At 36.1% G+C, this 72,089-nt stretch overlaps 2 protein-coding genes across 4 annotated transcripts in view; both read right to left on the bottom strand.

Moving 5' to 3' along the window:
- Positions 1-27,420: 27,420 nt before the first annotated feature.
- Positions 27,421-49,528, bottom strand: LOC752017. Of its 3 annotated transcripts, none has more exons than XR_004064575.1 (10): positions 49,272-49,528; positions 45,599-47,378; positions 43,707-43,928; positions 41,751-42,129; positions 40,138-40,319; positions 36,525-36,634; positions 32,586-32,835; positions 31,969-32,054; positions 30,513-30,613; positions 27,421-28,552 (listed from the first exon to the last, which is right to left on the bottom strand). XR_004064575.1 is itself a non-coding variant. In XM_001175489.4 (5 exons), exons 2-5 carry the CDS (start codon positions 46,373-46,375, stop codon positions 40,237-40,239), a joined length of 1,461 nt encoding a protein of 486 aa, XP_001175489.2. In that variant the 5' UTR covers positions 46,376-47,378; positions 49,272-49,528; the 3' UTR covers positions 39,286-40,236. The 3 variants fall into 3 exon arrangements, 1 of the variants encoding a protein (XP_001175489.2); XR_004064574.1 differs by having other exon boundaries at positions 32,586-32,816; XM_001175489.4 differs by lacking the exons at positions 27,421-28,552; positions 30,513-30,613; positions 31,969-32,054; positions 32,586-32,835; positions 36,525-36,634 and having other exon boundaries at positions 39,286-40,319.
- Positions 49,529-68,321: 18,793 nt separating this feature from the next.
- Positions 68,322-72,089, bottom strand: part of LOC105440380 — a 14,698-nt gene continuing 10,930 nt past the window's right edge. The window contains exons 10-12 of the mRNA XM_030988135.1: positions 71,017-71,114; positions 70,659-70,796; positions 68,322-68,551 (exon numbers count right to left, since the gene is read on the bottom strand). Of these exons, the coding sequence (XP_030843995.1) occupies positions 68,322-68,551; positions 70,659-70,796; positions 71,017-71,114 (466 nt within the window). The remainder of the gene's footprint in view (positions 68,552-70,658; positions 70,797-71,016; positions 71,115-72,089) is intronic.

Raw genomic sequence — 72,089 nt, 5'->3', positions numbered from 1 at the left:
AATAACATATAAAATATTGAATAACTATAATGCCTGTCTAATTAGAAAAACAAATTTGAGCCTGTAACTCACCCCTACCCTTCCCGCTTCGGAAATAAATATACGATTACCAAAGCCACCAACAAAATTTTTGAAAAGTTCATTCAAATATAAATTTTATGCAAAGGCGTTTAATGCTCTTCCTATTGATGTTAAATCTTCTACCAGTATAAATATATTTAAATCGAAAATGTCTGCCCTATAGAGTCGGAGATTAACAAGCACTATCCTTATTAATATCATATGGTCATTTCGTAAAACGACATCCACCCCCTCCCCGATTATTTGTATTGCCTGTCTCATCTTGTTTTTCTTGATATTGTTTAAACTTTGTTAAATTATATTTTACTGTTCATATATTATACAAATATACACTGTCTTGAGAGGTTCTGGTCAAAACTATGCGCAAGAGGTGACTCCAATAGTACTATTTGCTGAAGGGCGCAGCCCCGAAGCAAATGGTACTTTTGGAGTCACCGAAGCCCATAGTTTTAACCAGTACCTCGAATAGAAAGCATGGTATATTTGTTTTATATCCTGAAAAGCTTTGAAAAGCTTAGATCCTCCTCTTCCATTTGATTGAACTCATATGATGCATATTTCACGCATGAGTGACTGAAATGAAAAATAAAAAGTCATTTGGCTGACGGTATCTGAATTTCAAAGAGAAAATCACATTTCTAACAAGTTGAGTTTCTGCCATTTCATATGACACCTCAGTCAGGAAAGAGCTAGGAATAACAAAGTTCTGTCCGTTTAAAGTAGCGCTTGCATTTCCATAATTTTATCAAACGAATTCGTTTTCACTGGCTGCCTGCCGTAGCAACAAACGGAATTAACAAAAGACTTAACTCCGTTTCGTTGACAATCGGCCGTAGACGAGAGAATTCATGCAAAGATGATTGTCAACGAAACGGAGTTAAGTCTTTTGTCACTGCTACCTGTTGCTACGGCAGGCAGCTAGGGAAAACGAATTCGTTTGATAAAACACCCGACGGATCCGTCATCATCGCCATCATCATTGCCCGACATCGCCCACGACCTCCACCAGGTATCCAACCACACGGAGCTCCACGACTGAAATGATCTCCTCCACAACTTTAAACAAACACTACTTTAAACAAACAGAACTTTGTTATTCCTAGCTCATTTTTCCTGATTAAGGTGATTAAATGTGATTAAATGTGATTTTCTCTTTGAAATCATATGAGTTGCATCAAATGAAAGAGGAAGATCTAAGCTTTCCAAATATGTGTCATTTATTAATTATAAATATGACTAAGTTATGATAAAACATCGACAATTCTCGGGAATCTATAGGGAATAACAGCATTCTTGCTGATAAGGCCTCTCTGTATGATAATATTAACAATGATAATACATGTAATAATGATTACATCAATAAAAATGATAATAATAGTACATGTACTTATTATCATTATCATTATTATCAATTTTAACAAATTTGTTTGTGCCTCTCTCCGCAAATCTTGAAAATGGTTAGGGTTAGGTATAAGGCCAAGTAAGGAAAATAATGGGTTTCTCGTCCGGACATTTAAACATAATGAGGGGGCAGGGCATCACTATTTACTATTTTGCAATTTGTTCCAAGACGGCTGCCATGCTAATTATAGCTGGCCAAGCCTTTTTATTCACAATTATTGTGCTATGTGAGTATGCTGATGCAATGTATGACAAAACAAATGATGTGTATCCAGTGTGTATGACTTTAGAAGCTATTTAAACGAGATATATATCACAGGCTGTTTAAAAACATATTTTTTATGGCTTTTTGGTGGTGGGTTTTTTGTGTGTGGCTTTAAATAGTAAATAGTGAAAGAAAAAAAGACAAAAAGACGCAGCGGCCGACAAGGAGGCGGGCAGAGACGAGAAACACCTCGTTTTGGTTATTTGGTATAATGTTGGTCTAGTGTTACGAATTCGGTCAGTGTAGGAAATTGACATGGAGCCAGTTTCGAAAGAGCAAGTGCAGGTGTCGCAAGATCAGCAAGTATCGTATATATAAAAACTTACCAGAGGTAACATGTTTGCAGCAGTTGGTTGTACATCACTACGGTACTGATTAAGTTGAGCCAGGATTTCTTTTTTCTCATCGTCGGTGAGTCCATTACCACCCTGTAAGACTGCCAAAACAAGCACGAGACTCAATTCACAGATCATGATGATGTAGTGTGTAGGTATAGGTAGACACTGCTCAAATAATATGAAACAGCTCTTGGGATGCTAACGTTTATTATAGGGCTGGTTACCTACTCTCGGTCCCGGAGAAAGGCAATTTCAAAGTCGGAAGATTAATTGATAAAATGCGTGATAGTGCTTGATAATGACTTTCATATGTCCTTCGGAATCCAATCTGAATATTAATTTTGTGACATTGAATACCATATGGTCCCTCAAATTTTCCATAACCTTTTTTTTTCTCAATTTCATTTCAAAATGATTGATTCACCGAGTCAGAATAGACTTTCATATGTCCTTCGGAATCCAATCTGAAAATTCATTTTGTGACATTGAATACCATATGGTCCCTTAAATTTTCCATAACCCTTTTTTTCAATTTCATTTGAAAATGATGGATTCACTGAGTCAGTTTAGACTTTCATAATTTGTTTAAATGTATGCATACAGTTGTAACAACACAATCACAGGTTGAAATATAGCTTGAACTCTAGTTGTCTACAGAATTTGAAAAATTTGAAATTATGCAAGCCAAATATTGGTACGTAATGGTGACCAGCAATTATGGCGTAATGAGCAAAAATATTTGTTGGGGGAGGGGGGACAGAAAAAAAATCCGTATCACCCCACTCTTAAATGCAGGTCCCGCTGAACGTTTTTTCCTCCAAAGTGGGTGGGGGAGGTTTAAGTATTAACGATCAGGTAGATCGTAGCATAAATTGGTGAGGGATCAAGGGGCACAGCCACCGGAAGCTCAGGGGGTGTTTAATTACAGTCAGATGAGCTTATTTTGATACCTTATTGATGACACTGGTAGGTCACTAATTTGCGTGGGGTCCAGAGGCGGAGCCCCGCAAGCTCAGTGTTTTAAGGCATCAATTACCGTTAAATGAGCATCTAGAGGCCCGCCTTAGAACCCTAGGTGAGATCCAGGGAGCAGAGCCCCCGGAAACCCAGGGGTTTTAGGCATATTAATTACGGTTAGATGAGCATATTTTTATACCTCATTTGTGACACTGGCATGACACGAATTGGCGTTGGGTCCAGCCCCTAGAAGATCACGGGTTTTACGACATTTATATCGGTCAGATAAGCATTAAGGGGCCCGCCTTAAAACCCGTGGTGGGGTTGAGGGGACGGAAACCCCGGAAACTCGGGGGTTTTAGGCATTTAATTACGATCAGATGAACATATTTTGATACCTTATTTGTGACACTGGCAGGACACTAATTGGCGTGAGGTCCAGGGGGCTGAACCCACAGAAGCTCTGGGGTTTTAGGCAATAAATTACCATCAGATGAGCATTCAGTGGCCCACTTTAGGGCCCTAAGTGGGGTCCAGGGGGCAGAGCCACCGGAAACTCGGGGGTTTTAGGCATTTATTTAAGATAAGATGAGCATATTTTGATACCTTAACGTTTTGTGACACTGGCTGGTCACTAATTGACGTGGAGTCCAGGGGGCGGAGCCCCCGGAAGCTAAAGGGTTCTTGGCATTACATTACGGTCAGAAGAGTATCCAGGGGCCTGTCTTAGGACCCTTGGTTGAGTCCAGGGCAGAATCCCCGGAAGCTCAGGGGTATTAGGCGTTTAATTACGGTCAAATGAGCATTTTTCTAATACCTTACTATTTTGTGACACTGGCAGGACAGTAATTGGCGTGGAGGTACAGGGGCTGAGCCCCCAGAAGCTCAGGGGTTCTAGGCATTAAATTACCGTCAAATGAGCACGCAGGGGCCCGCCTTAGGGCCCTAGGTAGAATCCGGGAGGCAGCGCCCCCGGAAACTCAGGGGTTGTAGGCATTTACTCACGGTCAGATGAGCATTTGTGACGCTGACAGGTCTTTTTCTCTTTCTTTCTATTTCTTCTTAATATTCTTTTTTTTTAAAGTGGGGATAACTCGAGGCTCCCGGGCCCCGCCGTTTGGCGGGCCCTGAAATGTAGGCCTCTAAATAAGCATATTTCTTGCCGGACAGTAAATTTAGGAATTTGTCATTTTCCAACAAACGCATACAAAAGTTTAATTTACTAAAAAATGAGGAAAAATCTCTGAAACTTTGGTCATTTCAGCGACATTTGTAAATCACCGGCATCGAATTTTATTGGGGGGGGGGGGGGTGGAAATGCCTCACAAAGCGCCCCGCCCCCCCCCCCCCTCAGATCGTAGGCGGGAAAATTGCAACTGATCTCCCATACCTTTCTTCTCTCTCTTTTTTCTTTCCCTTTCTCTCCTCCTTCCCTTCCTTTTCTCTCCTTCTCTCTCTTTTAGGTTTGCTGGGGGGGGGGGGGAGGGGAGGCACGATACACACTTTGTTTGCTGGAAAATCGCACATAATATTCCATTTTCCTTTTTTCTATCCCTTTCATTCCTTCTCTCTTATTTTGTTTCTTTATTTTCCCCTTCTTTTCGTCTAACTCTTCTTTCTTTTCCTTTTCATTTCCCTTCTTTTTCTATTTCTCTCTCTCTCTCTCTCTCTCTCTCTCTTTTGCGGGGGGGGGGGGGGGCAAGGCCAGCTTGGCCCCCTGGATTCGCGCCTGAGGTTAGTAGTCACTTGTAGTAGTTGTATAGTACTACTTGTAGTAGTAGAAATAGTAGTAGTAGTAGTAGTAGTAGTAAAAAAATAATATTTTTGAAATAATCATAATAGTAGTATCATTATTATTATCATAACCATCATTATTATTATCATAACCATCATTATTATTATCATAATCGTCATTATTTTTATCATAATCATCATTATTATTATCATAATTATCACTATTGGCATAATTATTCGTGTTTTTTTAATAATTATTATTACAATAGTTATATTATTATTACCATTATTATCAGGCCTACTATCGGTATCATCATCATCATTATCATCATCATCATCATCATCATCATCATCATCATCACGGTTATCAAAATAAGAAAAAAATAACCTATACATGACTAAAATAATATTTTTGAAATAATGATATTATTAGTATCATTATTTTTGTCATAATCATCATTATTATTGTCAAAATCATCATTATTATTGTCATAATCATCATTATTATTGTCATAATCATCATTATTATTATCATAATCATCATTATTATCATTATTAAGACTATTGTCATCATTATTAGTGTTGTTTGTTTTTTATTATTATTATTACATTAGTTATATTATTATTACCATTATTGTCAGGCCTACTATCGGTATCATCATCATCATCACGGTTATCAAAATAAGAAAAAATAACCTATATACGACTTGTTGCCCCTTTCCCCCCCCCCCCTCCCCCTCCCTACCAGTAAAAAGTCAATTATCTACCCCTGAAGAGACCTTTACAATGTCATAATGCTGAACGATTATCAATACTTAGCTATGAGATTTTTTAAAAATTAGAATCATCTTATAACATGGGGTCATTCATATGATTATTCTCTCTGGAACCTGGCACACTACATGAGTTGAATACAATCCGATTTTCGAAAAAATTGTGATAGCATTTCATATGGACATCCAAACATAATTAGGTAAAATCTTAATTACCGACAAATTAAAAGTCATATGATTATTAAAATCTAAATTTCAAGGAATGTCATGCTTCTTTGGAGGGGGAAGCTCAATCGGCTCAGAAACGTAATGACGTCAGACCAATAATGCGACTGTCTTCATTTGGGAGCCTATGCGCCTTTTTCTTTTGACTAGAAAAAAACTTCCACTTATTTCGGCTATTAATATTATTATCCTTATTTAGAACCTAAATCAGGAGGATAATGTTTTTTTGGATTTCTATATCAAATTCCATTTACGAAATCCAAAAACCGCATCAAATCCATTAGACACACCGGCCCAGACATCTGCAACTCTCTGCCCATTGTAATTAATAATCAATATTATTAATTAGATTAGATTATGACTTCGAGCTGAACGGACGGTTTGAGCGGAGCTCCTGCCACCCATTAAGACTACACGTTACACAACGCAAATTATGGCATCCCATGGCCCGAGGCCCACTACCCGACAAACTGCAAGTAAGCAGCCGGCCCCATCGGCTCCCCCGACTGACAAAGTTCGTTCGCCTACCTCGACTGACAAAGTTTGTTCGCCTACCACCCCGGATCCCTCTAATGCGGTTTTACAACGAGACATTGCAGACTTTTCAGATAAATTAATATCTAAACTTGATAATATCAACACCGAGCTACAATCATTTCATCGTCGCCTAACAGATGTGGAATCTTCAGTGGAGTTTAACTCTGCCAAAATATCTGAAGTAGAAAATTCCATACCAGCTATAGCATCGCGCCCCTTCAAGAGGAGATATCTAATCTAAAAAAAAAACTGCTTCTGATGGAAATCTACAACAGAAAGCCAAATGTACTATTCTACGGGGTTGAAAGCGAACCAAACGAGGATATCTACCGCACGCTTTGTAAAGTTTTCATCCATCTTGGAATAGATGAGGAAACCGCCAAACAGATCCAAATGATCAACGCCCACAGATTACCCTATCGCAACCAACCTAGGACTCCAGACGCCGGTGCCCCAGCCAGTTCCCCACCCGTTCCGATAATCGCTAAATTCGTCAAGATGCCAGCCAGAGATCTCATTCTTTCTTCTTTTGAGAACCAAAGACGCCCGAAGGAAACATCGCAGCAACTAGGAAACGCAGCGGAAATGCGACATGCACCACCGCCTCCCCCTCGCATAACGGTCAGGACGGACCTCCCTCCCACCCTGAAGGCTCATCGCGGCCATCTTGCTGAAATTGGTTACAAGCTGCGAAAGGAGAAAAACCAATCTACGAGAATAAAGTTGCAAGGTGCCAAAATCGTCCTCCAATGGAAGGAGAAAGGTACTACCACATGGAATCCCTACAGAGAATGAGCAAAATCAACGTTATACCAGGTGATCGATATAACCTAAACTTTCTCTCTTTCTCCTTCCCCATCTTCCTAATGCAACGAGATCTTACGATTCGACAGTTTTTCCCAACTGAATGAAACTTTATCGCCTTTCCCTTATCAGAATTCGTTATTTGTTAATTACTGAATGCCGTCTGAATTTCTTTGCCGTGTTTAAAATATCAAATATGATTACCATATTTTGAACGTGCTTTAGTGAACGTCACCCTGATCTCTATGATTATGATGGTAAAAATCTTCATAAACGTATCTGCTTAAGTTTCAAATTACTCTCAAATTGCTCTTTCAATTTGATTACTTTTATTCCAACCAAAGCCAGAGGCATTAACTAAATTTTGCTTGCATTTGAAGTCTTCAGATACCAAGTATCAATATTTTCTATAAGAAACACATTTTGGGGCAAAATAATGGCAAAAGATAAAAGGAAAAAAAAGAGGAAAAAAAGAATGAATAGATAAAATAATTAATAAAAATGAATCAGTATTAATGTAATGTCTACAGTGAATTATTTCTGTTATGCAACACCTAATACTAATTTATCAATATTTTGGATATATCAAATCTTAATAATATCACGTGTTTAATGCCATGACTACATACAAGGAGAAGCAAGTTGCTCCCTGTTTAGTACATGTATCTTTTTTGAAAAATCATTTGCATAATGCTGAATGTATCCACTGAATTGGTAACCACTTTATCTACAATTTTGTCATGTTTATCGTTCAATTACCTCTAGTCTCTTTTCAAACCTTAAAAACTGAAGATTGGTAGTATTCTTATGGTAATCAGTGCACCTTCATTGTTCACAATCTCAACTATTTTAATCGATTCGTTTGAAATGTAATCCAATTTGTCTGACTGAGCAATGAATGAGGGTGTGATTAGCATTTTTTTGGTTTTTTTTTGTTCACCATCTCAACTATTTTAAACGATTCGCTTGAAATGTAATCCAATTTGTTCGTCCAAAACAAAAAGTCCAAACAATGAATAGTTGTGGTTAATTCGGTTGTTCATGCATGGCCTCACATTAACACCACAATTCACCCCTCGCGTGCGCGTGCCTGAACGCCTCATGTACATATGAACTGTATGATTAGAGGGGGCGTGGCTATTCCATTATTGAACAATACACCTATCTGTGCTTCAGTACTATTTGGTACGAGCATGGAGCTAAAAACGAGCCCCATGATTGAAAACACGCATGCGCCCTAGTGTCTTGTTTGAGGGGGTGTGGCTATACATGCATGATCAATCTCCATCCATGGACCCCTACTAGACAGGTATGGGTTGATCTCAATGCGCATCCCCAATTACATTAGCCTGTTAAATATGTTAATTACAACTCTTGTGTGCATTCATACACCAGGTACATGCGCTGTCTGATCAGACAAGGCGTGGCTATTTCATGCATGACTCGCACTTTACCTGAAATGTTCACCAATCCAGGCATGAAGTGATTCACGATACCCTGGGCATGAGCCTACCATTTGAAACTGATTTATACAATGTGAAATGTATTTAACCATCTGCTAGTGTTGTACTTAATTTTCTATATTAAATAAATCACAAACCTTTTAAGGAATACGAAATGATGATTACTCTGCACAAATTAAGAAAGCTACAGAAGGAAACAATTAGTATTCTCGCTTCTTTATGTTAATTTTTAGAGACCGTTACACCCATACAAATCCCCGATTGTTTACACCCGTGAAATGTCGGGTTGAACATAACTTTAACTTCTAATTTTATGAAAAGCATCCTACACAGTATTCTTTATCTTTGGGAAAAAATAAAAATACAATCCACATTCTTGACTGCTTGATGGTTTTCAATGTGTGTAGATATTCAACTTGAAGACTAATTTGCCGCATTTCTTGACCAAAGAACTGTAAGCATATTGTTGTGATTGTAAATTTTAACAGCTGTATACATAATAGCGCAGGTGAAATTGTATTCCCAAGATCGCCCTTTCGTGCGCCTAAACAATCTTCCTGAATTTCAAGGATATTTTCTATAACAGACAATGGCTCAGTAACAAAGTCCTCTATTTGACAAACCGGCCCTGATATTAAAAACACACATGCACCCAAGTGCCTGCTCAAAAAAGTGTGTGGCTATACATGCATGATTAATCTCCATCTATCATGACACTCAACTAAAATGCTCGTTAGGGCAGGTATGGGTTAATTTCACAATACGCATGACCAATTACATCGGCTTGTTAAATATACTAATTACAATTTGTGTGCCTGCATACACCATGTACAGCATGCGCTGTCTGATCAGGGGGCGTGGCTATTCCATGTGAGATTAACGTAAACTTATACTGATACATTACTAAATACTCGACATGCAGGGTATTTCAAAGCTGATTGATCTGAGCTTTGTAAAAACTCTATTATTTGGCCAATCAGTCCCTACAAGGAAAACAAGCATGCATCCAAGTGCCTGATCAGAGAGGGTGTGGCTGTACACGCATGATCAATCCCTTTTTGTTATGATACTCAGTTGATATACTCGAGAGGGCAAACAAGTGTTGATTCAGACAGGGAGGTGAAAGAAAAGGAGGCGAAACTCTTGTAATTTATTCAAACGCATTCATGAGTTCTAAAGCGTAACAATGGGATGTGTAACATTCCACTTGGCTTTGAAGTTCCATGCTCCGAACCGCGCTTCCACTGCGGGGACTTTCGGAAGCCAGGCACCAGTTTTACATTTATTACAAAAAATTAAATTACCGGCAAAATTTCAGTGTAAATCAAAAACTTTATATGGGGATTTTATTGGGAATAGTGCATCAAACAAATTTTCAAATTTAAAACTCCGTCCTTCCTTTAATTTGTGTGCCAGAGTTGGTAAAAGAAAAATTACATCCTGTCAAAAACTCAATATTTTAGGATGATGCGCTAATTTATGCATGCTTTAATGTCCCGTTATTTGATCCATGGTTTACAATCTTCAATAACATTAAGTTTGCTAATGCGTGTTTTCGCGTGTTTTTTGTATTTTTCAAGTTTAACAAAGGATGAAAGTACACAAGTTTGTGTTCGCTTGTTCTATTCTTTACACATTCAACAATTGATGAGAAATCATTGGAAGGGACAGCGAACAGTTGCAGTGATACCATTTTCTGATGTAGGAATTCTAATTCCTGAAATTTCATGCGCTCTTTTATCTCACCACCTGGTCAACTGTTGCAGATTAGTGCATAACTTTTCGGCGGCTTGGAGCATGGGGTCAAAGGAGAGCGGCTTGATTCCAGTCCTTCTCTATCACGTCCCTGATTCAGAGTAGTAAATCCATGATACCACAACGTACAGAAAAAATTACACTGATTTATTGAATGTGCATACTACAATGCGGATCGCATTCTATATTCTGCGTTTTTCCCCCCTTTTAATTATCTCTGCAACTCATGCACTATAGGCCTTTAATGCAGAAGACTGACCCAATCTACCCTTTTGTATTGTTCACAATCTCAACTATTTTATACGATTTACTTGAATTGTAATTCCTAATGCCCGACTTGGCACGTACAGGAATCTTAATAATGTTTGTTGTGGCCTCACAGTTACCTCACCATTCACCCCTTGTCAAACTTTCGTCACTGCATATATCATGTACTCTCTAATCAGAGGGGTGTGTCTACTCCACTCTTGTTTATCGTAATTTTATCCTGATACTCTGCTGAAGCGCCCGACTGGGCGTGTATTTCGATGCTGATTGATAGAGTTTTGTAACAGACTTCTGTATTTTTCATATCAGTCTTGTTTATACGCATGTACATACTAACACATATGCATCCACGTTTCTGATCATAGAGGGTGTGGCTACGCAAGATTAATTGTTATTGTACCTCTACTTTTCTGAAATGTTAGGCAACACGAACGTGGAATTACTTTACTGCACCTGGTGTATAAGGCGATCATTTGAATCTGATCAATACAATGTGAAATGTATGTAACCACTCAGTAGCTATGTACTTACTTTAATCTCAAATTTTTAATATCTTGCACTCCTTGCTAACCTTTAAGTTTACAAGAGGAATACTATTTTTGGTTATGACAGTAACTATTATACAGAAGATAGGAGAATAAAAAATAAAAAACAAACAAAAAACAAACATACATATTTTTCATTTTATTTTATCTAAATTTTGAAGGCCGATACACTCAGTGGATACACTGAGTGGATCCTGATCCACTCATGCTTCTTTATCACATTTATATGAACAATATTCCTACATTGTTCACACCCCTGAGCTTATTTAACGTATGGCTTCGTTGCACTTTATGATTAAAAAAAGTATATTCCTGGGTTTGCTCCTTATGTGACCGCTTATTTAATATTCTTTTATGTGTAAATGATTTCAACTATTATATACATGTTCTTAGTTGGTTGAGCTCTGCTCTACTGCTTCCAGTGATTTTCTTATGCTGACCAAGATGGGTCTTATTATTTTTATAGATGAACTTTATATTGATATTGACTGCACATCAGCACCACTGACACACACGAACACACGTTCAATCACTTGCAAACGCACCTACACCACAAGCACGCTTGCAGTTGATCCCTTACATAATATCTGGTACTTTACATTTTATCGTTTCTGATGGAATCACTCTCTTTTATTCCTGATAATTACATAGAAAATTCATACAATAGCAAATACTACACACCTCAAGAATTCAATAACATGTTTGATAGTAATCCAAATGATATTTCCCTTTTACATGCAAATCTAAGAAGTCTGAATAGAAACTTCGAATATTTTGAAAATCTCTTACACACGTTAAACAATTTCAAATTCTCTGTTATTGGTAGTAGCGAGACATGGCTACATGAAAATTCTCCAGATTTGTTTAATTTACCAAATTATAAGTTGATAAGGGCAGATCGCAAAGGAAAAAGAGGCGGAGGCGTGGCCTTCTACATTGCTGAAAAACTGAAATTTAAGATCCGTTCCGATGTGAAACTGTTACATGCAGAGACTTTATTCATTGAAATAGAAAACACAGGATTTAAGAATATCATCATAGGTTTAATTTATAGACCGCCAGGCTCTAATCTTGATTTATTTTATAAGGAACTTGAGCAATATCTCTATATAATAGGTAATGAAAATAAGCATACTTTTATTCTTGGAGATTTTAATATCAATTTCTTACCCTCAGTCGTCAATAATAACTCAAACAATTTTATGAAACTTATGTACTCATTCGGCTTCCATTCATTCATCAATAAATCCACCAGAATTAACCCATATTCATCAACTCAAATTCTCGCTACCCCAAATAGCGATTCTGCCGAGATCCGGGGAAAATCCTGAAAACGCGCATTGCATTATGGGATAGCTTTTCGACATTACAGCTTCCTGTGCAGGCGTTCGTGATCACAACCCTCTCTTTCACGGTAGAGTTTAATAATAATAATAATACATAACATTTATTAGGCGCTTAATACTGATGTTTCTAAGCGCACAGTGTTCTGATTAAGAGAAGACTATAACCCGTAGAATTAAATTAGAAGAAAAAGCAAAAATACAAAAGTAACATAGATAAGGTAAGAAAAACAGTGGCAATCAACTAAATAAAGACAAATATGGTGCGCACCTCCATTGACCGACGCACAACTGCAATTTACAATTTGAAAAGATAGGTTTTGAGTAGAGGTTTTGAGTAGAGGTTTTGAGTAGAGATTTGAATTGAGATACAGAGGGGGCGCAGTGAATAAAGGCGGGCAGTTTGTTCCAGAGAGCGGGGGCAATAACTGAAAAGGCGCGGTCACCATACCGGGTGTTAGTGCGGGGTCCAGGTGTTAACAGTAATGTGGAAGATGAACGAAGTGTTCGTGACGACGTACGGGAACGTAAGGATATGAGATCGGAAAGGTAAGAGGGGGCTAAGCCATTGATAGCTTTGTAGCACAGGAGAAGAATTTTGAAGGATATGCGGTGGTGAATTTTAAGCCAATGTAGTGAGTTCAATATTGGAGTTATGTGCTCTGATTTACGCGAGAGAGTCACAAGCCGAGCAGCGCTATTCTGTACCCTTTGAAGTGGGACTAGATGTGACTGAGGGAGGCCAGAAAGAGAAGAATTACAGTAATCGATATGGGTCGAGACAAAAGCATGGACTAATTTTGAAGTTGTGGGTCGGTCAAGTAGCCTCCTGATTCTACTGATCTTATATATACCAAAGGAAGCAGACTTACAAATATTACTAATGTGTTGTTTGAAAGTAAGATTGCTGTCAATATTTAAACCAAGGTCACGCACAGAAGCACAACAACTGAGAGAGCCATCACTCATAACAAGATCAGGAAAGGGGTCTGAGTTCCGAAATTTAGAAGTAATATGAATCATTTCAGATTTTGAATCATTAAGGCAGATACAGTTTTGAAAAGACCAGGTTTTGATTTCATTGAGGCAACTGGTGAGTTTGTTCGCGGCTACTGTCCTGCTGTTTGGGTGAAGAGTTACATAAATCTGGGTGTCGTCTGCATACATAGTGTGTTTAACGGCCTTTTGTGCTAAAGTCACTAATTCTGCCCGAAGCTTTCCATTGCATATTATAATCTGTACAAATTACACTGATTGGCATCGATTTTAGCGTGCGTGAAAACTCTGCACAGCGAACACAGGCGCTAGCGCCAGCGGGATGGGACTCTATACCGGAAGTTGTAGTGACGACCCGAGAGAGTGAAAATTACCTCGTCTCGCGAATTTCGAGATTTTCGTACCTATTTAGGGTAGCGAGAATTGACAACATTTTTTCCAACGTACATAACAACATGAATAACAAAATGATAGGAGGAATTCTATGCTCTGAAGTTTCAGACCACTTACCAATATTTTTAACTTGTGAATTAAAACTACCATGCCCCAAATCATTTAACCAACGTACATATCGAAAAGAATCTAAACGTAATATTAAATTAATGAAGCAAGACTTATTAATTGAGGGGTGGGAGGATGTATACAATGAAGCTGACGCGAACATATCTCTTGAATAATAAATTACAACATTATTATGAAAAAAATATTCCCATAGGTAAAGTAAAAAATAATAGAAAAACCCCCAAACATCCTTGGATAACAAAGGGTTTTTTGAAATCAATACAGACACGTAATCGCCTTTACAAATCACATTTACACAATCCTACTGAAGCCAATTAAAAAACATACAAGTTATATCGCAACAAGTTGACAAAATTAATTCGTATATCACGTAAAATGTATTATGCTAATAGAATAAAGGACGTCAGTTCAAATACTAATGCAACATGGAAAGTCACCAAAGAGGTAATGGGAACTAAGGTAAATCCCCCACCTACTGATGATATGACTTTAAATGGTTCTAAAGTTGACTCTTCCCTTCATGCAAACTCATTTAATTCATTTTTTTACAAACATCGGACCCGAACTTGCATGCAAGATTAATAGCCGAAATGCGCATTTCACGGAATATCTCCCCCAACCTAATCCACATTCTCTGTTCTTGAGCCCCACGAACCCCACCGAAATTATCAATATTACACGTTCTCTTAACAACTCCAAATCTCACGGGCATGATAGAATTAGTGTGTCTCTTTAAAAAGAAATAATCCACCCACTTGCTAACCCTCTTAGTCACATTTTCAATAAATCATTATCACGAGGTGTTTTTCCGGACTTATTCAAAATCGCCAAAATCAATCCAATTTTCAAAAAAGACAATCCTCATGAAATTACGAATTATCGCCCCATATCTCTACTCCCAAGTATATCCAAAATTTTTGAAAAAATAGTATATAATAGACTCTATGAATTTATCAACAAACACAATTTGCTAACTTCTAATCAATATGGCTTCAGAAAAAATTACTCAACAAACCTGGCTTTAATCCAAATTTATGATAAAATTACAAACGCCATAGCTAACAAAGAACATGTCATTGGTATATTTTATGACCTCAGTAAGGCATTCGATACACTTAATCACGATATTTTACTTTCAAAACTTAATTATTATGGTATACGAGGTCAATCACTCCTTTGGTTTAAAGATTATTTAAGAAATCGAAGACAATATGTCACATTTAATGGTTATGACTCTGATTCACTTTTAGTTCAATGTGGTGTCCCTCAAGGCTCCATTCTAGGCCCACTGTTATTTCTGCTATATGTCAATGACATTATTAATACATCCTCCATTTTATCTTTTGTATTATTCGCCGACGACACAAATATCTTTTTTTCTCATAAAAATCTCACTTCCTTAAACAACATATTAAGTCATGAAATAAACAAAGTATCACAATGGTTTAAAGCTAACAAACTATCTTTGAACACAAAAAAGACCCACTTCATCTATTTTAAACACCATTCTCATATTACTGATACTCCAATTCACTTACAGATTGACGGCATGCCATTAGAGCAGAAAACTCACTCTAGATTTTTAGGTGTTATCATAGATCAAACTTTTTCTTGGAATGAACATCTGCACCATATCATAATAAGTATCTCAAAAAGTATTGGAATAATTTCCAAGTTAAGATTTATTTTACCTCATAAAACTTTATTTTTATTGTATAATTCGTTAGTACTCCCATATATAACCTACTGTAACGTTGTTTGGGCTAGTTGTGGTTCTACAAAGCTGTCTCCTATTTTTAAACTACAAAAGAGAGCAATTCGCATTTGTACAGGATCGCATTACTTGGCCCACACCGATCCTTTATTTTTTAAACAAAAAGCACTAAAAATTGCCGACTTATATACTATTCAAATAGCTATCATTATGTTTAAGTATATTAATAATCTGCTCCCTTCGTCTTTTGATGACATGTTTAAGTTCAATAGCTCTGTCCATACCTACCCAACTCGCATATCCGGAAACTTTCATCTCACAAACCCAAGACTGTTAATTGCCTCTAAATCAATTCGTCATCATGGTCCAGACATCTGGAATAATCTTTCAGACAATATTAAATCTTGTTCGACCATATACTCCTTGAAAGCCAATCTAAAAAAAACTATCATTCAGTCGTATGAATCCCATACACCAAATTAATATATTCACATAAATATTCACATTCGTCATTCAATATCCTCATTTTACTCAACTGCTACATACAGCACCAGCACCTGCACCTGCAATGCACCCACTTGACCAGTTAATATCAATTTCAGTCACGAATCTTTTTATGAGGCCGCCATCAATTTCAAGCCTTACCGCTCACGATGGCGGTCTCCTGCGTTCATTGATTGGATTATATATTATATTATATGTGTTATAGTATATTATATTATATGTGAGAGTATGTATAGGTGTATATGTGTATGTGTATGTATGTATGCATGTGCTGTGTATATGTATATATATATGTATATGTAGGTATATGTGCGTATATATGGATATATATCTATATTAAAAAAAAATTAAGCTCGCTTCCTTATTTTGTATTCATTATGTATCATGACTATATTGTTTATCTTATGAATTGTTTTGTATATTATCTTTGTAAACACATTTTATATTATGTATTGTATTATTTTGAACGCAGAAATAAAAGCAAACAAACAAACAAACACTATAACTAAGACCAATTATCAATGGAGTAGATCTTTGATATTTTAATGAGGTCTAAACCTTTTTATTTTTGTTTCAGGATGATGTTCTTCTTCAGTAAAATAAATGAAGGCAAATTCCCTGATAATTGAGACAAATTCAGGGAGAGGAAGGAGAACTACTGAGCTGCTGAATTTCTGACAGGTAGGCTGTACGAATAAGTTGTTGTTTGTATGCCCAGGTACTTCAAGGATGGCATTTGTTCATTCACATTTTCCCATCAATACTTTCATGTAATTGATTATGCACTCCACTTTTACAACAATGTGCATGCAAGTCCACTTTGGTCACAATGTTCTTCCTTTCATTTTTTTCTCTTTTCATTCAACAGACATACTTGCAAGGACTGTGAAATTCTACGTAGCCTCTTCAATGAACCAGACTCCATCTGCTGTAACTGTGACTGCATGGGGATCAAAACCTTTGTATTATAATCCTCATAACATGAAGCTATGGTAACAAACAAGCAACCATTGATAAAAAGCTTGATATGTCCTTGTTGTGTGTTTGAACCACAAAGCAACCATCACTAATAATGATGTTTTTTATGTGCATCAGATGTTCATTGTTTCACTGGAAAAATTATCATTTTGAGTCATTTAAGAAATCATGTTTTATAACGTGTTTTATAATATAGTGCAAGTCATGATATAACAGATTCCCTGCAAAAGAAAAAAAGGGCATTGAATTCTTGTCATTTCAAGTAGCGCATTATGTGGCTATTTGAGCTTAATATTTGACCTTCAATTTTATAATCATATTCATCGTGAATTACAATCTTTTCTGTTTTAAGAAAAATAAATGAATTGAACATAATTCTTAATATGTTATATACAATATTTCTTTCATATCTTTTGATTTTAAGTGTGCATACTGTTGGGTTCAATGAATTATACATGGAAAAAGTCTGGAAATAAACAGTGAGAGAACAGAGAGCGAGCGAGAGAGAGAGAGAGAGAGAGATAGAGTAAAAGAGAAAGGGAACCAAATGAGAAAGAACAATTTAATGGTGAGAGATGTCATGAAAATGAGAAATAAACAATGATGTGAGATTGTGTGTGTGTGTGTGTCAGAGAGAGAGAGAGAGAGATGGAGATAGGGAGAAAGAGTTTCGGGGGGGGGGGTACAGTGTCCCCTTTTTCAAATGCCCCTTTTATATAGGAAAGTGTCCTTTTAACTTTGTAAGAAGTGCCCCTTTTTCCATAGGAAAAGTGCCCCTTTCCCTTTGCACCTCTGATAAGTGCACCTTTGATTTTGACACGCGCCCCTTTTCCTTTGACAAGTTTCCATTTCCTTTGCAAGAAGTGTCAATTTTCCATTATCATAAGTGCCCTTTTAAATCTCTGGTAAGTGCTCCTTTTCAGGTACGAGAAGTGCCACTTTTCACTTTTGATAAGTGCCCCTTCACCTTCGATAATTGCTCTATTTAAATATGAGAGGTGCCTCTATTAACACAATTATCGGTGCCCCTTTTCCTTCAACAAATGCACATTTCCTTTATTATAAGTGCCTCTTTTTCATTCTCATAAGTGCCCCTATTAAAATATGTTCAATGCCCCTTTTCAGGTGTGATATGTGACCCTTTTCACCTCTGATAATTTTCCTTTTAACAACGATACAATTCCAGCAAGTGCCCTTTTTGTTATTGTTGCCCCCCGTTTTGGAAGTCGCTCCTCCGCCCCTGGACGTCATATTGCTCAAGTTGTCAAGGTGATGAATCCTCTCCACACTGCGCATCCATTGTCTTAGCCCATTGTCTTAGTGCATTGTGACGTCGCAGCTTCGGTACTGAGCATGTGCAGAAACTGTAACCATGGTGAATGATCCATGGACTAAGTTAGGCCAGGTTTAAACCATGGATCAGTTAGGCCACCTTTCGAGAAATGAAAATGACTTAGGTCAGCGGCCTAAGTTAAGCCTGGCCTAACTAAACCACGGACTAAGTTAGGCCAGGTTTAACTTTGGCCGTTTTCGAGAATACCACCCAATGAGGGGGCAGGGCATTACTATTTACTATTTGGTTGGGCAGTTGGTTGTAAATCACTACGGTACTGGTTATGTTGAGCCAGAAATAGTTTTCTCATCGTCGGTGAGTCCATTACCACCCTGTAAGACTGCCAAAACAAGCACGAGACTCAATGCACAGATCATGATGATGTGGTGTGTAGGTATAGGTAGACACTGCTCAAATAATATGAAACAGCTCTTGGGATGCTGACGTTTATTATAGGGCTGGTTACCTACTCTCGGTCCCGGAGAAAGGCAATTTCAAATTCGGAAGATTAATTAATAATATGCGTGATAGTGCTTGATAATGACTTTCATATGTCCTTCGGAATCCAATCTGAAAATTCATTTTGTGACATTGAATACGATATGGTCCCTTAAATTTTCCATAACCTTTTTTTTCAATTTCATTTGAAAATGATGGATTCACTGAGTCAGTTTAGACTTTCATAATTTTTTTTAAATACATGCATACAGTTGTAACAATACAATCACAGGTTGAAATATAGCTTGAAATCTAGTTGTCTACAGGATTCATCAAATATATACCCCATTAAAAACTTGACAAGAAAGTATCCTTCCTAAAAAGTCTACATAAATCATGAAGAAATGAGGAGCTTTGAGGAGTTTTAATGCGGCTTGAAAAGTACATGTATCTATGATCTATCATTATGAAAGCTGTTCCATGTTTATCTGTTTATTTAAAAACGTCGTAAAGTCTACATAAAAATTATCATGAAGAAATAAGGAGCTTTGATGAGCTTTGATTTATGCGTCTAACCTTTCCTTTTCTCTCTTTTACGTTTTTTGTGCCCTCTCACTTTTGTGAAATCTTCAAATGAAAGTGCCTCCTGCACCCATAGAGATGCCACTGTGTACAAAATTGATGGGAATATGTAGGTCTAAGATTGATCGGAGGATTTTCGATTTAACTGGATTAATCGCAACTCTTAATAAAGACAATGTACTGGAGTCTTGTATTTTCACTGATGATGTATATTTGTGTTTTTTGCGAAGAAAGCAGTACTTGTAAAATTCAATTTGCGTCACTCGGAGTTTATGGGCAGAGTGGAGGGGCTCTGAGAGACACAAAAAGGGTATGGAACTGGCATAAACATTTCCTTTAAAAGATTTAGAATAATTGACAAGAGCCCTTTTCCCCTTTATTATGTACATGTATTTTCAAGTTTTTAACGTTATTGGCGTTATTCTAGCATCTTGCCGCCGGGATATGTCGGTTGCCCAATAAATCAATATTAAGTTCAAAATAAACAGGGGAGCTGCACCCCCGCCCCCACCCTACTTCATCGTATGGGAAATGTTGTTTCCACAGACTTTTTGGATAATCTAATTACAAAATAATGATAGCATTCGAGAGATTGCGTTTCTATCTACTAGTGGGTGGTTTAAAAGTTTTTAATTTAGGCACAGGCTTTAGAGTAATGGATTTTGTCTGACATTTTCTTGGGTTATGTAAAATGGATTTCAAGTTCAATGATAATAGTCACGTTTGTATAGAGCTCCTATGTGTCTAAGCGCCTTACATATTACCCCGGTCATTGGATTCCATTGCTAACAAAAAGTCGCGTATAGGTTAGTCAGGCGCGGATCCAGGATTTCTAAGGGGGGGGGGGGGGTGGTGGTGGGGCCCAAATTTGAAATTATGCAAGCCAAATATAGGTACGTAATGGTGACCAGCAATTATGGCGTAATGAGCAAAAAGTATTTGTTTGGGGGAGGGGGGACAGAAAGAAAAAAAAAATCCGCAACACCCCACTCTTACATGCAGGCCCCGCTGAACGTTTTTTCCTCCAAAGTGGGTGGGGGAGGCTTAAGTATTTACGACCAGGTAGATCGTAGCATAAATTGGTGTGGGGTCTAGGGGGCGAAGCCCCCCCCCCCCCCCGGGGGGGGGGGGGGGTTCAAGGGGCGCAGCCACCGGAAGCTCAGGGGTGTGGACATTTAATTACAGTCAGATGAGCTTATTTTGATACCTTATTCATGACACTGGTAGGTCACTAATTTGCGTGGGGTCCAGGGGTGGAGCCCCCGCAAGCTCAGTGTTTTAAGGCATTAAATTACCGTTAAATGAGCATCTAGAGGCCCACCTTTAGGGTGCGTTTAATCGACACTTTTTCACCCTAGAATCACGGTTTCTAAAGACGTTTAGTTTAAAACGCAATGCGTTCAAGCGATTTTTTCGTCGGTCGTAAAAATAAACGTGTTTGAAAACACAAACATGAAACGCTGAAAAAGATGCGTTTTGTATCATGATTCTGCAGAATCACGGTCGCTAAAACTCGATTGAACGGACGGAGTTCTCAATCATGATTGTATGACGGAGCCTGTTCCGGTTTGGGCAAAAACCGCGCGCCTGCTTTTCATGCACTTTGCGTTTACTATAACCATGCTCTTTATCGTGGCCTGTTCCGTTATGTTATACCTTGTTTTCCTTCTATCTTTGTCTCTTTCTGTCTTTCCTTATGTTATTCTTTGTTTCTTCCTTCTATTCTTATGTTATTCTTTATTTTTTTAAATTCTATCACTTTCTCTTTTGTTATTCTTTGTTTCTTCCTTCTATTCTTATGTTAATCTTTGTTCTTTTCCTTCTATCAGCTTTTCTTATGTAATTCTTTGTTTATATAATTCTATCACTTTCTCTTTTGTTATTCTTTGTTTCTTCTTTCTATTCTTATGTTAATCTTTGTTTCTTCTTTCTATTCTCATGTTAATCTTTGTTTTTTCCCTTCACTCACACTCTCTTATGTTATTCTTTGTTTTAATCATTCTATCACTTTCTCTTTCTGTCTTTCCTTATGTTATTTTTTGTTTCTTCCTTGTATCACATTCTCTTTTTGTCTTTCATTATGTTTTTCTTTGTTTCTTCCTTTTATTCTTATGTTATTCTTTGTTTTTATAATTCTATCACTTTCTCTTTTGTTATTCTTTGTTTCTTCCTTCTATTCTTATGTTAATCTTTGTTTTTTTCCTTCTATCAGCTTTTTTAATGTAATTATTTGTTTTAAGCATTCTATCACTTTCTCTTTCTGTCTTTCCTTATGTTAATCTTTGTTCCTTCCTTCTATCACCTTCTCTTATGTTATTCTTTGTTTTTATAATTCTATCACTTTCTCTTATGTTATTCTCTGTTTCTTCTTTCTATTCTTATGTTAATCTTTGTTTTTTCCCTTCACTCACACTCTCTTATGTTATTCTTTGTTTTAATCATTCTATCACTTTCTCTTATGTTATTCTTTGTTTCTTCCTTCTATCACACTCTCTTATGTTATTCTTTGTTTTAATCATTCTATCACTTTCTCTTTCTGTCTTTCCTTATGTTATTCTTTGTTCCTTCCTTCTATCACCTTCTCTTATGTTATTCTTTGTTTTTATAATTCTATCACTTTCTCTTTTGTTATTCTTTGTTTCTTCCTTCTATTCTTATGTTAATCTTTGTTTTTTTTCCTTCTATCAGCTTTTTTAATGTAATTCTTTGTTTTAAGCATTCTATCACTTTCTCTTTCTGTCTTTCCTTATGTTATTCTTTGTTTCTTCCTTGTATCACATTCTCTTTTTGTCTTTCATTATGTTTTTCTTTGTTTCTTCCTTTTATTCTTATGTTATTCTTTGTTTTTATAATTCTATCACTTTCTCTTTTGTTATTCTTTGTTTCTTCCTTCTATTCTTATGTTAATCTTTGTTTTTTTCCTTCTATCAGCTTTTTTAATGTAATTATTTGTTTTAAGCATTCTATCACTTTCTCTTTCTGTCTTTCCTTATGTTAATCTTTGTTCCTTCCTTCTATCACCTTCTCTTATGTTATTCTTTGTTTTTATAATTCTATCACTTTCTCTTATGTTATTCTCTGTTTCTTCTTTCTATTCTTATGTTAATCTTTGTTTTTTCCCTTCACTCACACTCTCTTATGTTATTCTTTGTTTTAATCATTCTATCACTTTCTCTTATGTTATTCTTTGTTTCTTCCTTCTATCACACTCTCTTATGTTATTCTTTGTTTTAATCATTCTATCACTTTCTCTTTCTGTCTTTCCTTATGTTATTCTTTGTTCCTTCCTTCTATCACCTTCTCTTATGTTATTCTTTGTTTTTATAATTCTATCACTTTCTCTTTTGTTATTCTTTGTTTCTTCCTTCTATTCTTATGTTAATCTTTGTTTTTTTTCCTTCTATCAGCTTTTTTAATGTAATTCTTTGTTTTAAGCATTCTATCACTTTCTCTTTCTGTCTTTCCTTATGTTATTTTTTGTTCCTTCCTTCTATTCTTATGTTAATTTTTGTTTTTTCCCTTCACTCACACTCTCTTATGTTATTCTTTGTTTTAAGCATTCTATCACTTTCTCTTTCTGTCTTTCCTTATGTTATTCTTTGTTCCTTCCTTCTATCACCTTCTCTTATGTTATTCTTTGCTTTTATAATTCTATCATTTTCTCTTTCTGTCTTTCCTTATGTTATTTTATGTGTTTTTCCTTCAATCACCTTCTCACTCTTTGTTTTATTATTGCGATCTATGCTCAAAACAGCAGTCGACAGTCGGCCGTAAACAATTCCAAAAAGCGCGCGCCGAAGTTGACCTATACTTCCTGGGTCAAACTGCGAGTGTGATCCGCAGTGGCTGGGCTCGAAATGAGCTAGAATCAGCGTTGATGAAAAATCGCTTGAACGCTAACCGCAGCGACCTTGTTTTTTGTAACGGCGTTTTGATTTGTGATTCATGTTTGTGATTCTAGCTTCGAAAATTCGATTGAACGCACCCTTAGAACCCTAGGTGGGATTCAGGGAGCAGAGCCCCCGGAAACCCAGGGGTTTTAGGCATATTAATTACGGTTAGATGAGCATATTTGTATACCTCATTTGTGACACTGGCATGGCACGAATTGGCGTGGGGTCCAGCCCCCAGAAGATCACGGGCTTTACGACATTGATATCGGTCAGATAAGCATTAAGGGGCCCGCCTTCGAACCCGTGGTGGGGTTGAGGGGACAGAAACCCCGGAAACTCGGGGGTTTTAGGCATTTATTTACGATCAGATGAACATATTTTGATACCTTATTTGTTACACTGGCAGGACACTATTAGAGTGGTGAAGTGTGACGTCATCAAAAATCTTTTTTTAGAATTTCTCAATTTTTTCTTCATATACCGAAAGAACACCAAAAATAATGTCCAAATGTAGAAAACCAATTGAATATGTTAAATATTGGCTGAGTTATGACCATCCGAATGAATATATGTCCTATGGGAACTCAGTGTTATATGCTCTGGCTCCTAACCATTAGGAGCCAGAGCATATAACACTGAGTTCCTATGGGGAGTATCTTTATTCAGAAGGTCATATCTCAGCCAATATTTAACATATTCAATTGGTTTTCGACATTTGGACGTTATTTTTGATGTTCGTTCGGAAAATGAAGAACAAATTGAGAAATTCTAAAAATAGATTTTTATGACGTCACAGCTTCGGTACTCTATTGGCGTGAGGTCCAGGGGGCTGAACCCACAGAAGCTCTGGGGTTTTAGGCAATAAATTACCATCAGATGAGCATTAAGGGGCCCACTTTTGGGCCCTAAGTGGGGTCCAGGGGGCAGAGCCACCGGAAACTCGGGGGTTTTAGGCATTTATTTAAGGTAAGATGAGCATATTTTGATACCTTATTGACGTTTTGTGACACTGGCAGGTCACTAATTGACGAGGAGTCCAGGCGGCGGAGCCCCCGGAAGCTAAAGGATTCTTGGCATTACATTACGGTCAGAAGAGTATCCAGGGGCCCGCCTTAGGATCCTTGGTTGAGTCCAGGGCAGAATCCCCGGAATCTCTGGGGTATTAGGCGTTTAATTACGGTCAAATGAGCATTTTTCTAATACCTTACTATTTTGTGACACTGGCAGGACAGTAATTGGCGTGGAGCTAAAGGGAGCTGAGCCCCCAGAAGCTCAGGGGTTCTAGGCATTAAATTACCTTCAAATGAGCCCGCAGGGGCCCGCCTTAGGGCCCTAGGTAGAATCCGGGAGGCCACGCCCCCGGAAACTCAGGGGTTGTAGGCATTTACTCACGGTCAGATGAGCATTTGTGACGCTGACAGGTCTTTTTCTCTTTCTTTCTATTTCTTCTTAATATTCTTTTTTTTTTAAGTGGGGATAACTCGAGGCTCCCGAGCCCCGCCGTTTCGCGGGCCCAGAAATGTAGGCCTCTAAATAAGCCTATTTCTTGCCAGACAGTAAATTTAGGAATTTGTCATTTTCCAACAAACGCATACAAAAGTTTAATTTACTATAAAATGAGGACAAATCTCGGAAACTTTGGTCATTTCAGCGACAAATCAAATCACCGGTATCGAATTTTATTGGGGGGGGGGGGGTGAAAATGCCTCCCAAAGTTCCCCCCCCCCCAGATTGTAGGCGGGAAAAATCGCAACTGATCTCCCCTACCTTTCTTCTCTCTCTTTTTTTCTTTCCCTTTCTCTCCTCTTTCCCTCCCCTTCCCTTCCTTCTCTCTCTTTTAGGTTTGCTGGGGGGGGGGGGGAGGGGAGGCAAGGGCCTATCGGCCCCACGATTCACACTTTGTTTGCTGGAAAATTGCACATAATATTCCATTTCCCTTTTTTCTATCCCTTTCCTTCCTTCTCTCTTATTTTGTTATAGGGGGAGGCAAGGCCCTTTCGGCCTCCATCTCCTTCTTCCCCTTCTTTTCGTCTTACCCTTCTTTCTTTTCCTTTTCCTTTCCCTTCTTTTCTTCTCTCTCTCTCTCTCTTTTTGCGGGGGGGGGGGGAGGGACAAGGCCAGCTTGGCCCCCCTGGATTCGCGCCTGAGGTTAGTAGTCACTTGTAGTAGTTGTATAGTACTACTTGTAGTAGTAGAAGTAGTAGTATTAGTAGTAGTAGTAGTAGTAGTAGTAGTAGTAGTAGTAGTAGTAAAATAATATTTTTTAAATAATCATGATATTAGAATCATTATTATTATCATAACCATCATTATTATTATCATAATCATCGTTATTATTATCATATTCATCAATATTATTTTGATAATCATCATTATTATTATCATAATTATCACTATTGCCGTCATTATTCGTGTTTTTTTTATAATCATTATTACAATAGTTATATTATTATTACCTTTATTATCAGGCCTACTATCGGTATCATCATCATCATTATCATCATTATCATCATCACGGTTATCAAAATAAGAAAAAAATAACCCATACATGACTAAAATAATATTTTTGAAATAATCATATTATTAGCATCATTATTATTGTCAAAATCATCATTATTATTGTCATAATCATCATTATTATTATCATTATCATCATTGTTATTATCATAATCATCGTTATTATCATTATTATCACTATTGTCATCATTATTCGTGTTTTTTCAAATAATTATTATTATAATAGTTACATTATAATTACCATTATTATCAGGCCTACTATCGATATCATCTTAATCATCATCATCATCATCATCACGGTTATCAAATTAAGAAAAAAAATAACCTATAGAGTTTTAAGCCTACTTAAAAATGAATCAAAACCAAATTGAGACAAATAAAAAATGCAAAGACATTTAATTGTTTCCCTTTAATACCAGATTTTTATTCTGAAGAAATACAGCAAAATGTATTAAAGTTGAGCATACAAATAACTTTACCAAAGATACCTTCAAGAAAGGATCGAATATTCAGGTCAAATGATAAACTTTAACTATAAGGTGGGTTACTTGAAAAAGTTTAATAAAAGTTTACTCAATTCAAAAGGTCTACTTTTGAGAAATTTTCCTTCTAGATTTTGAATAGGGATATTGCTTAAGGCGATTAAATTATATACAACCCCCCCCCCCCTCCTTTCTGATGATAGTAATCCTTTTATAGCCTATTTTAAAGCACAAATTGCCTACTTATACTGGCTCCTCCTGGAAAAGAAAAGAAAAATACCCTCCAAAGTAGTAAAATTGAGCCTTCTATTACCACCTCATGCGCTGCGTAAATATAGTTCATCCCAGAAAAGAACGAAACAGAGAATTATCGCCGTTTGATCACAATTATAATTAATAAATGACACATATTTGTAAATCTGAGATCCTCTTCTTTCATGTGACGCGACTCATATGATGCATATTTCACGCATGAGTGATTAAAATCAATTTGAAGAGAGGTACCAAAAAGTTATTTGACGAAAGACTTCATGCGTATCTGATTGACAACGAAACGGAGTTTAGTAGCCACACGAAGAATCAAAAGTGTTTTGAATTGATGCAAAACTCATATCATTCCGAAGGGGAAGCCTTGTCGATCAAATACAACAGCTCTTCTCTTCAAAATATGTTTGGGGCCCGCAGTAATCAACTCTTAAAAATGTTAGTTTTGAGATCCAGATTTTCTGCCTTCGGCAGTTCTTTGTAGAGCGTCAATATTTGGGACGTCACATATGGGACACGGCTGGCTAGCTGCATACTGCAACACGGCACTCAGCTCTTCGTTCAGTGTGTGACGTCACAATTCAAAGCTCGCTACGCTTGTGTGTTTGACTTACGTTCAGGGGCGTTCGGGGGTCTAAGGAGGGTCTTGACAAATTGCATTTTACGCCTTTCCATGATATCTATATGATTTCTCAGCAAATTGTTCGTGTTTTTCAAGAGAAAATCTTTCCATCCATATATAATTTGTTCTAATTACGAGTTGTTAGTGAATTTTCTTTGTGTAGCTCCTGTAAGTCTTTTGTCAATTCTTCTTGTTATTACGTCAGGCGCCCAGTGAAAACGAATAATTTTAATGAAATTACGGAAATGCAAGCATTACTTTACGCAAACAGAACTTCGTTATTCCTAGCTCATTTTTCCGGATAGAGGTGTCATATGAAATGGTAGAAATTCAACTCTCTGGAAATGTGATTTTCTCTCTCTAAAAATTCAAATACCGTCCGCCACATGACTTTTTGGTTCCCTCTCTTCAAATTTATTTTAATCACCCATGCGTGTTATATGGATCATATGAGTTGCATCAAATCAAAGAGGAGGATCTAAGGTTTACAAATATGTGTCATTTATTAATTATAATTGTGATTAAGTTATGATAAAACATCGACAATTCTGGGTTTCATTTTTTTTTGGGACGCACTGTATATACAAGGGCACTTTTATTGATTTTAGGAACGTCCTCCCTAAAATCCCTAGAACGTGACTTAATTTGGTTTATAGTTGGGCTGTGATAGAAGACTTCTCATTTTAAAAGAACTATAAGTTTACAATTGAATGAACGAAATAAATTGATATGATAGGGATAATAATGAAGTAAGTCTTTCAACGATGAAATTCATTGATGATATAAAAAATCAAGATTTAAATAATGGTAAAATAGAGGGAGAGAGCATCAAATAAAAACAAATAATGGTTACAATGACATGAACGGTAAAGATTAAGAAAGAAGATCAGAATTCCCATGTCTGCAAACAGCATTGAAGTATTCAAGACAATGTTCAATATAATGCAGTATATAACATTGCTTTAAAACTATAGATATTACGAACACAGATTTCGAAATAAAAATAAAAAGAAGGCCTCTATATATATTAATTGAAGTAAACCACAACCAGCAGGTTTTAACCTTTACAAGAAGAAACCCCCCCCCCCCCCCGCGGTTTGTGCGGCGGTTTGATGAGTAGAAGAAAAAATAAAACATAATCAGTTCCTTTGAACGGGTTGACGTTGGGTAGTTCAGTCCAATCTCGTTGTCATGTCAGCCTTTCCAAGCCATTAGTCCACTAAAAAGAGAATAATTATGAGAAGATGTTAAACTTAAACTTTAGTGTATTTGACTTCTTTCTTGAACTAATTAAAGGGCAAGTTCCCTTAAAATAACTTACTTTCAATAAAAGCAGAAAATTCAGGCAAACAAATCAAAAAAAGGTTTAGCAAAATTGGATAACTATTAAAAACCTTATGATTTTTTTAATGACATGAAAGACTTTGAAAATCACAAAACAATTTGGCAACTCACTCCTGAGTCTGTGACGTCATTGCCTCACTGTCCGCTATATGTTTTCTAATATTGATAATATTAATTTCCAATTCTCCCCCTAAAAATCTTATTTCCTCACACCAGCATCTAAGTTATTTTGATAATAATAGGTTTTTGTGTGGATGCGCTAATACTATAGAGGAATTTGTTTTCATTTAAATCATGAAAAATGTGAATTTCGATAAAACATTTATATAAAAATCAATGATTATGAATTTAAAATATTTAACATATAATATAAATTCTTCAAAGTATATAAAATATTTTTTGTGAAATGTCATGCACGCAATATGATACAAATTATATAACCTGGGCAAAAGGCATGGGGAAATCACTTTTTTTTGGATAAAAAGGGAAATCAGTGGGATAAAAATACATGAAGCAATTGATAAATAGTGAGGCAATGACGTCACAAACTGGTAACCAAATTGGCAATTGGTGTAGTGATTTTCTAATTTCCCTAGTTTTCCATACTTAAAAAAATATAATGACTTCCTTATTAGTCATCCGATTTTAGTCAAATTGTTTTGGCTCTGTTTTACTTGTTTTTCTGCATCTATTTTAAAGCAAATTATTTTTGGAATGGACTTAGCATTTAATAGTCGTATTCCCACAGTTATACAATTTTTTCACAACTGCGCAAGGAGTGTCAATTTTTACAGACATGGCGTATTATAAATGTTCACTATTATTATTATTATAAATATAGCGCATCGAATTCATCCACCACGTATTACAACAATATTATTGAAAGGCAAGTTAACATCGGTGGTAAGTTTTATGAAACGGAGCCCAGGTGTAAATAGATACTTTTATTTCTTTCTCCTGTTTGAAATGATTCCACCACTCTCTTTGTTCGTCTATTCAGTATCTAATATCTCCTGTGCTGTTGCTTGCAGGACTTATCTTTCAAAAAACACACCCTTCCTTTTCTTTGACTTTTTACTGTTTATTATCGTGCAATATGTTAACACTGAGAGCAGTGAGGTAATTGGATGCAATGCTAAATAAATGCATTTAACAGTCATTTACCTATTCCTTTCTATTGTACATGTTTTCTTATTGCTGCAACTAGTATAAATATTGTATTTTACTTGCACTGTATAAACATGTACAATTCAGTTTGTGTCTACCAGTCATGTTTAAAGGGGTAGTCCACCCTGAGATTGTATTGGTTTTAATAGAAGCAAAAAAATGAAAGAAACAGGTCAGTTAAAGTTTGACCAAAAACCGATTAGAAATAGGACAGTTATTAATTGTTGCAGGTGCGATCAATCGAATACAAATTGACAACTCTGTGACGTAGCTTATGAGTTCTCCTCCAGTTTTCCCTATTTGTAATATGTCCAAGGTTGTACTAGAAAATTTTCAATCATAAATTCACCCTCAATATAATTATTGCAAATATGTCTTTATACAACCCCCGTATGACAATTTATATTCTGTCACCAATTACTAAGAAAATGAAAGTTTATGAAATTTTCTGTACAGAGAGAATTGGAGAGGAGCTCGTATGATACGTCACAGTGTTGCCAATTCGTTTCCCACTGATGACACCTTAAACAATTCATAACTAAATTCATCACTAATCTATTTCTCTTATTTTTTTGCTTTTATCAATACCAACTTAATCCCAGGGTTGACTTCCCCTTTAAATTAATCTTGATTGAATTGAATTGAACTGAATTTAATTGAATACTTACAGGTGCAAAGATTATTCTCGCAGCTATACGTAACTCCTTCACTTTCAGGGCAACTAGAACAGGGCACACCTGATTCGTATGGGCGATGGGTCACATTACCTCTGGAAGATAGTAAAAGAACCATTCAATATCAAGACTTCAACTCATTAGTAACAAGTTTAATTTAATAATCCCATCATTCTTCACTATTTTAGATTGAAACTTCTTCAGCTGTGGTTGAAATTTATTAATACAATGCATTGTACTTTTTTCTTGAGGGAAGAGGAGGGGGATCTTATCTTTAAGTTTCGTTTTCTATTCTTAATTTATAGAATTGTATATATATATATATATAGCATCAATTTTTTTTTAATCTTTTTTTATTTTGCACACTACGATTTATGTTTACTTTACATTAAGTTTTGGGTTTTTCTTTTTGATGTGTTGACGATAAATTATCATTCTATTTCTTAAAATATTTCCTGTTTCTCCGATATATATTCTTACAAGTAGAGAAATATAGATATGAAATGATTATGACTATGATGTAACAATACATAATGTACCATTTCAACGCAATGTACATAGTCATGTACTCATTTTTTGTATACAGTTTGTTGCACTTGTTTATTATGTTAAATTCACTATCTGACGAAATAAATTGAAACCGGTAATTAAATAGTGAATTGAAACTCACGAGGGTCTTTATTCAATTAAAAAACATATATTTCTATAACCATGACGGGCGAATTTCCATAATAATTCAATTGTATATACAACTTTGTATAAACATATATGAGTGGACAGCCCGCCCACCAGACAGACTCGACCCTGGATAACCTGACCACAGGCCCTGGACAATTCGACTGGGTCTAGCTGTCCAGGGTAGGATTTCATTCGATCCGAACAACTCGACCAACTTTGTTTTCTCATGATTTTATAAACTAAAGTCATTTATTTTACTCTGAGTTGTCATGAAAGTGGTAAAGTACATTCACACGAATATCATTAAAGTAGCTTTATATAGGATGACGCAAAAAAAAATAAAAAGAACAGTTTGTTACTTTAAATCTAATAACAACCTATTAAAAAATGTTGGATTTTATAAACACAAACACATACGCACGCACACACACATGCGCGCACACACACACACACGCACACATATACATATACATATATATATATATATGAATACAAGTACGCTATGATGAAGATGGAGGAGTTCATCCGCTTTAAATCTAAACGTTTTTATAAGGTTACGTGACTTAATAAAACCGATCTTCATCATATATTGCGTACATGTATCCAAATATAATATATATATATATATATATATATATATATATATATACATTTATAAACAAGAACCTTGTTTAAAAGTGTGTGTGTATGTGTGTGTGTGTGTGTGTGTGTGTGTGTCAATATCCCCGAGAAAAATGGGAACAATGATCATGCTATGATGACAATAAATTACCTGGGTCCGTATATACAGTAGAATATTGTGCCATTAAAACAACCAGCCTTGCCACATCCAACGAAAGAAGTTGTAGCCGACACCATCTATTTGTACCAAAATGAAACATAACGATAATGATAATAATAATGCTAATTAAAATAATAATATTCAGTAGCGGATCCAGGAATTTCTAACCGTAGGGGGGGGGACACAAAATGGCATTGGGAGAAATCAGTAGCGTTCGCCGAAAATTTTCGCAACGACTCAGCCGGCCGCTGAATAAGCGGGGGGGGGGGGGGGGGGGGGGGTAAGAGCACTTTGTTTTTAGGGGCCGGGGGGGGGGGGCACGTGCCCCCTGGATCTGCCACTGAATATTACTAACTTTTGATTTAATGTTTTTGTGTGTTTTTCGTAACTGAAACTTAAGATTGAAAGGCGGACTGGTTAAATTCGGGCCTTTGTTGAATACTTTTAGATAGAAGCTGCAATTTGTCACATTTTCAGGAAACATAAATAAGGAAGAAAAAAAAATCACAAACTTGAAAATGACTAAACTTGGTAAGGGTATGAATAATTTATTAGTTAATTGTATGTATTGCCAATGGCTAGAACAGGTTTTGAGCTTTGAAACTTACCTGAGTGTAACGATAACAATTACCGGCACAGGTGTTGTCTTCGAAGTTATATTGATGCGTCACATTATGCCACCACTCCACAAACAAAGACAAATTTGTGTCGACGGGCCCATAGGCGACGCTCCTGCCTAACGTACATGTAGTCCATTTTGTTGAAGAAGGGCTGTTGAGGCTCAAGTCGCATTGGTTAACCCACCATTGCGACAAATTTGCAATCTCATTGTTCCATTGCTGTAATAAGAGAACGAGGCTATCATAGGATACTTTTGTATTTCATTTATGTCAATTCATTGAAAGTAAATTAGTTTTTTTTGGTTAAAGTCCAACAACTGATACATACAAAGATTACATAGTTGCATTGCTCAAAATTATATAAAAGAATAAATTCACACAATCTGACAAATTAAGGAACGAAAATGGGATATGATGTGAAAAAGAGTAAAGTTGTTCAACAAATTGCACTTCAAAATGATAATAAACTCTAGACATCGAAACTGTTCCGGGTAAATTTTCCTTTGGGTTGCGATAAAAGAACTTTAAAATCATTAAGCAATGATGAAAATGATTCGTCGTATCCGCGAATGGACGCTAAACACGCTGAATGCGTCATTCGAGCACCAGAAGTGGCAGTGCTAGATGTAAGCAATATACGGGAACCCACTATCGTAATTATGATCATAACTACCCAATATTTTTATTCAATGCTAATTATTAAATTGCCTGTAATAGGTTTTTAATGTATACTATGAGCAAGTGTCTGTATCTTTATCAAGACTGGGCCAAATTTCTTATCATTTTGATGATTTCAGAACTTTGCAGTACACACCAATACTTCAGTCAATTGTCAGAAAACTGTATTGTATCCTTTTAGGAAGCAACCATAATGATGTCAAAGCAAACTACATAACACTCCTTTAAATCAAGTTCGGCATTCTAAGTACCGGTACCTTGGTCTGATATTTGATGAAAATTGAAATAAAAAGCTGCATATTGAAACTATTTTGAAAAAGATTGGAAAACTGGTAAGCTTTCTCGGAAGATTTAAGACGTTCGTTAAGTGAGTTTGTTTTTAAATTAATTTACAAAATTATGGTGATTATGGTGATATTATTTTATAACTCTGTTTTCAAGAAATGTACGGATAAACAACAAACATCACAGAATATTAAGAATAAAACCTGAATCCCACGTTTTGGTTCTTGAGTTACAAATGCCTTAATAGACTGGCAATTCATAGTAAAAATAAAACATGATCGCTCTGTTGTAATAACATATAAAATATTGAATAACTATAATGCCTGCCTAATTAGAAAAACAAATTTGAGCCTGTAACTCACCCCTACCCTTCCCGCTTTGGAAATAAATATACGATTACCAAAGCCACCAACAAATTTTTTGAAAAGTTCATTCAAATATAAATTGTATGCAAAGGCGTTTAATGCTCTTCTTATTGATGTTAAATCTTCTACCAGTATAAATATATTTAAATCGAAAATGTCTGCCCTATAGAGTCGGAGATTAACAAGCACTATCCTTATTAATATCATATGGTCATTTCGTAAAACGACATCCACCCCCTCCCCGATTATTTGTATTGCCTGTCTCATTTTGTTTTTCTTGATATTGTTTAAACTTTGTTAAATTATATTTTACTGTTCATATATTATACAAATATACACTGTCTTGAGAGGTTCTGGTCAAAACTATGCGCAAGGAGTGACTCCAATAGTACTATTTGCTGAAGGGCGCAGCCCCGAAGCAAATGGTACTTTTGGAGTCACCGAAGCCCATAGTTTTAACCAGTACCTCGAATAGAAAGCATGGTATATTTGTTTTATATCCTGCATCAAAAATCTGTTTAAAACAAAAAACTAAAAACTAAAATCAAAACAATTTGGAAGAATTTAGAACAAATTTTTTTTTTATTTTTATCTAAAAAGATTTAAAATATTTTGTTTTCATTAAATTAAGATTTAAAGTAGAAAAGAAAATTCAATTAAAAAAAAAAAAAAAAATCACATTTTTTTTCCAACTCCCAAATAGTACTCCTAAATAGTACTCTCTTGGGAACCCTCTGAAAACCACCGATAGCATGTTGTCATTGCTGAGCAGGGCTATCCACAACCGTATGTATTATAATGTAACGGGTACTTGGCAATTGCTGGGGTTATAATAACTACATAGGGTCCTATACAATGCGTCCCAGAAAAAAGCTAAATCGAGAATTATCGATGTTTTATCATAACTTAATAATAATAATAATAATAATAAAGATAGATTTATTGAGCGCATAATAAATCGAAGTTTCTCTATGCGCTTTACAAAGTAAAAAACAATCAAGTACAAGTATATTCAAATAGTTACAAATTAAGAACGAAATATAAAGACCTGGAGCTAAATACATGTAGAGAATTCATGGCGAGCAAAGTTAATATAAATAGCAAATACTTGATAAATCAATAAGAGTAGCATATTCAATTATAATACATAGATGAAAAGTAATGTCCAAAATCACAATTATAATTGATAAACGACACATATTTGTAAAGCTTAGATCCTCCTCTTCCATTTGATTGAACTCATTTGATGCATAGTTCACGCATGAGTGACTGAAATGAACAATAAAAAGTCATTTGGCTGACGTTATCTGAATTTCAAAGAGAAAATCACATTTCTAACAAGTTGAGTTTCTGCCCTTTCATATGACACCTCAGTCAGGAAAGAGCTAGGAATAACAAAGTTCTGTTCGTTTAAAGTAGCGCTTGCATTTCCATAATTTTATCAAACGAATTCGTTTTCACTGGCTGCCTGCCGTAGCAACAAACGGAATTAACAAAAGACTTAACTCCGTTTCGTTGACAATCGGCCGTAGACGACAGAATTCATGCAAAGATGATTGTCAACGAAACGGAGTTAAGTCTTTTGTCACTGCTACCTGTTGCTACGGCAGGCAGCTAGGGAAAACGAATTCGTTTGATAAAATTATGGAAATGCAAGCACTACTTTAAACAAACAGAACTTTGTTATTCCTAGCTCATTTTTCCTGATTAAGGTGATTAAATGTGATTAAATGTGATTTTCATTTGAAATCATATGAGTTGCATCAAATGAAAGAGGAAGATCTATGCTTTCCAAATATGTGTCATTTATTAATTATAAATATGACTAAGTTATGATAAAACATCGATAATTCTCAGTTTCGTTTTTTCTGGGACGCACTGTATAGGGAATAACAGCATTCTTGCTGATAAGGCCTCTCTGTATGATAATATTAACAATGATAATACATGTAATAATGATTACATCAATAAAAATGATAATAATAGTACATGTACTTATTATTATTATCATTATTATCAATTTTAACAAATTTGTTTATGCCTCTCTCCGCAAATCTTGAAAATAGTTAGGGTTAGGTATAAGGCCAAGTAAGGAAAATAATGGGTTTCTCGTCCGGACATTTAAACATAAGGAGGAGGCAGGGCATTACTATTTACTATTTTGCAATTTGTTCCAAGACGGCTGCCATGCTAATTATAGCTGGCCAAGCCTTTTTATTCACAATTATTGTGCTATGTGAGTATGTTGATGCAATGTATGACAAAACAAATGATGTGTATCCAGTGTGTATGACTTTAGAAGCTTTTTAAACGAGATGTATATCACAGGCTGTTTAAAAACATATTTTTTATGGCTTTTGGGGGTGGGTTTTTTGTGTGTGGCTTTAAATAGTAAATAGTGAAAGACAAAAAGACAAAAAGACGCAGCGGCCGAAAAGGAGGCAGGCAGAGACGAGAAACACTTCGTTTTAGTTATTTGGTATAATGTTGGTCTAGTGTTACGAATTCGGTCAGTGTAGGAAATTGACATGGAGCCAGTTTGGCAAGAGCAAGTGCAGGTGTCGCAAGATCAGCAAGTATCGTATATATAAAAACTTACCAGAGGTAACATGTTTGCAGCAGTTGGTTGTACATCACTACGGTACTGATTATGTTGAGCCAGGATTTCTTTCTTCTCATCGTCGGTGAGTCCATTACCACCCTGTAAGACTGCCAAAACAAGCACGAGACTCAATTCACAGATCATGATGATGTGGTGTGTAGGTATAGGTAGACACTGCTCAAATAATATGAAACAGCTCTTGGGATGCTAACATTTATTATAGGGCTGGTTACCTACTCTCGGTCCCGGAGAAAGGCAATTGATAGTGCTTGATAATGACTTTCATATGTCCTTCGGAATCCAATCTGAATATTAATTTTGTGACATTGAATACCATATGGTCCCTTAAATTTTCCATAACCCTTTTTTTTCCTCAATTTCATTTCAAAATGATTGATTCACCGAGTCAGAATAGACTTTCATATGTCCTTCGGAATCCAATCTGAAAATTCATTTTGTGACATTGAATACCACATGGTCCCTTAAATTTTCCATAACCCTTTTTTTCAATTTCATTCGAAAATGATGGATTCACTGAGTCAGTTTAGACTTTCAAAATTTGTTTAAATGTATGCATACAGTAATGTTGTAACAACACAATCACAGGTTGAAATATAGCTTGAACTCTAGTTGTCTACAGAATTCATCAAATATATACCCCGTTAAAAACTTGACAAGAAAGTATCCATCCTAAAAAGTCTACATAAATCATGAAGAAATGAAGAGCTTTGAGGAGTTTTAATGCGGCTTGAAAAGTACATGTATCTAAGATCTATCATTATGAAAGCTGTTCCATGTTTATCTGTTTATTTGAAAACGTCGTAAAAGTCTACATAAAAATTATCGAGAAGAAATAAGGAGCTTTGATGAGCTTTGATGTATGCGTCTAACCTTTCCTTTTCTCTCTTTTACGTTTTTTGTGCCCTCTCACTTTTGTGAAATCTTCAAATGCAAGTGCCTCCTGCACCCATACAGATGCCACTGTGTACAAAATTGATGGGAATATGTAGGTCTGAGATTGATTGGAGGATTTTCGATTTAACTGGATTAATCGCAACTCTTAATAAAGACAATGTACTGGACTCTTGTATTTTCACTGATGATGTATATTGGTGTTTTTTGTGAAAAAAGCAGTACTTGTAAAATTCAATTTGCGTCACTCGGAGTTTATGTGCAGAGTGGAGGGGCTATGAGAGACACAAAAAGGGTAGGGAACTGGCATAAACATTTTCTTTAAAAGATTTAGGATAATTGATGGGGGGGGGGGGGGAACAAGGCCAGCCTGGCCCCCTGGATTCGCGCCTGAGGTTAGTAGTCACTTGTAGTAGTTGTATAATACTACTTGTGGTAGTAGAAATAGTGGTAGTAGTAGTAGTAGTAGTAGTAGTAGTAGTAGTAGTAAAAAAATATTTTTGAAATAATCATAATAGTAGTATAATTATTATTATCATAACCATCATTATTATTATTATCATAACCATCATTATTATTATCATAATCATCATTATTATTATCATAATCATCATTATTAGGTCTCAACCTAAGAGCCCTCTAACTGAGGAAAAGTTCATCGTTTTCGAGACGAATCTGCTGGAACTATTTCAAATTTGCTTGTCTTGCTTGTCCAAGAACATGCATGTTGAGAAGGTGTGCCCCCGCACTTATGGATCCCAGTTGAAGGTGTTCTGTTTTTATAATGTCGTTTTGATTGGACAGCATTTCACATTTCATGAAACTTATTTCACATATACTGTAGCATATTTACCGATTCCGTTTTCCAACTTTAAAATCCCAGACATGATTTCGAATAATTAGGCGTTACGAAGTAGAATAATTAAATTAAACGAGATTTAAAAGAAATTTAATATTGAAGTTTAATTTATATTCTACGAAGTATAAGCCTAATATGAGGAATCATGTCCCTCCCTGATTGAATGTTCTGTCAGTGTGACTATTAATACAATTGATTTTGTTGTCTTTTTCCCGCCCTTCTTTGCATGATTGAATGAGCCTTTTGTCTTTGAATACTAATGCACGTGGCTTTGAGTGGGCTTCTTATACATGATGCGGAGGATGCTCATTTGCATATGAATGAAGTCCCAGAGACTTTGAATGTGTACTATATTTCTACATTCATGCTGTAAAATTACATGGTGGTGTAAAAAAATAAAACAAAATTGGGTCAAATACAAATACACAAAAAGGTACTTCCACACCAAAGGGAGGCAAGTTGGCTCAGTCGGTAAAGCGTCCGTCTGTCGAACCAAAGATCCCGGGTTCGACTCCCACCCAAGCGGATGACTGAAACCTGCGTTGTGTGTTAACGTGCCCCTTCCCTTGTTCATAGACGCAGGTTATGTCAAGTGGAAAACACTCCGTCCCTCGGATAGGACGTTAAATGGAGGCCCCGTGTAGAGAAGAGTCACTACCTTTGCACTTTAAGAACCCACTGCGCTATTCGTATAAGAGTAGGGGGAAACCCCGGTGTAGTGGTCCACCTGCACACCCCCAGTATAGTACGATAATACTCTGTAAAGAGGTCTGTACTCAAAAGGAAGAAGGGAAAGCTGTAAACCGAATTAACAAACATTTGTATTTATACAACGTTTTTGTTCTATATTTTTACATTCATTCTGTAAAATTACATGGTGGTGTAAACAAATAAAACAAAATTGCTTCAAATACAAATACACAAAAAGTACTTCCACACCAAAGCTGTAAACCAAATTAACAAACATATGTATATATACAAAATTTGTGTACTATGTTTTTACATTCATTCTGGTGTAATTTTAATCAACATACAATTTGTAAAAGAAAATACATGAAATGTTTGTAGGAGAAAATAACAACCAATCTGTATTTTTACAACATAATTTATGGCGACTCTGCTGCCAGCAGATTTGCTGTAAAATAACAGAGATTTTTTTTACAGTGTATGTACGACCCTGTATTATGGCTCAAGGCATGGGCACACAGAATATTTGTTTATGTTGGGGACCGGGGGGGGGGGTTCAATGAATTATTGAAAATGTTTTGCATTTTCTTTGTACAATGAAGTTTAATAATAAATACAATACAATACAAGACACAGTAGGGTCGGAGTTGTACTATATTAGGGACTTTTTTATTTGCACGTCGACATAGTGGGCTGTTACGTGTGACGTCATTTTAAGGACGTCACACGTAGCAGTCCACGTAGCAGTCCACTTTGACGTGCAAATCGAAAACTCCATAATATTAGCTTTGAGAGAGAGAGAGGGAGATAGAGAGCGAGCGAAAGCGTGATATTTTAATGACAGCATGGTCTGGGGGTTTTGTCCTGAGGTTCTACGGATGGTTGCCAGGGTCTACTTGGTCGGAAGGGGATTATTGTCCAGGGGGGCGTTTCACAAAACTTGTCATCAGTGACAAATGACAGTTTTGTTATGAGCTACTGAAATCCTTGCTTCTGATTGGTTATCAGCAGATTTGTCACTGATTTTTGTCATTTGTCGTTTAAAAAGGCTTTGTGAAACGGGCCCCAGGAGTCATAATTGCACAATGTGCTGTCTTGAGATTAAATGTGAGGACACGTATTCCGAAATGTATTGTTTCCTACAGTCATCACCGTTTACGAGAAATAGGATGAACACTTTCCTCTAAATCCATCAGCTTCGAGATGCAACAATTATTATTAGTCTCTTTCTACCAAGGCATCCTCCTGACGTCATAGGTCGGTTCCTTGCGTGTTTCGACGTTTAATAGGAGCTTTGGGTTCCTTAAAAACTGGACAAGATAAACTCAAGAGATCTGGAATAAAAATAAGACAGAGAAAGTCATGCTACAACATACATCGAAAGTACTATACAAACTTTGCAAAGTAAGATGAAATTACCGATATTGTCAAATTGTGTTACATTGATTATCTTGGGGTGAGGTGAGTGGAAATCAGCATCACGGTCAATAATGAGTATGAAGATGGTTATACAATAGGCTTGCGGTTGCACCTTGTGAGAAAGGGGGTGGATAGGGAAGACCTGGAAAGGACTCCCCACCTCCTTTTTTCACCTGGGAAGGAAGATGGTTGATATACAGCTATTTCCTTCAGTTAAAGCCTCGGTCACAAAAGCCATTACGAACTACTACAAACGCCGTACGAACGATTTTTCGACAATGGAAATTCGGGAAGACAATGGAAAAACAGGGAGATTCGTACGAAATTATCGTTCGTACGAACCTTTGTGACCGTAGCATAAGATCATGTTAGTGGAAATAAAGAATGCTTACATCAATTCTAAACCAATTTATGCAAGTCCTTCAAACGTTTTGTTTAACATGATAGCAAATGCTTTCCAAAAATTAACCTAAAGCAATTCCATTCAAGATAAACTTGAGTTCTGGTAAAAAAGGAAAATGAATTCTCACGGAATCTAACGAAACTTACATTGAATGTTCAAGATTACAAATAAATGTCATGTGCCAAACAATTTTGGAAGAAAATGTATACTGGCTGAGTAATGAGCATAGAAAGATAAAGAAATCAGGGTAGTACTAGCCCCACCACCATGTGTGTTGTCCCATATACATCTTTCTGTGTAAGTGATTGTTACTTTACCAAGACTCTGCCAAATTAATGATGATTTTGATGACTCCAGAACTTGCTTTACACACCATTACTTACATGCTAGATGATCAACTTTTTCTGATTCATTCCACACCTTTTCTTTCACAATGCAATCGCATTACCAGAACTCAAGTTTATCTTTAACCTTGTGCGTCACCCATTGAAATGTGCAAACATGACAATGGCGGGTTATGTAATCCGAAAATGAATATGGATTTGAAAACTGCCGAACAAGAATATGAAAATAACCTATTTTAAAAGATATTGGTCGCTAGTACGCAAACTTTAACCCTCACTGATCTACATTTCTAATACACGGGTAGTCCAGAATCTGGCCTATTTAATTTTAATCTCCACCACACCAACGCTACCTCCCCCTACTTACTTGCTATCAGCCGTGGATGGCGTGATCATCAGGCTGGGCTGGTGAACATAATTATGAGTTTGCTGATAACGCCATCTTCGACGGCTTGAATCAAGTGTGTAGGGAATTATAAAGGACCTGGCAGATTGTGGACTAATACACGGGGTGTGATAAAAGAATGATATGAATAGAGATGAAGGAGGAGAAAGGGACAGAGAAGAAAAAAAAAGAGAGAAGCGAGACCAGTAAATACCTTCTAGTTCTTGATCATCTTCTTCGTCGAAGCATGGCGGGAGGTCTTCGTATTCTATCGTGGTGGGTTCGCTGCTTCTTCGGCGTCGAATCGGAGATAACTGATCTACGATGTTCCCAATGTTCAGTGCTCCTGGATGATCGAGCGCTTCCCTGATGATTCGGAGTAGTTCGGTATCTCCCGGAGTGGTCGAGTATGGTCGGGTTTTCTCGGGGCTACTCGGGTTAGACCTCGGTGTGACTGGATATGGAGAAGAGGAAGGAGGTAACGGGGAAGGCGTTTCCGTAATGACCGTCACGTGATCAGCGACCTGACCAATCGTCTCGTAGTTACTGAGGAGTTGTCGAAATATTTGTTGGTCCGTTTTTCTCATCGCCGTCTAATACAGAAGATAAAAATAAGTAAGATAATGTCATAGCGTAAAGGAATAAGAGCACACAAAGAAGATAACATCAGAGAGAGATAAACACGAATAGAAAATAAGAAGTCAAAATGGTAAAGGATGTAAAGGTCATATACTAAATGTTTGATTAGCACAGACGGTTGTACAATGTCATCTATAAGGTGCACATTCATTGATCTGCTCAATAGTGTTCTTACGCATGAAATTCATTTGGGACCTTTTTAAAACATGAAATCGATTATTCAAACGATATTTCAATCAGACTAAAATTCGGACTGTCAGGATGACGCCCTCTATGGTCTGATTGTCGTGACGTGATGAGACCCTATAGCTACATGTACTTCTCATTATTTGCATTTTCTCCATACTGCATCTTGCTTCTCTGTAAATATCTCTCCAACGCTATTGTCTTGAGAGCACGAGAATTGGTTCAGAATTTGAAGTCACATGAAACTTCGAACAAATTGGCCGTATAATATTACATATAAATGTATAGAGGTGTCGTGGACTAGTGGATAAATTGTTGGACTGTGGATCATGGGGTTCGCTGTTCGAGTCTCGCCGCGTCACTATTGTCCTTTGGCAAGACATTAATATACATGTGCCACTCTGGCACTCTCCACCCAGGTGTTAAATGGGTATCGATATGAAGGAGTTGCTGGAATGGTGTGAACATCGATATCGGTAGACGCGCAGAGCCGGGGTAATATTGGAGCGCATTGAGTACCTTGTGTGATGGATATATTATGCGCTATTAAAGAAAACCTAAACCCAAAGAATAATTGTAGGTATTCTGAAAAATGAGATGTATTCCTGCCCTTTGATGTACAATATTCCTTACGAAAATGTACAAGATATATATATATAAATGAAGATATTTCTGGCATGATGTGATGCCTTTCAGCATGATATGGGCGCAGCCATTTTCTTGGAAATGTGACGTACCTGTTGAAGTTGTACATGTATCAAGCTTTGGTGGAAAAAAAATTTCAAATCAATAACGAAACCTTTACTTTTCAATTAAAAAAAAATAACTGAGATGATAGAAATTATATAAGGTAAAAAATAAATAATAGGGGCACGATTGTAACAAAATTCATTTATAAATCAATACTACACTATAGAGGTTGACAAATCTATTTCATTTATGAGAAACCTTCGCCCCAGAATAGCACTAACTTATTTATGCAATTTGCGTTCTGGCAATTATAGTACAAAGGATAATAGCAGGTGAATGAAATGCTTCATCACCACACACGTCTGGGAAAGAAGCATCCATAAATTTGAATACATTTACTTGATAAACGACTTCGCATAGTACGTCACATTATCAAGACAATGGCGATGCCCATGTCGTGCTGAGAAAATTTATTTTTGCTTTATTACCTCTCTCATACACTTTGGTGGGGAATTTTGTATATGTATGGGCAACAATATAATAAATCTCCCAGAATAAGTAAAGTTACTATATGGGGTTCGGTTTCCTTTAAATATTAAATATAATTGTTGTTATCATTATTGTTATTATCATTATTATTATCAAACGAACTTACCAGGTCTCTATTCAACATGCGTAAATTCCACTCCAACCGAGCCAACCTTAACTCAGGGTCAGTCTCTCTAAATGCTTTGCACTGATTTTCACATCGTACATCATGTTGTGTCTCCCTGTCACGTGATACCGATCTGTTGCTAGGCAACTCCTTAGGCCATGCAAACTCTACCGAGGCTGCCCGGGGATCCGGTTGGTCATTCTCTCCTTCAGATGACGCAATCTTTACAAAGAGCAGTTTGAAAAAAATGAAGAAGAAAAATCATTGAAACTTTCTAAACGCTCACGACTCATGCACAGACTAATTAAATGCCAACTATCTATATGAGCTACGGTACGCAAATAGTTTACAGCTAAGCCAATTGCTTTGTCAATATGGACCCTGCACTGTATTGTCGCATCCCATATTCCACTCCTAATTCTTATAAGACGAATGATATTAGAATCGGGAATTAATACCGACTGATATGCCCGGTACCACCTTTTTTTCAATTATAACTGTAAAGATAACTTGGATCCCTAACGGTGAAGACTCCGTAGTTATATCAGAGAGGTGTCCATGTTATAATGTTATAAATATCATGTTATGAATACTATTTTTAAACTATAAGTATGTCAAACTTGTATTTTACTAACGAAAAAATTATCGGAATCTCCCAAAGGTATTTTTCCGAAAAACATATTTGGTTAATTTCCCGCCCCTACAGAAAAAGATGTAATTTGCTCATAACATTATCTTGTTATTCATCAATTTCACATCAGTTAAAGTACGGGTATGTTGCATGATAAAGTAGGCTATGGAGAGAGAAAGAGGGAGAGAGAGAGAGAGAGAGAGAGAGGGGGAGATGTTGACGTCAATAAGAAACTTTTATGGTACCTGCTTTAACTTTAACTTTTTTCATAAACATGACGACGCAATATTGTGTAATACCGCGGGTCATTAAACCAGTGGAAAGAATACAATTTATCGACATTAAATTGGGCAGTTTTGTTGTCAAGGGACTTTGTCGGCAATTGGGCACCCGTAGAAGTGTAATAACAAAGGGTTGAATTAAGAGGGGCTATGCATGAAAGAGTATTAGTGTCTGTACTGCTGAATTTAAAAGAAGGGCCATTTTCAGGCTAGCCTTAACGACCACTTTTCATTGTAATTTGCTTCAGACGAATTTCCTCCATTTTAACAACAACAACATTATAGACTACTGCAGCGAATGAGGGATTTTGTTTGCCAATACCTTACTCGGTTTCAATCCCCTTTCCCTCTTGCTGCGATGAAAAAGAACAAGATATTGTAAATTAAAAGTGAAGGAAAGACCGTGTCATGTGGAATTTGTTACTGTACATTCAGAGGCAGCATCGTAGCTCGTATATATATATAAAATATTTTTGTAATGCATCTAATGCGCAATTTCTAGTACATATCCCAAATAACGTATTGGTTGACTTTCTCAATCGGCGTCGTCACATTACAATGGAGAGGAAGAGAAAGAAGAGGTAAACAAAAAGAAAGATATATAGATACAAGGAAAAAAAGAGAAAGGTGATCTGGGGAGGAGAGAGGTATACAAGGTATGATCTACTTCGATAATTATGACAGAGGGTAGGGAGGAAGGAAGATGGGAGACTAGGGGTGGGAAGGACAAGGGGGAGAACGTGGAAATAGGGAAAGATAGAAAGTGTATAATCGTGGTAATAGTTATAATGAATATTTAATTCATGAGAGAGATGTATAGTAAGAAAAAAAGGAGAATGTAAAACAAAAAATTAATGGACACAAATAAATCCTCTTATCTGAGCAATCTCTCCCCCATACGCCGCATCACCCCCCCCCCCCTTCCCTCGCAACCAAAAACAACATAAAATAACTGACTCTCGAAAGTCGCTTTCACCTACCGGATGTAGACCTTGCTCCGAGGTTGATTCACCATTATCATGTCTATCTTGAGTATGGTCACGTGATTCGCTATCCTCTGCTACCATCTCATCCCACGTGCGCGGTGTTATTACGTCATCTTTGGGTTCAAACGATCTGATCCGTTGTCTTGAACTGACGTCATGAAATGTAACATCTTCTACAAACGCCTTTTTCAGGACACCATTGCCATGCTTTAGCTGGTCTGGAACTTTAATTGTGTTTGCTATAGTATCGCTCTTATGATTATTGTTATTAGAGTTATGTTGACAATGATCATCTATCTGATCGTAAGATATGGCGATATCACTTGCGATCATATCTGACCACGATCTCGGTGATATCAACTCTTCTAATTGGCTCCTATCCGATGTCACGTGATCGTCTATCTCTTTCGATTCGTCGAAAGTTTCATCTGACTTCGCAGACGACATCTCCATCCTCGTTTGCAATTTATCGAGCGATAGCTGCGCATCCGACGCTGATCGTACCTGTTTTCTCATCAAATTCATCGAGATGTCATGTGACATGAGATCTGAGTTTTGGACGCTTTTTGATCGCGTGGTCCGCCTTCTGATCGAGGCAGGCGATAGATTACCATCCATTTTGTCCAAGCAGTTCTTGACATCCCTCGACTTCATCTTGGTGTCGTAATCGTTGACGTCGAGGTTGTTGTTGAGGTTTGCGAAGTCGGTATTGGCGGCTGCGGCCTGCTTATCGGCCGAGATGCGCCTCCTAGCGATACGTTGGGCAGACATCCTGAATTAGTCAGCGCGTCTTGACGGTGAAAAGGAAAATCCCACCAAGATTTGATTCAATGGTGGGTCTCGTTACCAATAAAAATCAGGACTTTCAAGAATATATGGAAGCAGTATTTGCAAGCGTGAGAATACGAGAGTTGGTGAAAGATCGATGCACAAGACGATTACACGCCTCAAGTCCTAAACGGTATCAAAATGTACGTTGCGATCCCGAGACAGAAACATAGAATGCGATTACAGTTTGGAATTATGTCTAGCTTAAGTCAAGCATAACTAACAACCTCGAGAGAAATTTAGTCACGCATCAACATTAACAAAGACTTCAGAATGATATTGAAGAAAGTCGATCAAATACCTGCCCTGGACACTGTTTACTTAGGAGTGAATGTCATCAAGGAGCCAGCTGATCCGTAAGGAGAATATCTAGATGCCTAGCTCTTAATGATGAACTCCTCATTTGTTTATTTCCTCTAAGCTCAAACTTTTTTCTAACAACAGGTTTAATAGGAAAACAACAAATTACCAATCTGTAAAATAGCATGACAGGAGTCCATCCACTTCTATAGATGCAATTAACAGTTCCTTATTAAGTGCATAACGCGGTACCGTTAATGTCGTACAATAAATGTAATGGTTTAGCAGTCACGTTATGTATGTCCAGGCAGCTGTCTCATATAATAGTCGCCTGCATCGAAGTCGTCTGCAAAGTGCCGGTTCTTTCTACCGTCTGATGACCTAGATTCGAAGTGGCCTTTTTAGTCGCGTACCTCACTGAGACGATAAACACAGAAGGGTTACCCTGACTAGTCATGTGGATACGTTTCTATAGCCATTATCCTCTCTGAGAGCTCCATGGGTGAAAGAAGACCAATAATTGATGAGGTACTGATTAAACTACCCCTCTTGCTCGGATCAATATCATCTATTCTTCGCTAACATGTACCTGGGCCGATCCCTCAATGGGTACCAATCGATGAAGCCTTTGTTGCGGCGCATCAATCTGTGGTTGAATGGTAGAGGGGAAGAAAAGAACACGTCATGATCGTGGAAGAATAATGGGACTAGGAGAGGGCGGGCGTGGGTGTTTATGACGTAGAGTAATAATTGCACCGTGTACGAGGGGAGGGAGGGGGGGGGGGGCAAGCAGGCTGATACCTCAGTAGAGATGAGAACAAATTTGTTATGGGGAATAAAACAAGGAGAAAACATAGTTTGATAGTAAGAGAAAGCGATATGAATAGATGAGAGAACACGACGAAAAAAGGTAGATTGGTATAAGAAGAATAATACTATTAGAGATAGAAAAAAATTGATTGTAAGCGGGCTATTTTATTTCATTCTATTTATTAAAACCAGTATTGATTTATTAAATATTCTAAACGATTTCATTGGTACAAAGCTTACATATCGACCTCGTAATGATATTCATGGTATCAGGCCAAATCAAAGCATAATGCTCCTTTATTCAATTTCAAACAAAACCAAATCACCAACTGTGATCTATATTCCTATTTTGTAATCGGCCTACGTGCAAAACGTAGCAGAGTGCAAAACCCCTACCTGTAAACTTCGCACATCAGTCATGTCAGAAGACTTTGCGGATATACAGTTAAAAGCCTAATTATCCATACCCCTTGTAAATTTGATGGTATTTTTTTTTGTTTGTTTATCGTAACTCATGAATGAAAAATGTGGACTCGTTGTATTGTAGCCTTTGCTAGATACATTTAGATGTAAGATTTAATATGTCACATTCTCAAGAAGCATAAATCTGTAGAAATCATTTTTTTATATTTTTATTTTTTTATACATATTTCAAAAATTACAAAACATGGTAAGGATATGAGCAATTTAGTTGTCAACCGTATCTCCTATCATAAAACAGCGACTACTGTCGAATACTTTAGATCGTTGTGGACTTTAATAATATGAAGTACCTGGTAGCGATCGGGCGCACTTGGCAGTTGAGGAGCCAGGTTATGTTTACTGGATAAACATTTCATCAATCATATATGACAAGACAGTCGCACAGTTTGCGCTAGAGAGTCTGAGCTAACTTAAAACATTGATTACAATGTTGATATGCTAACTTGTATAGTATTAGTCATCAAAATTATGGAAACAAAATCAATTCGTGAGTCATCCACATGTTCAGGGTCCTATGATGTCTGGTATATAGCTTTCAAAGTCATTCTTTCTGATCTCTCCCCCCTCTCTCTCTCTCTCTCTCTCTCTCTTTGTTATTCCTCTCAAATGTGTTTATCGGTATTATTCATATTCACCTATACATAGTTTCAGAACTTACTTATTTCATCATGCGCTTTGCTTCAATCCCCCTCCCCGCAACAAAACAATATGCGGACCAAGGTTATGAGGTAAAATATTAAAATACTTGTGCCGATAAAATCATCTTTCATACATGGTTCTCGAGTTTAATGTTCAACCTGTGTTACTATTAATAAATAGGTAATTGCCGAAATAAAGAGTGTACTCTGACTTTAAAGCGTCATGTATTATTAATGGTACCTACTTTACTGTCGATATCATGTGACCCGACAAAAAAAACCCGTCTATCAGTTCTCTACACCTGCGTACGACCATACTTCACCAGCAAAAAACCCGTCTATCAGTTATCTCTACACCTGCGTACGACCATACTTTACCAGCACGGGGCCTCTTTTCGACTTTTTCATTTTAGATGCTCGAACGAATCCAAAATCTATGAGAATGTAATCTACTCGAAATAATAAACTGGGGTCTTTGAGCACACGCAAGACCAAATGGCTGCCACCGTTTCTGGAATTATTCCACAGCTATTTTATATTTTTGACCACTTAGCGAATGGTTACCTCTGAGACAAATAAACTGATTATACAAAAATAAAGTTAAATACCTGTCATTATCAGTTGAATATATTCAGTGACGAAAAGGGAATGTCTCAAGAACTTCCAGAGTTAAAACACCGCTTCACCATTTGATGAATGGGTCACCACTTTCCTAAACAGAAGACGGTGCAATTTGTTGTGCTTTTCCTCCCGCCGACACGGAGAGATGCAGACTGAGCCAATGGCCAAAGGTCCGGTATATAGGGCATCATCACCATGATTACCTCCGCATACTTTCGGACTCTCCGTACGTATACGCGTGTGGTACGCTCGGTGCGTTTGAATTGAAAGAAGAACACATGTTTCGGAGTGACAAGAACAAATACTAGAGCTCATCTCAATTCTTCTCTTCTGAGACGCATTCATTTCAAAGTTTACTTAAAGAAATCAATACATGTACGACCTTCCCCCGTTCAACCAAATCAATAGATTAGGAGAGTGTTCGCATTGCCAACAAAAGAGTTTGGTTTTCTTATTTCAAACGTTAACTATAAGTGAATCCGTTCTTGGTTAATGATTCCAAAACTTATCAAAACTTTTTCACAAGATGTTGGACCAAAGCTTTTTTTTCAAAAAGTAACGACAATTAATTTTTAAAAGACGAAACAAAGAAACAAAGAAAGAAAAAAGGAAGGAAGATTAGAAGGGAATAAAAGTGGGCAATGGGACTGGTCCCCATCTTGTTTGCTTGGGGGAGTACTATTTAAAACGGCGCAAATGTTTTCTTCTTCAACATAGCATTTTTCTTTTTCGTCTTCTTCGATCTTCTTCTTCTCCAGTCTTTTTCTTTTCTTTAGCTTTGTTTTCTTTTCTTTTCTTATAACTAAAGTTTACTCTGTACTCCTTTTACTGTTCATTGCTGTTATTCTTTAAATGTTTTTCGTTAGTTTTCCTCGTATTGCTTTTACTTTTTTTCTTTGCAAACATTTTTCATATCTAAATCTTGCGTAGGTCCTAAATGAGAGTTCTGAAATGCCTCGGTTTGAACACGGGTTTTTGTCTATTGATCTGGGTATTTAAGAAATGATGTCGTGATGTGTTAGGTGGAGGAAATCTCGTGTACTCTAAGGATTATAATCTAGTCTCATTCTGAAAACGTTTTTTCGTAATTATTACAATTTTTTTTTACTATTATAGTAAAAAAAAAAATTGCTGTATCCTTATTTGGTTCTGCAGATTTTAGGACAATTACCCGGACAGTTGAATTCGGACAAATCGATCCAGGCGAAAACCACCACAAGAATATAAATTTGTATAATTACCCCCCCCCCCACCCCCATCCCAGCTACCCATCCCCTTCCTTCGGACAACACCACCCTCCTCATCCATATCTCTAGACAAACTTTTTGGTATAACTACTGGAAAATTCAAACAAAACTTTTTTCCGTGTTGCATTTAGCAAAAACAAAACTCTACGAACGAAAATCAACAAAAGTTAAAATGATAATAAAATAATGTTTACAAAACTAAAGTTTATATTTTGTGAGTAACATAACCCGGAACACACCGTTTGACTTCATTAAAACTAATTAATATCAAAGAATCTGGCATAGTCATTAACGAAGATGCCACCGCTTTCCCTTAGTAGCGTACATGTCTTACAGACTCCTCCGTTTCAAAAGTGTAAAGCAAGGTGACATCTTAAAATGAAGTTCAAAAGCGACGACTATACTTGGTAAATAACTAGTCATGAATACTATAGCGTTGGAGATGTTTGATTTGTCTGTAAGTGCGAACGCTATTTACCTACTAGTTTTTTAACTTAACGTTTGTGTGGCAAATTAATTAAATGCCTTATGTTGGCAAGTTTGGTTTGATTATGTGATTAAACCAGTAATGTGGTGCATTTTTTGTATGTTCATAGCACTTATGGCGATATGTTTTGTGAAAACACAATTGAGAGGTCCAAGAGGACCACTCAAAAGACTTGTCATTTCTACAGTGATCTTATTAAACTGAACTAAAATTTAAATAAAGGGAGTGTGAGTTTGTAATGGTACCTGCTGATTTGATGTCCCTTGCTGATCCGTTGTTGCTTGAGTTGATTGGTCAGAGGGCGTCTCTGGGCCTGCAGTAGGTGAACTGCCACTCTGTGTCGTGGTAACCTGTGGTAAAGTTGTCAGTGGCGCGTTGATTGGTCAGGTGTCGGCGTAGAGTCCGGCGTGCATGGTACTCGCTCAAGTGATGGCATGCTGCGATGAGGCGTCAGCATCCGGTGATACCAAGGATGTGGTTGGCTGTGATGTTTTTTAGAGCGTAATAGCCATCTTAGTGAACATGTCAGGGACCGACACCAAGGGGCGCCCTTTGCTTTAAAAAATCCTATTAATCGCAACACGATAAATTAACGCAACTTGATTGTAGACTTATCGGGATCGCGTGCTCGGGACTTGTTAAATTATGTGAGTTGAGTTTATTTGTGTTTATGTTACTAGTAAGTGAAAGTTTATTAGCCAGCAATCCCTGAACCGAAATGGTGTATTAAGCTCATATTTTGAATATAATATTACGACATATAACTAGTATACACATACAAAACAATATTTTTGACTACCAATACGATGTACTTTAAATGTGACCGTAGAATAAAAATTAAATTCGTAGAGGTGTCGTAGTCAAGTGGTTTAAAGAGGAGGTTGAGATCTGGGAAGAGGTGCACAATAATTTGTGAGCGTCATTATTGTATAGTGTACATGTATTATGCAAGTGCGGAAAAACATCAGATACAAAATGTTTTCTGAAAAGCATGGCTCTTCAAATGCCTTAATATTCTAATCATGGCATGTAACATCATAAAAATAGAGACGGATTTTTATGACACATGATCGTGTAGTCCCATATTCATTATTCTGTGTACAGTGCTTGTAACTTTACCAAGACTGGGCCAAACTTCTTATAATGTTGAGGACTCAAGAATTAATTTAATTAGATAGAACAAAATAAACAAAAATCGTCTTCCTGATTTAGCTTCTAAATAATGATAATGATACTAACAACCGGAATGTTTAGTACATTGGAATCTTGTAGCCAGAATAAAACGCGATAGAGAGGGGGCGGGGGGAGGGAGAGAGAGAGAGAGAGCATGTGAGGAGTGAGAGGGAGCGGTGGAAAGAGGAAGAAAGGAGAGAGAGGGGCGGGGAGAACTATTAAACAAAAAATAAATGGAGGGAGTGGATCAAAGAGAGAGAGAGAGAGAGCGAGATAAAATGACAACAAACAAATAAAGTTAACACGTTATTTTTATAATGAACGTGCAATGATAACACTTTATCAATGTTACTCAAAAAAGACTACTCACTAAATATTATCTTTAATAGTATAAAAACAACTGCCCCGGGATCTTTTTAAAACAATAATGTTCTATTAGATAATTATAGTAACATTAGTTCGGTTTGGTTTTATTTTCCGTATAAAAATTCAAATACATACAAGAATCTCTCTGTCTCTATATATAAAGTGCCATATCGATTGACTTTGGCGATCATCCTGTTCACAACCGTCGGCTCCGGCCTAGCCTTCTCTATTAGCACCATTCCCAGTTCTTTCACACCTCCCTTTTCTAACTATTTCTGCAGACTGTCCATCCACAGTATCCTCCTTCTTCCCCTACTCATCCTTCTAACTATTCCTGCAGACTGTCCATCCACAGTATCCTCCTTCTTCCCCTACTCCTCCTTCTAACTATTTCTGCAGACTGTCCATCTAAAGTATCCTCCTTCTTCCCCTACTCCTCCTTCTAACTATTTTTGCAGACTGTCCATCCACAGTATCCTCCTTCTTCCCCTACTCCTCCTAACTATTTCTGCAGACTGTCCATCCACAGTATCCTCCTTCTTCCCCTACTCTTCCTTCTAACTATTTCTGCAGACTGTCCATCTAAAGTATCCTCCTTCTTCCCATACTCCTCCTTCTCACAATTTTCCCAGTCAAAGCAAGATTGTCAAGGCCTTCTTTACGTGTAATATGGCCCATGAACTTCAACTGCCTGATCAACTGAACATCTCACGATTCATTTTCCATTGCACTTCAGCTCTTCTCGGAACTTCTTCATAAACTGTCAGTCCAAGGGATTTTCATCATTCTTCTTCAAAACCACGTTTCGCAAATTTTCGACCGCTTTTTAGTAATAGAGGCTAAAGTCCATTTTCACTACCACACAAGTACTGGGAAGATGTAACTATTCAGTACTCTTATTCTGGTCCTAATCATACCCATTGTGCGATTTGTCATAATTTTGCCTGACTTTGAAAATGCAGATTTAGCGAGAGCTATCCTTCTCTTGATCTACATCTGGCATCCTCGGTGATCATGCTGCCGATGTAGTTAAAAGAGGAGACTTGTTTAATAACCTGTTCTTTCAGTTTAAAGTTACATAATGTGTTTACATCCAAGGCGTCATAGGATAGAGCGTGTATCATTTTGTCTGACTAGAGCGCCTACCAGGCTAATCAAGACACAGGATTTGCCAATTGAATGGCTGACATAATTATATCGGAACAGCCAAAATTATAAAGAGTAAATTTCAGAGTACGTATATCTCTTGTCACAACGACATTAAAAAAGGCTCCAAGCCACAATAATTCAGAGTTTAATCAACCATTTATTGGGACATGCATATACGTCAACAATATGCCGGTCGAACTGCGAAGGTCATCCAACATTACACAAATCAGTAATTACATAGCGTTGCCCGCAAGAGGGCAGCATAAAAAACAAACATGGTGTTCATTTAATTTCCTTGACAAGTTAAGTGTTAGGTATAATTTTCAATTCCATTAAAAATGTATTCATTTCAACGAAAAAACGATCATACGGCGCAACATAAATTCGAATAGTACATTATTTACAATCAAAATGATAATACATAACGAGAAACATACTTAAATGTATACGTTCAAAAGAATAATTTACATACATCATTGTTGAACTAAAAGTTAGTATGCCATATGTAGAAACGAATTATAAACAAATCATGAAGAAGACATGATATTTGTAGTTCTAAACATAATAACATAATGTTCTCATAAATATAATACAAAAGTTACAGTCAGCCTGCGAATATTGTGATATAGATAATTATGGGGAAAGAAAGGTTTCAATGCTCTACTGTATAACTAGTAGATTTATTTGTTTACAAAGTAAGCTTTCTTGCTTACGCAATGTGATTTGAATGTTTCCATTATTTCGATGGTCATTGCTAAATGCAGGAGATTCACCCCTTCAAAAAATGAAATTGCATTCGTGGGTGTTTTTTTAAACGAATATCATCGAATTTTCGAGACATTTCATTGAGCAAATATTCTGTTATACGAAGAAAAGCTGACGGATAATACACCCACACATTATACATTAAATGTATTCAATTATTATCGAAACCGCTTTTGAGATGTTTTCTTCCGGTTCATTTCAGGGAGACGTATGAGAACATACGCGGCGGGCTTTCTTTAATCCTTTTTTTTTTTTTTTCTATTCTTCGTTTATCAGGTTTTGGATGTCATTTTACCTAACACGATTAACCCAACTATGGTTCGGGAGGAAAACAGAACGTTGGTAAACATAATAATATTTGTACGCACAATATATGAGACGACTATTGCAAGTACAATCGAATCTGGTTCAATGATAGATTTGGTTTGTTATCTCAAAGCCAGAACTCTTTCAACTCTTTATTCGTTTATTTATATATTTATACATTGTTCAGTGCATTCCGTAGTATCATCAAGATGAATATGAACAAATAATATCATTAGACTTACAAAGGCAATAACAATCATAATACATTTCAATAAATATTGCATGGAGAAACAGACAGAAGTGTTTCAATTATATGTATTATATACACATGTATAGGCCTAAGGTTCGAGACGTTGTCACACATATACCATTCAATTATACATGTCTTTTAAGTGATACGAACCAAACATAATACATTTGCTAAACACTACTTGCAATTACAAAAATGTCTAAATAATAATGTGTTACGCTCCACAGATATTAAACATTTAGAATTATTTTTTTCACGGAAATTGCCTCGTGATGTCATCCCAACGCTTGCTTCATGTTTACAATATAAAGTCATATCCTTACCATATTTGGCATCTTGAAAGTCTGTTTCATGGTAGATTTGTCAACTTTATTGTACATGAATATTCGCCGTTTTCTGGTGTGAGAGAGGAAAATATGTTCCCTACGAGTTTATTTACAGGTTGCATGGGGGTCTCCTATCTGACGAATGAAATGGTACGCTCATCAAAAGACTTCGCTTTTGAATTCATGTCGGCTCTTTAAACTGAAGAACTAAAAATCACTCTCCCTGTAGGACATGATCTAAGAATTTAAAATTCAAACGACTAAACTTTGCCTCAGATATCAGGTCTGGTAAAATCATGTTCCTGTTTTATTCATATATTTATAGATGGTTCATCGCATTACTTAGTATAAACAAGATGAACATACACAAACAAGATCATTAGTCTTACAAAGCAATAACAATCATAATACATTTAAACAAATATTGCATACACAAACACAAATAAGTGTTCCAATATATATATATAATATACACATGTATATGCCTATGGTTTGAGATGTTGTCACACATATTACCATTCAACTTTTCATGTATTCTTTAAGTGATACAAACCAAACATAATCCATTCGCTGAAAACTACTTGCAATTACAAAAATGTCTAAATAATGTGTTACGCTCAACATATTACATTTTTTTTCACGGGAATTCCCTCATGACGTCAATCCAGATGCCATTTTATATAATATACAACACTTGTTTCATGTATGCAATATAAAGTCATATCCTTATCATATTTGGCATCTTGAAAGTCTATTACATGGTAAGGTTTATCAACTTAATTGTACATGAATATTTGCTGTTTACTAGTGTAAGCGAGGGAAAAATGTTCCCTAAGGAGTTTATTTACAAGTTGCATGGGGGTCTCCTATCTGATGAATGAATTGGTACGCTCATCAAAAGACTTCGCTTTTGAATTTTTGTCGGCCTTTTTAACTGAAGAACCAAAAAATCATGCTCCTTGTAGGACGTGATTTGAGAATTGAAAATTAAAATGACTAAACTTTGCCAAATATATTTTACCATGTTTACCCGATGAGTGAAACATCAAGTTCCACGTTTATTCATATATTTATACATGGTTTATCGCATTACAAGATGGACATACACAAACAATATCAATAGTCTTACACATGCAATAACAATCATAATATATTTAAACAAGAATTGCATGAAGAAACACACAGAAGTGTTTCAATAAATATATACAATATACACATGTATAGGCCTATTGTTTGAGACGATGTCACACATATTACCATTCAATTCGACATGTATTCTTTGTATGTATTCTTAAGTTATACAAACCAAACATAATCAATTTGCTAACATATTTGCAATAGCGAAACTGTCTTAACAATCCGTATTAATAATTTGTGTTACGTTCAACAGATATAAAACATTCATAACTCATTTGTTTCAAGGGCATTGTCTCGTGATGTCATCCAGATGCCATTTCATAAATAATTCAATTCAATTCAATTCAATTTATTTCGACCATAACAAATACATATACTATAATTCATAGAAATATAAAAACACGGGGTTTGGAGCCCCTAAAGAAGTATGAATACAAACTTGTCGTTGGGGCACCAACTATGACATATATATTGAGAAATTAACAAAAACAACATCAACGGGAAAAGAAATATATACCAGAAATTAAGAAAATGATTATAAAGACCTATATGTGAGCATAGGTAATTTACAGCAAAGCACCATCCATGAACGCTTGTTTCATGTTTGCAATATAAAGGCATATCCTTATCATATTTGGCATCTTGAAAGTCTATTACATGGTAAGGTTTATCAACTTAATTGTACATGAATATTTGCTGTTTACTAGTGTAAGAGAGGGGAAAAATGTTCCCTAACGAGTTTATTTACAAGTTGCATGGGGGTCTCATATCTGATGAATGAAATGGTATGCTCATCACAAGACTTCGCTTTTGAATTTTTGTCGGCCTTTTTAACTGAAGAACTAAAAATCATGCTCCTCGTAGGACGTGATCTGAGAATTACAAATTGAAACGACTAAACTTTGCCAAAGATATCAGGTCTTTTACCATGTTTATGAGTGACAAATCAGGCTCCTCTTTTATTCATTCATTTATACGTGGTTCATTGCATTCCTTAGTATAATCAAGATGAACATACACAAACAAGATCATTAGTCCTACAATGCAATTGATCATAATACATTTTGAACAAATATTGCATGGAGTGTTTCAATAAATATATATAATTTTACACATGTATATGCCTACGGTTTAATTGAGACGTTGTCATACATATAACCATTTAATTAGACATGTATTCTTTAACTGATACAAACGAAACATAGTAATACTACTTGAAGTAGCAAAACTGTCTAAATAATATTGTGTTACGCTCAACAAATATAACACATTTAGATTTTTTTCTTCTCACAGGAATTGCCTCGTGATGTCATCCAGATGCCATTTTATAAAATATACAACACTTGTTTCATGTTTGCAATATAAAGTCATATCCTTATCATATTTGGCATCTTGAAAGTTTATTACATGGTAACATTTGTCTACGCAATTGTACAGGAATATTCGCCGTTTTAAAGTGTAAGAGAGGGAAAAATGTTCCCAAACGAGTTTATTTACAGGTTGCATGGGGGTCTCCTATCTGATGAATAAAATGGTACGCCTATGAAAAGACTTCGCTTTGAATTCATGTCGGCTATTTTAACTGAAGAACCAATAACCACTCTCCCCGTAGGACATGATCTAAGAATTACAAATTAAAACGACTAAACTTTGCCTCAGATATCAGATCTTTTACCATGTATACCCGATGAGTAAAAAAATCATTTTCTTCTGTTGGCTCCATTATCAAAAATGCATGCGGTCTTTCTTTACTTTTCTTCTTAAAGAAACGTACTGTAGTTTTTCGCTTAACCTCAAGACTTAACACGAAAGTAAAGTGAGCTTTCAGAATACCGCCCCTGGTAGATTTTTAAATTCTTGAAATTCTGCTTAAACCAAATATAAGAACACATTAGGGATTCAGAATAAGTATTATACGAACCAAAAACGTAGAAATAATAGAATATATACATTTTTACAAACATGGTTGCTTACACAACATTTACAAGTTCGCGTTATATTAAGCCTCCATAGTTGTTAGGAAAAAATCGTTTTATCCTAGGTTATAAGCTGCAGGGAATATTACACAGAATATCATATATAAAACAAACATACATTCAGCAGAGGATGCAAGCATTTATAAATAATGAACGTATACACATGAAAGGAATTTACATTGCGTTAAGAACGTTATAAAACCTCGCGTGAGTTAAGGGGGGCACTGAAAACCACACACCAAGAAATCAAAAGTAGAATATCCATCTGCATGTTGAAGTTGTCGTTAAATGTGGGTTGGTCATGGATAGGCAAAGCATTTCTATCTCGGCTCGGTGTAAAAATGTCAGAGGTAAAATTGTCAGAGGAAAAAATGTCAGAGGAAAAAATGTCAGAGGTAAAAATGTCAGAGGTAAAAATGTCAGAGGAAAAAATGTCAGAGGAAAAAATGTCAGAGGTAAAAATGTCAGAGGTAAAAATGTCAGAGGTAAAAATGTCAGAGGAAAAAATGTCAGAGGTAAAAATGTCAGAGGTAAAAATGTCAGAGGTAAAAATGTCAGAGGAAAAAATGTCAGAGGAAAAAATGTCAGAGGTAAAAATGTCAGAGGTAAAAATGTCAGAGGTAAAAATGTCAGAGGAAAAAATGTCAGAGGAAAAAATGTTAGAGGTATAAAATAAAAACAAAATCATGTGGCAAGTTTGTTATGGTTACACCCGGGCCATATATTAGGCTCGGTGTAAAAATGTCAGAGGTAAAAATGTCAGAGGAAAAAATGTCAGAGGAAAAAATGTCAGAGGTAAAAATGTCAGAGGTAAAAATGTCAGAGGTAAAAATGTCAGAGGAAAAAATGTCAGAGGAAAAAATGTCAGAGGTAAAAATGTCAGAGGTAAAAATGTCAGAGGTAAAAATGTCAGAGGAAAAAATGTCAGAGGTAAAAATGTCAGAGGTAAAAATGTCAGAGGTAAAAATGTCAGAGGAAAAAATGTCAGAGGTAAAAATGTCAGAGGTAAAAATGTCAGAGGTAAAAATGTCAGAGGTAAAAATGTCAGAGGTATAAATGTTAGAGGTATAAAATAAAAACAAAATCATGTGGCAAGTTTGTTATGGTTACACCCGGGCCATATATTAGGCTTATCGAAAAAGAACAGCGAGGGATATTCTGCAGTCGTTATTTCACCGCTGCTTTATTTTCTACTTTCCCAGTTAAAATTTATTTACCTTTCGGTCCCAAATTGTGACTTTTTGCCCGATTATTGCCGAAGGAAGACGAGGGGGGGGGGGGGGGGGTATTCTTCTTCTGGGGCACGGTGACCCGGCTGCTCTCCCCTTCCTCTTATATTATGCTTTGCTATATATCCTTCTGAACAGTGGTCAATGCCTAGGCAGAGCAGGCAGACTAATGGGACATGGTTTCTGTTCCGAGTTTCGCGCCTTGCAAGCAATCATCAGGCAATTATTGATAGCATTCTTAAAAGTACATGATTATCTTATACAACCTTGGTACAAATACCCCTAAAATAAGACTTAACTAATAAAATACAATTAGAATTACTCATGAGTAATTCTTATTATATTTTATTCAGGTATTGTATTAGTTAAGTCTTATTTTGAGTGTATTTGTACCAAGGTTGCAGAGGAATCATGTACTTTGAAGAATGCTATATGTTGTCTGATGATCGCTACTATTGCGGTATAAAATAGTCTGGGAGAAAATCAATAAGCAGCTTTGTTACTCCGATAAAAAGCAGAAAGCCGACCATGTTACATCAATTAAAGAGAAGGTTGAGTTCTGGGGAAAGGTGAACAATAATTTGTGAGCGTTTGTTATCATTCTTGTTATGCAAGTGTGGAAGAACATCAAAGAAAAAAGTTATTCCCTGAAAATCTATTTCAAATGACTTCATATCCCAGGTATGACAAGTAACGGCTTTAAAATGAGGCCTGATTTGATTTGCCATATGTTTGTGTAGTCCCATATCAATATCTTTCTGTGTACAGTGCTTGTGACTTTACCAAGACTGGGCCAAAGTTTTTATCATTTTGATAAAATTTTTCGTGTTTTCGTGATTCCTCGTGATTATATGTAATTATTTGTACTAAATGCACTACTCACTTTAACACTTGACTTTTGTCGAGAACTTTCATTTCTTCGTTTGGACTTTGTTCGTCTCTGGGACGTTACACGGGCTAGGTTGTAGGCTGCCACCGGCCAAACCGGTCCGTTTCACAAACATTAACACATCAACCAATTCAAAATATCAAAAAATGTTAGACATTCATACATAATATAATTATATGCAAGCCTGATCACAAAAAAATAAATTTCAAAATCTAATATCCACATTGTATTATCCTCAGGACATGTACGAAATACAACAAACAGCCATTTATACAATTTACATTATTGAAGAAAGGAATATAATAGACAAGCCCATGCAGTAGCTCTACGTCTCGACATTCTGTGTGATAAAAGTGCTGAGATATTAAAACGGCACTCATTTTTTTTTGCTTGTACATTTTTACCTCTGATATTTTTACCTCTGAAATTTTTACCTCTGACATTTTTACCTCTGACATTTTTACCTCTGACATTTTTACCTTTGACATTTTTACCTCTAACATTTTTTCCTCTGACATTTTTACCTCTGACATTTTTACCTCTGACATTTTTACCTCTGACATTTTTACCTTTGACATTTTTACCTCTAACATTTTTTCCTCTGACATTTTTACCTCTGACATTTTTACCTCTAACATTTTTTCCTCTGACATTTTTACCTCTGACATTTTTTCCTCTGACATTTTACCTCTGACATTTTTACCTCTGACATTTTTACCTCTGACATTTTTACCTCTAACATTTTTACCTCTGACATTTTTTCCTCTGACATTTTTACCTCTGACATTTTTACCTGGCACCTCTATCTCAACTGACCATTGGAAATATCTGCAAAACGAGGAATAGTAATATTTCGATGTTTAGCGAACTGTATTCATTGACATATGTACATGTATATGGAACAATCACCCTGTATGTAGTGGCAAGTACGAAATTGCTTTCTAAAACAAACACCATCCTCCCTAAACCCCAAAAAAGAAAAAGAAAAAGAACGATCAAATGTTAACAACATTGTGAAGAACGATTATGGATAATAATGTATTGTGGTCCATTTATTCTATAGTGTTAGACGGCATCTGTCTTATAACACAACAAGGTCACCAAGTAGAAGGTGTGTGACAGTCTGACAGAGATGCAATATATTCATTTTCACACTGCCTCGGCCCCCCTCCTCTCTCTCTCTCTCTCTCTCTCTCTCTCTCTCTCTCTCACACACACACACATACACAAACACACACGCTCTTACCCTCTCGTTCTGGTTTTACACCTCATCCACGTACATGTCTACAAGTCCTCCTGATTCTACCTTAACGAGGATTGCATTTAAATCCTTTCTAGTCCGAGTTGATGCAGCTTTCCAATTTTGAAGGAGGTGTATGTACTGCTCAGTTTTTTCTGCAAACTCCTTTCTGATACCTTCAGCTGTGCTGTAATCGATGCGAAGAGCAACGTAAAGATGGCTCCACCGATCAGGTGGTAGAAGCTTTGCCAGGTTCAGGATATCCGCATCTGTCACTTTTTGTTCATCCGATGGACTGAAATTAAAAAATTAAAATTGTATTATGCTTAGACAAGAAGTCACTAATATTTTTTTATTTCCTGCCCCAGAGAAGAAATAAATATTAACTCTTCGAAATTGTACCATATAAAATAATTTCTAAATATATTCGGAAATGCAAGTCGCGGCGCGGGCCGAAATGAACCTCAAATTGTTTGTCTAGGAATGATTTTTTTAGATTTCAGGCTTTCAGATACTAAAAATAAAATTGATGACAATACCATTGCTGGTCCTACCTGTAGTACAACTTCTGCTACTACCAATACTTTTATTAATACTACCACTCGATCCTCACTTCTACCAAGATATTCTTCCGAACCGCCATGTGTGCTGTTTATGTTTACCAGAACTCAGCCTGCTCTTTGAAATAATACATTATAGATTGGCTACTAACCCTGAAAGCGTTGACACCCCTGCTGATTGTGATCCTGCATCCATGGTACAGGATGCTGCTCCTGCTGCTGGTGTCGTTTCCACGTTAGTTGTTGCTGTTTTTTATACCATTATTTAAGAAAAACGAGAAGTGAGTTTGTGAATTAATAAAAAGCCAAGTCCAATCCGGTCAATGTCAAGAAAACAGATAACCAGTTAAAGGCTGGTCTTAAAGCAACTTTAGCATACAGCTTAAAAGACTGCTGCTCCTGCTGCTGGTGTCGTCACGTTATTAAAAAAAAAACGAGATGCGAGTTTGTGAATTAATAACAAGCCAGGTCCATTCCGGTCAATGTCATGAAAACAGAGTGTAACCAGTGAAAGGCTGGTCTTAAAACAATTTTAACATAAAACTTAAAGATTAGTATTAATAATTGATACTCTTTAAGAAATGCTATGGGGGGGGGGGGTCGTTTCTATTATTTGAAGTACCGCACTCTTCCAAATGCCTGATCTACTATAGAAATATGTGAATTATTAAATCCCGTTTAAACTGGCACTACTCCTTTAAATAAACACTCATGTTAAGATTACTTAGATTACTAGAAGTAGAAATGTGTCACATGCAGGGGCGTATGCAGGATTTTTTTTTGTGGGGTTGCAGGATTTGATGACAAATTTCGCAACGACTCAGCCAGTCGCTGAATAAGCGGGGGGGGGGGGGGGGGGAGGGGAGGGGGTAAGAGCACTTTTTTTTCCCCCGAAATTTTTTCCGACCGATATTTTGTTCAGTTTTGGGGGGGGGGGAATAAGGTAACCTTTTTTTGGTCACCCTTTAGCACAATAATATATATGCATATTTATATATATATATATGAAGAGCTTGATTCCAAAAGGAGCTTAATCCATATTTTTATCAAAATGGAGTTATTTGTCTTAAAATAATGATTTCCTACATGGGGACAAAATGCACTTTATCACATTCGAAAATTTTCCTAGGAAGTATAAAAAAAAAATAGGTACAATATCATGTTTCATTCCAAAAGGAGCTAAATCCAAATCGGTTTCATTCCAAAAGGAGCTAAATCCACTTTGAGTAAATGACCTTTTTTATTTCTCCACTTTCCCTTTAGCAATGTACCTACATATTGTTATATATGTTAAAGGTTTCGCCCTGGACCAATAATATATGATAACAAACAAAAATCTACCAGTTATTTCTGATTTTTACTAAATGTTTAGATTTTGTGGATTTAGCTCCTTTTGGAATGAAACATGGATTTAGCTCCTTTTGGAATGAAACGGATTTAGCTCCTTTTGGAATGAAAATGTGATATGTTGTTTACTTTCTTTTCAAAAGGTTTTTTTAGTTGTGATTTCAATATTATTATTAAAAAGGAAAGGTTTGCTACTAAATTTGAATACATTTCAGTGACTTTATTGAGAAAATATGAAATTTTTCCAGGTACAATATCATGTTTCGTTCCAAAAGGAGCTAAATCCACGAAAACAAAAATTCTAAAAATTTAGTAAAAATCAGGAAACACTTGTAGATTTTTTTTATCATATTTTATTGGTCCAGGGTGACACCTTAAAAATATATAACAACATTTAAGGTCCATGGCTAAAGGGAAAGTGGAGAAATTAAAAAAAAGGTGATTTACTCAGAAGTACCCAAAGTGGATTTAGCTCCTTTTGGAATGAAACTCTTCATATATACGAATATTTATGCTAAAGAAAAATGTATGTAAATATTATGTTTTGGTTGTCATAATTTTGAACTTTCTATTTTTATTGTTCTTACTTTTTTTCTTCCTTATATGACCCCCAAAACAGAATGATTTATACATATCTATTATTCCTAGAGCATTAAAAGCATTACAAGGTTATCTGTCAAAATATGTATTTCCCTTCTTGAACATTTTGATCGTCAAAAGTTTCAAATTGAGGTGAAATTCACATTTGATAGTATAAGTAAATAACTGCATGCATGCTATTACATGTGGGTAGCTTATGAACCCTTTAATTTTGTTATACAAATTTTACCCGGGGATCGAATGTTACTTCAAATCGAACAAGTACTGGAATGCTCCCCAGGGAGTGGAAAATGTGCACACATTGTGTGCGGGTAAGCCTGAATCTGATGACCGGGGTAATTATATATCTGTAAAGCGCTTAGGCACATCGTTGGATCGATGTATCGAGCGCTATATAAAAACGGAATATTATTATTATTATTACTTTATTGACATTAGTCAGTCGTAATTTTTCTCACAAGTCAACCAAGTTCCACAAGACATTGTCTTAAAATCATGAAATTAGAAGACTTTTAGACTTTCAGATCAAACTGTGTAGCTTGTGGTCCCTCATCTATCATACATACCATCATATTTCAAGTCGAAACGAATCAGGGTAGGGTAAGAGGAAGACTTCGCTTGATCCAATGTGAATTCGAGAAACCTTTGGCTTGCCTCCAACCCGAGTGGCTTCACTTCAAAGGAGAATTGTTTACTTTCAAAGAGGTACATATCTTCTTTACCTAGTATCTATTTTAAAAGAAGAATGAATTCAAGTAAATTAAAATTCATTTTCTCATTTAAAAAACAACTTAAAAAGCATAACCTGAATTTGAAACATCACCACAAACTTTAAATAAAACAAGAATATTATCATGCCAAGGTATATATAAGGTGAATTGAAAGGAAAAAAGGCAAGAAAGAGATAGAAAGGGGTCAATGTGCATAATCGCGTTCCAATGCATTTTCTTAGTTTTGTGAATTAAGTAGATGAAGGTAAAAAGTAACATACACTTTTATTCAACAAATTTGAAATCATAGATTAAAACGTTTCACCCAATAATCGATTTCGTTTCAAATGAATAAAAATAGTCGAAAAGGTTAGTAAATATTTAAAATAAATTTGACAAGAACGTTTAAAAAATATATGACAATTGAGTTCCGACCTAGCACAACTGTGATTGGATTGTACTTACTTAAAAATGCTATCAAATTCCCTTTTCTGAAACGTTCATATTCACCTAAAGTCAAACCCATCCCCCATCCCCATTTTGATGGTAAGAAAGAAAGGGTGTGCAAAATGTGGATGTGGATGTGTCTCAAGGAGTGACATACTTTTTAAATCCGGCATTGAAATGCCCTACGTTTGGCCACCCAGAAAATGTTCTCCAAATTTCAAGGAAAAACAAGATTGGAAAGGGAGCGAAATAGTTCTGAAAAATGACAAAGCCAATACGTGTTGTAATTGGACGGAAACCCAGCGGAATTCGTATTGTGACCCTTCTTCAAATGCGAGTTTAATACCTAAAGTTTTCTGTGTGAACATGTACCGTATTTGGTATCATTCGAAAAGGCATTCCAATGCGGTCATTTAAATACCATTTGTATGTGCGTTTAAAGTACTGCAAGCATTACACAGATTGTTTTATAATGCATAGTACATTCATTATATCTGGCTATTACTTCGCGATGGCGTCATCGATTTTCTTTTTTTGCCATAACTTTGTGACGACGTCAAGGCAGCTGTCAAGTGTAATGAATACAAGTTTTATTGACGTCGGTATAAAGATCGCAATTTTTGGAGTTGAAGTTGTTTTTCGCAATTTTCTTGTAAACATTTGGAGGATAATTTTCGGTCAGTGATAGGGTATACAACATTTTCATTGGCTGGAAAGGGCTTATCTTGAAGTATCTAAATCCAAAAAAGGTTCTTTGGCCAGAAACGATGGAGTTAATGCCACAGAAAGAAAACTTTGAAACACAGAATATACCTGTTTGTCAATGTTCTCCTTATTTTCCTTTGAGCCATCGAACAACTCGATATTGATGTCACCATATCTCCATTTTACGAACATTGGCTGGGGCGGATAGAGCTTTCTGTACTCCTTCATTTCTTCGTTTATTTTCTGTTGGAGCAAAACATAATAGATGGTAAAGAAGACAACCCCCTCAATGTCTTTCTTTGTATATAAATATATATGTGTATATATAAAGAAAGAGATAAAGCTATATATAAATAGCTATAAATAGTTATAAACAAATATATATTTTTCTTTTTACAATTCTAGGATATTAATAACATATTAAAGGTACTATACATGTCCCATTAGCAGGCCCAAAAAATGAAAAGGTTAAATTCCAACGGCATTTAAAAGATAATACTAATTTAGAACTTCCCTAAAAAAGGGGGCTTGAAAATGTCTTTAAGTGGGAAGATAACGACTATTAGTTGTAGAATAGACTTAAGAGCTATAGAGCCAGTAAGTAATAGTCTGATTTTCAAACCGTTGTACCGAATGGTCGAACGTTTAATGCTGCACAAAGATTCAATCAGTTTAATTTTGGCCATTACAAGAAGTGGATTATTGATGTAGACAAATGCGCATATACCCTTTACAGATCATTTTATGTATGTTATTATCAAACAAGAAAAGGGCCATTCAGTCACTCAATAGTGTCTGACAATGAAGTCTAGCAAGTAAACGGGTTTCCTTGCATAATTTGAATATTATGACACTGCTAATGTTTAAATTTCACAGATATGACATACATGACAACTTCATAATTCCTGCAAAGTTCTACAGAATATGATGTTGGATGTAAAAGGGACATAGTATCTTTAAATTTTAAAAAAGACAAATGTGTCCCTACCCCCCCCCCCCCACACAGCAACTAATTTGGACGTCATGAATCATAAAATAGCCAGAAATGTGTTAACTTGCTATCCAGAGAACTTTAGGAGGAAATGATAACTTTTTTTCTCGTTCTCTAATTAATTTATCTTTTGGCCTGTTTACAAAATTGTGAAGAATATCTGGCATCAAATGCGAAAATCTGGGGACTCTCTTTAATGGCATGTTGTTACATTTTCGACTCACTACCTGGAATATTTGCTCTGACACACCCATCACCCCCCCCCCCCCAATCTTAAATTATTTACAACGTCGTAACACCCTTATCTCTGTCTCACCTTATTAACATCCAAGAGATCGTCATATATGCAAAGTAGCAGTAAGTGCGTCAACCTTTTCGTGACAGGTGGTCGTATATATGGCGTGCACCGGACCCTCTTTCCGATGAAGTACCGAGTGAATACGGCAACAATCCACCAATCACTGAAATGATCTACGTAGAGATCCAAGTCCTTTGATCTGACGTCACAACGTGCCGGACAACCGTCCGTGGATGCGGGAATTCGCACAAAAGTCGTTGAGTCTATATGGAAACGACATTCATAACATAAATATTCTGTCTACTATAAACATGTACGTCATTTGATTGTTTTGGACAAATGCTATATTGTGTGTGAATCTACAGTGTATATACATTATCTATATATCTATATATATATATATATAAAATCCAACAAATTATTGAGATACATCAAATAGATATGTTGGCATCAACTGGTCCATTAAAAAGTTATCACTAACTTTACTGAATTAAATAAAAATCAAATAAGAAAGGAAACTGAAAGTGGTACGTATTTTTTCCTATTTTGAAATGTAACAATAATTTTATTTATATTCCGTGTTATATTTCTATGTCTAAAATGCATTTGAGCTGTTGTAAATTGGATATGAACTTGCTCCTGCGACTATTGCTCCGCTTCAATCTCCTCCAATATACACCAATCCTTAACTTTAACCATGGAATTAACACAACACCTAACCCTATACCATACCCCCAACCCTAGACCTAATCTGGAACTCAATTGCTACCCTAACCAAATGCCTATAACTGTGAATAAATAAAGCCCGGAAACAATTATTGTTGTCGCAGGAACTTTTGTCAGGTCCCTTTGGTAATTGCCCCACCTTTGTTGCGAGTGTAGAAGACGATCTCTGCACGTCTTGGATTGGTGAAATGTGCATTATGGTCCAATGTGACCTTAAAGGTTTCGCTGAGCTTGGCTCCAGAAGTCGTAAATCTGACGCCGCATGATATTACTACTTCATTATCTTGAAGGGTAAGTTCTTGAGGACTGTCTGTCAAAAGATCCCATTGGATTTTCTTGCCAACTAAAAAACAATGATTGGTAGGATGTAAAAAGTTTGTTAATTTTCTCAAGTGTAAAATATTATATTATGTACTTCAAACGTATTTCAAACGTTATACGATGATTACCATCATTCAATGATTCAATTCAATAAGGGTTTATTCAACATGACGTTCTTGAAGCCGAAGCTGAATTGCATGGTCATTTACAAGGTAAATCACATCACGATGGTTAAAATGCAGCATTACACATGTAAAGATCAAATAAATGACATGTAAAAGGATAAATATACTAGATACATTCATACGCAAAATATATAGGCAGCATCATTAAACAAAACAAATATACAACATGCACGAAGCTTACTTTTTAATACTAATCATTTAAGATGCGAACAAAATAGGGAATAGAGCTATTCTAAAATCGATTGGTTTAAAAATAAATTGAGAATATTTGTGTTCATTTCGTAGATCAAAATTAACAATTCTTTGACTTGGTAGCCATAAAGAACAAAATCCACTTAATGGCAAAATCAAAACAAAGTTTATTCCTGCGTTCTTCCAACGTTAATAAATCGCACAATAATTGTAAAGCATGATTATATGTTTCATAATTAAGTCCAAAAATAATTCTACATGCCCGTTTTTATATTCGTTCAATATTATCTGTTTGTTTACGCATTAGATTGGAATGAAAAAGTCGTGCACAATACTCTAATATTGGTCTCATGTATCCAGTATAAACAATAACGAGAACACTAATGGGTAAATTACAACGTTTTAAGGTACATAACATATATGACTTTCTATTGCACTTCTTTAACATTTCCTTTACTTGAGTATCCCATTTTAAATCACATTGTATATAAACTCCGAGAACATTTAAAATACCACTTTTATACGTGATACTTGTTGGCAGCATTCTAAAAAATCTACTATTAACGAAATGACACATGGTCGAACTTCCAATTTAACAAGTTTACAAATACAAATACTATGATCAATCCCGTCAAACACTTTTAAAAATCGGTTAAAACTATGGTAGATTTTTTTGTTAATCTGCATTTTGTATAAATTATGTAACTTTCCAATAAAATAATGGCAATTTAAAAGGTCGCGACGATTTCCTTACTGTTTACCAATATTTTCCCACAACCAATAAGTAATGACAGTTTCAGCTATTAAGCAAAGTATCATCACCATCATCATCAACAACATTATCACCAAAATCATCACCATCATCAATCATTGCCCCCATAATTATTATCATCATCTTCACCACCACGACACCATCATCACCTACATCGTCAACATCATCACCACTACCACCACCATTCCTCTGTAACACCGGCAGACCTTTCTAAAGACCGGGTGTAATGTCATCGTTAGTTTGGTTTGTTGTCGTTATGACTGACGTATCGGCATCACTGTCATGATAATCATCATCGTCACCATAATCCTACTCATTACTTCATCTTCATCCTTAGACCGAAAACACTCATATGCGAACATCTAAACAAATGAAGGTGCGGTGAGTGCATAAGTGCGCCACAATCATTAAGCAATATTGTATCATGAGTTAACATTGTCATTCATATCACGAATGTATCATACTATACGGTTTCATTGTGCACATTATTGTTACCAGTGTTATGTATCTGTTCGTCGTGGTATTTGTATTTGAAATACAACTTTTTCTAGGAATGAAGGAATAATAATAATATAATTATGGACCTGGCAAAACAAACTTTTTGACCTCAAAGCGGCTATTGCAGGTTTGCAAAATGCTTGTATGCAGGTCACCTAATGTTTTGAGTTATTCTTCCGCTTAGCTCTCTTTCCGATTTCTTCGTGTCCAGGGCTCAATTAAGTATTAAGGAGTAGACCATTATCTGCTGATGTCTCAGTTAAGGTCAGGTGACAAATCAAGTCAACAACATTTCGTCTGTTTGTCCTCTTTTCATATTCATCTTCCACCGAATTTTAAAAGCGATCTTACTCTCACCATACAACAATGCATTTTTACGATACAGTGCCATGTGTACGTTCTTGTTTGGGAGTTCTCTATCAATTTTTTTTTCATTGAATGACAAGGCATATCATATTTGAATAGGCCGACAGTTGTTTTACCTTCACTGGCCACATTACCTTGGTTCTTGGAGGACTTGTCATCTAGAAGAGGTTGGTTAGTGGTTGCTGTAGGCTCCTGTGTCATGGTCTGTCCTCCTGAGGGCCCTTGTGCATGCGCTGCTTCGAGGAAATCTAGTCCTGCTTTTTGGAAATGAGAAAAGGTGATATTTAGGACTTGAGATATTTGACACAAACCACACAATAAAGAAAACCCCATATCATTTATAAGATTGATATTTTGTTTAAATAATCTTGATCAACATAATCACTACTGACTACGCCGATAAATATCTAAATAAAGGTTCTTAATTTGTAGGTGAAATATTCACCTGCCTCAGATGCATAAAACGTATCTCACCTAAGGCGTAGTCTATTGGCTCTACACTGTCTGTTCCATCACTTTGCGCCTTTTCCGGAAGATTGTCATAATCGTTCTTCTCGGCCTCCGCAGTTTCTCTGTTGAAAAAAAAAAACATACAAATTTTAAAAAATTAAACAGTTAACCACTAGTTTATTATAAAACCCTTATAAATGTGTAAGTTTTTCGTTACTTAAGAATGAAAAGTGGACTGGTTAAATTAGGGCATTTGTTGAATACTTTTAGATGTAGGCTTTATAATGTCATATTCTCATGAAACATAAATTGGGACAAATCAATTTTTTTACATACTTCAATGGTGACAAAACTAATTTAGTTATCATTTGTACATTGAACTACGTTGGAGTTCATGTAAAGTAAGTAAAGTTTATTTAACCATAAAATGAAACATGTACATACAAATGAGTAACATAGTAAACATAATACGGTAAAGGACACCCTTAGAAGCAAATTGCTTGTGGTGGGGCCTTAAAAAGAAAAAACAAACTACACATAAATTATACAGTTTAAAAACTTTAAAATAACATGATACAAACACACAAGCACGCTTACACATATACATACACACATACATTCAAAATATCCTCCTCTGCTCAAACTTGTTTACATAAATCATTAAATAATAACTGTGTACATCGTACTTTAAATCGAGGTAGAGTTGTACTTTCCTTAATATCATTACTCAAATTATTCCATTCCTTAATGCCATTTAAATAGAAAGAATTTTGTGCATTTGTCGTACGAACTTTAAATAAATGTAAATGATTTTTCTGACGAGTAGAATACGAGTGAATATCACTATTAATAACAAAGTTTATATTAGGAATTTCTGGCAATAGGCGATTTTGAAATTTAAACATAAATATGCGAGTATTAAATTGAATCAATGCAAAAATTGGGACTACGTGTGTTTTAACAAAAAGTGGCCGTGATGGGGCTAAATAATCAGATTTAGTAATAATACGCACGGCTCGTTTCTGTAACAAATAAATCTTATCTATATATGATGCATAAGTATTTCCCCAAATAATATTACAATAATTTACATGTGG

Source organism: Strongylocentrotus purpuratus, unplaced genomic scaffold (genome assembly GCF_000002235.5).
Source record: "Strongylocentrotus purpuratus isolate Spur 01 unplaced genomic scaffold, Spur_5.0 spur5_scaffold_17, whole genome shotgun sequence".
In the NCBI taxonomy this organism is placed as follows: domain Eukaryota; kingdom Metazoa; phylum Echinodermata; class Echinoidea; order Camarodonta; family Strongylocentrotidae; genus Strongylocentrotus; species Strongylocentrotus purpuratus.
The sequence above is the reverse complement of the archived record's forward strand: the minus strand, read 5'-3'. Positions and strand labels throughout refer to the sequence as shown.

Coding starts and splice junctions, on each gene's coding strand:
- LOC752017 (XM_001175489.4), bottom strand. CDS start 46,375: ATGTCTGCCCAACGTATCGCTAGGAGGCGCATCTCGGCCGATAAGCAG. Junction 43,929..45,598: donor CGGAGCAAGGTCTACATCCG/GTAGGTGAAAGC, acceptor CTCTTTGTAAAG/ATTGCGTCATCTGAAGGAGA. Junction 42,130..43,706: donor GCATGTTGAATAGAGACCTG/GTAAGTTCGTTT, acceptor CTTCTGTATTAG/ACGGCGATGAGAAAAACGGA.